The 68,680-nt window shown below is 53.3% G+C and overlaps 3 protein-coding genes across 4 annotated transcripts; 1 reads left to right on the forward strand and 2 right to left on the reverse strand.

Moving 5' to 3' along the window:
• Nucleotides 1-2,348: 2,348 nt before the first annotated feature.
• Pdk2 (pyruvate dehydrogenase kinase 2) lies at nt 2,349-16,771 on the forward strand. Its single transcript, XM_052196519.1, has 11 exons — nt 2,349-2,590; nt 4,251-4,392; nt 11,143-11,214; nt 11,650-11,834; nt 13,133-13,222; nt 13,412-13,489; nt 14,202-14,278; nt 14,366-14,464; nt 14,588-14,695; nt 15,125-15,238; nt 15,700-16,771. The coding sequence occupies exons 1-11, from the start codon at nt 2,473-2,475 to the stop codon at nt 15,838-15,840; spliced, it is 1,224 nt and encodes a 407-aa protein (XP_052052479.1). The 5' UTR covers nt 2,349-2,472; the 3' UTR covers nt 15,841-16,771.
• Nucleotides 16,772-16,988: 217 nt separating this feature from the next.
• Samd14 (sterile alpha motif domain containing 14) lies at nt 16,989-32,853 on the reverse strand. Of its 2 annotated transcripts, XM_052197635.1 has the most exons (10): nt 32,144-32,852; nt 28,679-28,733; nt 23,480-23,646; nt 22,775-23,063; nt 21,469-21,556; nt 21,298-21,372; nt 21,058-21,217; nt 19,476-19,595; nt 19,223-19,378; nt 16,989-18,489 (listed from the first exon to the last, which is right to left on the reverse strand). In XM_052197635.1, exons 2-10 carry the CDS (start codon nt 28,719-28,721, stop codon nt 18,334-18,336), a joined length of 1,254 nt encoding a protein of 417 aa, XP_052053595.1. In that variant the 5' UTR covers nt 28,722-28,733; nt 32,144-32,852; the 3' UTR covers nt 16,989-18,333. The 2 variants fall into 2 exon arrangements, with proteins under 2 accessions (XP_052053595.1, XP_052053596.1); XM_052197636.1 differs by lacking the exon at nt 28,679-28,733 and having other exon boundaries at nt 32,144-32,853.
• A 3,318-nt stretch (nt 32,854-36,171) lies between these two features.
• Nucleotides 36,172-51,847, reverse strand: Ppp1r9b (protein phosphatase 1 regulatory subunit 9B). The gene is made up of 10 exons (XM_052197634.1): nt 50,182-51,847; nt 46,451-46,583; nt 44,990-45,110; nt 42,703-42,807; nt 41,649-41,784; nt 41,007-41,159; nt 40,866-40,919; nt 38,234-38,463; nt 37,911-38,007; nt 36,172-37,727 (listed from the first exon to the last, which is right to left on the reverse strand). Exons 1-10 carry the CDS (start codon nt 51,559-51,561, stop codon nt 37,674-37,676), a joined length of 2,463 nt encoding a protein of 820 aa, XP_052053594.1. The 5' UTR covers nt 51,562-51,847; the 3' UTR covers nt 36,172-37,673.
• Between the last annotated feature and the right edge of the window lie 16,833 nt (nt 51,848-68,680).

Genomic DNA, 68,680 nt, shown 5'->3' on the forward strand with positions numbered 1-68,680 from the left:
AGATCAGGAGAGGCATGCAGGGAGCCCAGTGTAGCCCAGGAGCTCGGCAAAGGTTTCCTGGAGAAGGAGGAGATGACCTAAGTAGCCAAGGCCTGAAGAATAGTACAGGAGATTGGGAGAGGCGGGGTCAAGGCAGCAGGTGGACGGTGCTGGGAGCTGAGCCTGGAAATGTGAAAAGAAGGAGCTAAGGAGTGGAGCCAAAGTGGATATTGGGACAACTGAAAAGGCTCCAGTAAGAGGCAGAACAGGAGAAATGGCTCAGCAGTTAAGAGTACTCACTGTGCTCTTGCACAGGACCTGGGCTGCATTCCCAGCATCTACACCAGGCAGCTCATAGCCACCTCTGACTCCCAAGTCCAGGCAGTCAGATGCCCTCGGGCCCCCATAGGCAACCTGAGTGCTTGTGGTGTGCAAAAACTCACTTGGGCACGCATACATTCAGATTATATATAGATCCTTTAAAAAATTTATTTGGTGTTTTTTTTTAAAGATTTACTTATTTATTTATTTACATGTAAGTACACTGTAGCTATCCTCAGACACACCAGAAGAGGGCATCAGAACTCATTACAGATGGTTGTGAGCCACCATGTGGTTGCTGGGATTTGAACTCAGGACCTTTGGAAGAGCAGTCAGTGCTCTTAACCACTGAGCCATCTCTCCAGCTCCTATTTTTAAAGACAGGGTTTCTCTGTGTAGCCCTGGCTGTTCTGGAACTCACTCTGTAGACTAGACTGGCCTTGAACTCTGAGATCCTCCTGCCTCTGCCTGGGATTAAAGGTATCCGCTGATACTTTTTTTTTTTTTAAGTGAAAAGGTTCTGAGCAGGGAACTAACAAGGCCAGATTTGTAGTTGAGAATGCTTGCCAATTCTGTTTTCCTGTCTATAAAGTGGAGGAAATGATGTAATAATCCAGGCAAACGTGGTCTGACACACAGCATTACGCTTTCCATGGTGAATTCTTGTTTTGTGTTGGCTACAGTTAGTTACATTCTGTTATAACTTGCAGTGTATGTGTGTGTGTGTGTGTGTGTGTGTGTGTGTGTGTGTGTGTAGCAAACCCATACATAGTCTTGCACATTCTAGGAAAACACTCTACCACTGAGTTACTACCAGCTCAACCCGCCTTCTCTCCCCTTTTGAGAAAAGAGCTTATTAAATTACCCAAGCTGTACGTGTACCTCAGGTGGGACTTGAACAGAACTCCTGCCTCAGCCTTCAAGAGTAGCACCAGGCCCTACTATAGGTCAAGCCTTGATGCTGCCTGTGCTTCATGGGGCTGTGGTAAAGGCGGCTAAACCACCGAATGGTAAATAACTAAGAAACCTATGAAGGTCCAGCGAGTGGGGAACATACCAAGTTTCACCAAAAGAGGGCGCATGACATTTCGCTGGAAAGAGGCAGAAAACTGCTAGGAAGATTGGGCTGGGCTCCGAAGCTGCTAAAATGCCTTCGCTCCCAGGGACTTGCAATAAGGAAGCCACAGCACAGACAGTTGCCGTCCCAGATTAAGTGCACAGGTTGCTTTCTCGGGTGGTTGTGCAAGACGCGCAAGGTTTTATGCTCAGTCAAATGTGCTAGGAAATAATAAAATGGAACTTACTAAAATTAGCACTGACGGTAGCTCCTGCTCCCGCCTTGAGGGGTTTGGCTCCGGCTGTTTTTGTTGTTGTTTTACAAGTGCCAGAGATCAATACAAGGCTTCATGCATGCTAAACAAGTGCCATGCCTTCTGAGCTACAGAAGAATTCTCCCACCCTAATTTTGGATGTTTTTCACGAGAGGAAAAAAAAGAAAAAAAGAAAACGCCACCTTTTCCTGGGCCTCTTGGATATATATGGAAGTCAGCGGGTTGCACGCACATAGGTAGCTTGCGTCCTGGTTCCGGATTTTGCAAGTGTTCATTCAGGGTCCATCATAGGAGTGAACAACCACTTTAAGCCCCTATGGCAGAACAGATAAGCAGGCTGTCAGGCCAAACAGGTGCCTTTAGGAAAGGGACGGGGCAGGGAAGGGAGGGTTAAAGAAGGAGACAGGGGAATGAACCAGGGAAAGTAGAACGTCAAACGAAGGGTTAGCGAGACTCTGGGAAAGAAGGGGTTAACTCGGAGCTCGCTCCTAAGAAGTCTATGGTAGTTGGCGACGGGAGGCGGGACTTGAGCACAGCCCAGGAAAACAACAGGCCGTCTCCAGCACCTTCACGGTTAAGGGGGTGGGCCCCGAGGAGAGCCACGTGTCGAAGCGCAAGGCTATTGGCTCTCCTAGAGTTGTTTGTGCGGGACCATTGGCGACGTTGGGGCGCCGGGACAAGCCGATTGGCTAGGCGTTGAAGGCACCGCCAGGGCAAGGGTAGGGAGGAGGCGGCCGAAGCTCGTCTCCCGGCTGTGCTGGGCCGAGCGGAGGGCCGGTGCCAGCGCCTCCAGCCCCGGGACAACTGCGGGAGCCAAGCCCGAGCTGCAGGCGCCGTCGCCATGCGCTGGGTCCGGGCGCTGTTGAAGAATGCGTCCCTGGCAGGGGCGCCCAAGTACATCGAGCACTTCAGCAAGTTCTCCCCGTCCCCGCTGTCCATGAAGCAGTTTCTAGACTTCGGTACGGAGTCGGCGTAGGCGGGCACCGGGGGGCGGTGGGCGCGGGGAAGGAGACCCTGCCAATGATAGGTTAACGTCCGAAGAAGAGGTCCTGGGTGACAGGAGGGTTGGTTTGGAGTATGGACAGGAATGGGTAAACAGCGAGGCCAGCCTGGCTGCCCACAAAGAGTTAAGAGTGCCCCCTTCACAGTTAACTAAGAAGGGAGGGGGGCGGTCGGCAGGGAAAGCGTTTGCGAGGGATCGTGGAGAGTAAGAGGCAGTGAGGGTATAGGATCTCAGCGAAACATGATAGAGTTAGTGGGTGATCCCGGCCACTGAGAGTGGGCGGCCAGGAGTAAACAGGGGAGTGCAAAGGCGAGTCAGCCATCTGGAAGACCTGTGCTGTGCACGAAGGGCAGGGTACTTCTGAAGGGAACAAGAGTGAAACCCAGGGGCAGGTGGGAAGGGGGCCCCTTGAGTAGGAGGTGCTAACCGGAGGAGCTCCCCTGACTGGTGAGCCTCCACCCACAGCAGCTGCCCACTGGGCAAGGACACTTGAAGATCAAATCTGTTCTGGGCTGGCAGCCGTTCCTAACTGGGTAGAACCCAACTTACCATGAGGTAGTCAGGTGGTGTTCACCCTCCCATGGCTATCCCTGGGTTTCTGAAGATCACCCTGTCAGTGTTCTGAGGGTGGCGGTGGCTTTGGGGCAGGAGAACGCTGTGCCAAGTGGTGGATGGAGACATTGTGTAGCCCTGTCTGTCTACATGGCATTCCCATGGTACCAGCTGGTGATTGGTGACGGGCAGTGGGCCCAGGTCTTTCAAGAGTTGGCTGTGTCACAGGCAGGAGGACAGGAAGATGGCTGTCAAGACTTGGGCACCTGGTTTCCAGTAGGTGCCTTTGTTACTTTCTGTTCAGTTGGAGTTTTGAGCTTTGTGTGGGAATTCCTCCAGGGCCCACTCCCAGGTCCCAGCAAGGTGTCACAGCTAGAAGGGACTTGCCATAGTCCGGTCTACCTCTGTGGGGAAAACTGGTGGTGATATACAGTAAGTTACAGAAGCAAGGCCTGGTTGATCCTAGGTCTCCTGTCTCTAGGCTGACACGACTCATTCCTCTACTGCCTATTAATCTTGACCCTGGACCAAGGTCCCCGTGTGCCTCACAGATGGTCATTAACACGGCCAATTCTACACTGGCATTCCTCTGTTTCCTCAGCCTGAATGAGACGACCTACCTCAGGGATAAAACTGAGTTCCTACAGTTCTGGGAACGCAGTCCTAGCACCCCAAGGAGGGAAGGATTTCTTAGGTACCTCTGCATCTTGGGCCAGTCCCCTGGGATGAGTGCCTACCTAAAGGAATAGAAAGTAAGGTGAATTAGGCCAGAACAGTTTAGAGTGAGCCCCCAACCCCCCCACCCCCGGGGGAGGGGCACCTTGTGTCCCTGGTTAAAAACAAACAGGGTTTTCACTGAGGGTCAGTGCACATTCTGTTCCTGAAGTGTCATCCGGGTGGTAGGATGTCTGGGAAAGGCTCAAGTATCGCAGTGCACAGAGGGCTACCTTGCTGTGTGCCACAGATAGGTCACCTGGTCATTTCAGCCTGCCCAGTCTCCACATGTGCGACTGTTCCCATGGTCATGGTCAGCGGCTATTGATTGGCCCCTCTGTCATCCTCAGGATCCAGCAACGCCTGCGAGAAAACCTCATTCACTTTCCTCAGGCAGGAGCTGCCCGTGCGCCTGGCCAACATCATGAAAGAGATCAACCTGCTTCCTGATCGAGTGCTGGGCACCCCCTCAGTGCAGCTGGTGCAGAGCTGGTGAGGCCCCACCCACTCCACCAACCCTCCATCCTCACCATGTCCCTCCTGTGTCAGGAGCTAGGACAGAGGCAAGGCACAGGGCCCCCAAGAGGCTGGAGGGTTAGCCAGGATCACGTGGAAATCCTCAGCTCGAGCAGAGGCAAAGGTCAAGTTCAGTCTTTGTCACCATCCTACTTTCTCTGGGAACTTAGGGTCCATCCAAGAAAACGCTGCTTTCATAGTCAAGAGCAAAAGTCATGCTAACATCAGCAGTAAACTGTGGCCTGCTCCTGGAGCCCAAGCTCTTGTTTGCCAAAGTAACTTGGGAAAACAAGAAAAAAAAGGTCAAGATTCAGTTATCCAGGTGGAACATCTAACTGTCTTGAGTGTTGAAGAAACACTCAGTTAAACACAGACAATACAGCCCCTTCCCAAAGAGTTCAGAGGGCAGGGATCAAAAGTTCATCACAAGTAGCCGTAGGCACAGAGCTGGGTAACCACTGGCCACTAGCCGATAGCCTCACACAAACGTAAACAAAGGTGTGTCTGTCACTGGGCACGTCCCTGGCTGATCATCAATAGACTTTTGTGAGAACAGGACAGCAATCTAGTCATCAGGATTTGCAACGTGGAATGACTGAGGATTCCCTGGGGCTTGGGAGCTTGTGTCATACCTGTGGGCCCAACACTGTCCTGTGTCTAAGCAGGTGGCCGCAGCTGACAGGGCAGCTCAAGGATAAAAGCTGTCTTTGCCCTGGGCTGTTCCTCAGCAGTGGGAACAAAAGGTTAAGCAGTACTGGTGATACAGGCTTCGTAATCGCAGCTCAGAGGCTGAGGTTGGACAATCACGATTGTAAGGCCAGGCTGAGGAACTTAGTGAGACCCTGTCTCAATAGAAACAAAGGGTGGACTGTGGTTCAGTGGTAAAGCAGTTGCCTGGTATAGATGAGGCCACGTGTTCAAGTCTCAGTATCACACACACACACACACACACACAGACAAACACAAGGACAACAGCAGTTTCCCACAAGGAGCCCAAGGCATTCCTGGGAAACTGCCAGGACAGGCAAAACAAAATGCAAACAAACATGTGGAGGATCATGATCAGGGAAGGTTCGATTATTTTTTTTAATGAAATGACATTGATTGTAACATCTCACTTACAGAAATGTAATGTTCTTTAAAAAAAAAAGATTATTTTTTATTATTATATGTAAGTACACTGTAGCTGTTTTTAGACACACCAGAAGAGGGTGTCAGATCTCATTCAGGTAGTTGTGAGCCACCATGTGGTTGCTGGGTTTTGAACTCAGGACCTTCGGAAGAGCAGTCAGTGCTCTTAACTGCTGAGCCATCTCTCCAGCCCGTAACATGTTCTTTTGACACCTGGAAGACACAAACGTGTAGATAGAACATATCCACCCTTATTTTCCTGCGCACCGGCCCCTGCTAGCGTGGCCTGTGATTTTCTGATGCCCTTCCAGCATTGTGTCTGTGTGTGAACACATCTCTCCCTGGTTTACTCTAGAGAGACGGGCTCCAGTAAGGGATAGGGATGTATGTACACGCCAGGCCGGGTACATTGTACGTGTGCAGTGTATGCTAACTGACGTCATGAAGAAAACTGAGCAGGGTGAGGGCAGTTCCAGTCTTCCTAGTAGTTAGCAGGTTGAAGCAGAAGGATAATGAATTCAGGGGTTCAAGACCAGCCTAGGCAACGTAGTGAAGATAAAACACATGGGAACATTGAAAAGACCACCCGGAAGGATTTGGATACTCAGAGCTAGAAAGGAGAGGCTTTGGATAGAGCTGAGAAGGTGAAGGGTGGGTGGAGGGCGAGGTTTGAATTTCAGGTGGCCCAACTGAGTTACCTGTCACTGAGCCCTCACTGGGGCGTCCAAGACCTCTGAGCCAGTCTGCGTGTCTTCCCACAAGGTGGCAAGGCTGTGGGGAGGAAACAGAAGGGACCATCTGTTCTCCCAGCCCTCCTCCAGTCTGTCCTGCTGACTGGCTTGGCTGACTCACCAGCTGGTCCCTGACTCCATGACAAGATTTCTCAGACCCCTCCCAAGAAACTGTTCTGAGGCAGCTGGGAAGGTTGAGGGCCAGAGGAGGCCAGGGCTTGCTGGACTCCCCTTCTGTGACAGGGAGGCGTGGCTTGATTTATTTTCCCTTCAGAGCTTGGAAGGAATGCCAGGGCCCAGCAGGGAGGGGTAGAGTCAGAGAAAACACTTCTCCAGGGCATGATTCAGTATGCCAGAGAGCATGCCAAGGGGTGGTCGGGCATCCTGATGCGCTAAAGAGAGCTGCTGAGGGGGGTCGCAGAGCCAGTGGGCCTCAGCCACAGCAAGAGAAGCGAAAATGGCAGGACAGAAAGGGCCTGCTCTTGGACCGGGTACTTTTCTCTGAGAGAGTAGTTTTCTTCTAGGATAAACTCAAGGGAGCTGGGATGGTGGAATGGAGGCGGTGGGCAGGGCCTTCATGAGAGGAACGCTTGACTTCACAGGGAGCCTGGGGAGAGGGCCTCTAGCCTGAGTCTGATGAGTAGGGAGTAGAACCTGCCCTTGGGGATGTGCGTGAGGGGTGTGCAGAGAGAGGGACCGTCAGCAACACTGTAGTTAATACATGGTCATAGTTAACGGAGTGCTGAAGGCCTGGGCTGACGCTCCAAATGACGACTTCCCAGTTCAAAATAAACGGCATCAGCTCTTAGCTGCTGAGACTTGGAGTAATGGGGCCACATTCTGGGGGTTACCGGAAGGTGGGGCTTCCCCCCTAGGCTTAGCAACAGCACGTGTGACGTATGTGACATAGAGTCTTGATGGGTACCCCTACACTACAAGACAGTAGACCTTTCCTGGGCTCGGCTTCCTGGCCTGTATAGTGGGGTCTCAGGCTGTTTCTCAGGGTCCTATATTACCGAGAGTGTGGAAGACATTGTCTTTGTTAGGGTTACCACTGCTGTGATCATGACCAACAGCGCGAAGAAAAAAGGGTTTATTCAGAGTCTACGTCCACACCATAGCCTATCACTGACTGAAGTCAGAACTCGATTGCTCCATGCTCAGCTTGCTTTCTTACAGGACCCAGGGCCACTGGCCCAGGGCTGCCATCACCCAAATGGGCTAGGCCGCGCACGCACGCATCAACCACGAATTAAGAAAATGCTCTACAGACTTCCCTATAGCCCAGTGTCCTGGAGGCATGTCCTCACTTGAGGCTCCCTCCCCATGTCAGGGACAGTACCAGCCACAGTACCGTGCTTCTGGGCAGCTGTACCTGCAGGTCAAAGGTGACCTCGAAATGACGAGAGAAATGACGACAATTATGTCAGAGGTCTCAGAAGCAATGCAACAATGAGAACACCCCAAAGACTTAACACAGCTGAGGACTCACGGAGTATCAGGGGCCACTCTGTTTGCTAACTCAGATGGTTCTGGAATCTGTCTGACTTCCCCTGGCGAGTCTCCTCACCATCTCCAGATGAGAGATGGAGGCTCAGGAAGTGAGGCATCTTGGTGAAGGCTGGTTAGGGAGTCTTGGTGGATCCGGAATTCAGGTCCAGGCCATGGGTTCTGGAGGCTGCATTTGAGGGACAGGAAGGTTTTGTATGGGGTCATGCCACAGGGCAATGGTTTCCACGTTCCCATGTAAGCCTGTGGGTAAGTAGGGCTCACCTACAGAATGGAATATCTCCTCGTGCTGCCAGGGTGCACAGGGGTATCCAGTGGACCCTCTCAGGAGAAAGACCATCTGAAGAGGCGTGGACAGACCCCAAGCCCTGCCTGTGAAGAGTCCCAACCCACAAAGGCCAGCCAGCCCTTGTCTTGGGCAGAATGAGAGGCAGCAGGTCTGTAGTAGACAAGAGGCAGAGCCTGCATTAAACTATAGCCGCCTGGGCCAGCAGTCTCACAGGGAGTGACCCCCAAAGCGATTGTAAAGCACAGCTCTACCTGAACCTGAGCTCCTGGCTGTGAAGCTCATTTTGCAGTCGGGCTGGGGCATCCCAGTGGCCTTCAATGGACAGTCAGTGTCCATAGCCAAACCCTCTGCCCATTCACAGAGCGACTCCAGATGTGGGATGTCTGCCCTCTCCCTTTGCGCGAGTAGCCACCCTCCTCCCGTGACTGCAGTCTCATTCACACCGTGGTCCACGGCAGCTGCGGATGTTGGTACACACCCACAGCGCACAGTCTTACTTGTACACTTATTCCCGCAGCGGCGCCGTTCAGCCCGCTCCCTGCTCCCACACAGCGCTTGCAGGAGGCCGCAGGCCCTCCCCCCTCCCTGAGTTCTCCCGTGCACCTCTCCCCTCAGGCCTGCATTCCACTCCCTGGAGGGCACTGGCTCCGGAGTGGGTGTGTGTCTCTGTGTTATCTTGGGGCATTGGAAACACTAGATTTTACCAAGGAGGCGGGAAGTAGGCTAGACCTAGGCCTCCCCCTCTCAAGCTGGACTCCATACTGTGCCCTTAGCCTGATCCTTTCCCAGTCTCTGGAGAGGGGTCACCTAATACCCAACATAGCGCCACCCCAGTGTCTTTCTCTGGAGGATCCAGCTGTATCTCAGGGTGACATGGAAGGCCAGGCCCACAGGCACCTCAGGGCTAGATACCAAGGGCCCTGAGCAGAAATCTCCCGCGTTCTTCCCTGGAGAATGAGGAACACACCCAACATCATTTCCCTATGGAAAATGGCCCCTTGAGGGGCAGGCAGGGGTGTGAGTCTCCAGTGTCCCCACAGCAACCCTTACACAGTTACTACTTTTGTCAACGGATCCAGGTGCCCCTTGTTCCGTGTCAGTGGTCACGTAACCAGTTCTATGTATTCTCTTGAAAGTTCACTTGTACAGCCCTGCCTTGGAAGCTGGGACCCTACCCATTTCTACCTCTAGGCATGCACAGAGCCTCCTACTTCTGAGAACCTCTCCTAGTTGGAGAGGACACCTGCCCCTCCCACCAGGCCTAGAGGTGAAACAGACAGCAGGGCCCACCCATGCTGGGCAAGCCCAGAGCCTCCTGCTTCCGACCCTTCGGTTCACACCCCCCCATCCCTCCCCATGGATCTTGAGAAGGGGGCCATGTGGCCCACCCTCCAACTGCCCCCTCCTCCAACTGCCCCCTCCTCTTCTCTTACCTCCCCCCTCCCACATTCACACTTTCTCCCAAGTCCCCTCTCCCTCAAAGCCCCCTTGCCTAGTAGTGACTAGAAGCCCTTTGTGGGCCTCTGAGCCCAGGTAGGCAGCAGTGATCAGGCCTTAGAACAGCTCAGTGAGTGTCAGATGTCATGCCTCTCCAAGGAGATTAAGGTACTCCTGGTGCAGATAGCTGGGCAGGGGTGAAGGGAGACTGTCAGGAAGCTGGCCTCTTCATTCATCCTGTCCACAGCTAGTCAGCAAGAAGGGCAGCTCCCGTAGTTATTGTGTTCTGACTGGGAAGAACAGGAAGGAGCCCCCAGACCAATCCTGTGCCTCTCCCAGTGTGGAACAGTCTAAAGCAAGGCAGTAGTGGAAGTGACCATGTCATTCAGAGTGTTCACTGCGCAGTGAGAGGTGAGGAGAACGCCCACCTGTTTCCTAGTGAGGAAACAAGCCCAGAGAAGTTCCTTAGCTAACCCAGGGCCACACTGGAACCTAGCAAAACCAGCAAAGAGCAGTTGTGTGGTGCAAAGGTGCTACACAAAAGGGGAGGCTGGGGTGAGATCCGGAGCAGTGGCAGCCCTGTCTGTGTCAGGAGTTCTGGGAGATCCACAAGGCTTGGCTGTACCCCCACCCAGCGGCGGCGGGGGGGGGGGGGCACTGCTGTGGGGCTCATTTCTTATTCTCTTTTCAGAGCTCTGGGGCCTAAGCTAGTATCTCTGCTAGAGACACCGCTGGGCCTCAGGAGCTCTCCAAGGCAGGACTCCAGGTAGCCCTTCCAGTCCTCAGGCCAGAAGTGTTTCTGCCCTAGGGAACAGAGGGAGGCTGGTACCTTCACAGTTCCAGAACAAGATGCGGACTGGACATGTCTGTAGGGGAAGCTAAGGTCGTGGCTCAGTCAGGCCAGGGGACAGTGACACCAGATTGGCACCATGTACTGTCTCAGGCAGACCCACCTCACGCGCTCAAAGCACAGGCCCCATGTTCTTTTTCCATTAACCTTTCCTAGTTGGAAAGGAGACCTGCCCCTCCCACCGGGCCTAGAGGTGGGACAGACAGCAGGGCTCACCCACACCCTCCCTGCTCATTGGCTTTGCTGGGCAGAATGAGCCTCCCTGGTCCTAACGGAGGACAGCCAGCCACACCTACTCACCTTTTTAAACTGAGGTTCCCTAGACAGGCTGGGAGAGGTCCTGGGCCAGCAGCTAGCCCGCCAGCTGTCTGCATTGTCCACTAGAAGCCTTAGCCCCCTGTGGGAGAAACCAGGAACTTGGTCAGTAAAGGGCCCCAGCGAGGCAGGTCGATGTCTGAGCCCTCCCTCTGTCACTGTGGCCTTCAGGACAGTTGGGCCTCAGACCCCTGTTCTCTCCAGCCTCTAGGAAGGGGTGAGAGTTCTGGTCCCTCCCAAGGTTGCTGTTAATAGGGTTCTGAAGCAAAGACATGCACTGTTCAGGGAACTAGCAAATTGAAGATTTCCTTGTACAACTTACTAGGTTGTCAGGGAGACCCAGAGCAGATGAAATGGGGTGTTGATTGTCAGCTCTGTGTGCTGCCTACTATAGCATCTGAGGACGTGAGAGGGAGCATTGTGTAGTCTCAGCTGAGCTCACGAACCTCTCTGCCCTCACACAGGTATGTCCAGAGTCTGCTGGACATCATGGAATTCCTGGACAAGGACCCTGAGGACCACCGGACCCTTAGCCAGTGAGTGAGCGCTTTCTTTAGGGACAAGAAGGCGGGTGCAGGCAAGGACATCTTGGCCAGGGCCACAAGGATGGACGGCCAGCTGGGTACAGGGAAAGGCCCTGCCTTTGGGGGATATGCCAGGAAAGGGGGAAGACAGGCTACTTCTGGGAAATCCAGGTCTGCCGGGAGAGGAAGATGCTAATTATCAGTGCTCCAAGAGGATGTGGGGGAACCCTGCCCTCAGGACCAAACCTTCAGAGAAACAGAGAGCTTTAGCTGTAAACAGGAAGATGGATGGACAGTGGGAAAGTCGGGGCGGGCTTCAGGTGGGTGAGCACCGTGTGTCTGTGGAGCTGGGGAGGAGAAAGTGAAGGAACTGGTAGATCATTGGGAATAAAGGAGAGGCAGGGTGTCCCCAGGCCGGAGACTGGCAAATGTCTGTCTTCTCTGAAGGTTCACGGACGCCCTGGTCACCATCCGGAACCGGCACAATGACGTAGTGCCCACCATGGCCCAGGGCGTGCTGGAGTACAAGGACACCTATGGCGATGACCCCGTCTCCAACCAGAACATCCAGTACTTCCTGGACCGCTTCTACCTCAGCCGCATCTCCATCCGCATGCTCATCAATCAGCACAGTGAGTTCTGGCCGCTTCGCTTCGGAGCGGGCCGGGGGCCAGGCGAGCGGCTGGGGCCAGGCGGGGCCTGCCAGGAAGAAAGCAGGGGTCCCCACCTCAGCCACTGTGCCCAGAGGCCTGATTGGCATTCAGGAGCTGAAGAGTGTGGCTTAAGTCAGGTGTGATAGCATGTGTCTATAATCCTAGCACTTGGGAAGCTGAGGCAGGAGGATCATATGTTTGAGGCCAACCTCAAAAAAAATAATAATAAAAATTTTAAAAAGTAATCGGTTCCCAAAGTAAGGTAAAAGTGCAGCACTGAATTGAAATCTATTGTTGTAAATATGTGTAAGTGTAAAACATGCTACGTGTTCTGAAAACAGTTATTGTATTTATTTACTTATGCACATGTGTGGGCAGAGACCATCCTGCAGTCCATGCTCTCCTTCCTTCATCTGGGCCTCGGGGATTGAACTCAAGTTGTCAGGCTTGGCTACAAGCACCTTGATCCACTGAGCCTTCTTGTCAGCCATTTACACATGCTACCCACCACCCACCCGCACCCACACCCACACCCAATACCTTAAAAACTCCATTGTATTCAAAAGCAGTTTGTCTTACCCATTCCTGTTCAGATTTTTCTATGCTGGTTGACAAAGCATAAGTTAAGTGAGTTCTTTATGCTCGAAGAAAAGCAAGCTGGTGGAAGCTGTCTTATAGTGTTGTGTGAAGATATGAAAGCAAACCGTACATCTAAAGCTAGGCTTGGTGGTCCACGCCTTAAATCCTAGTACTTGGGAGGCAGAAGAAATTGGATCTCTGTAAGTTCAAGGCCAGCCTGGTCTACAAAGTGAGTTCCAGCACAGCCAGGACTGATATACAGAGAAATCCTGTCATGAAAAAACATACACACACACATACATATACACACATATATACATATACATACATACACACATGCATATATACATACACACATATACATACACATACATATATACATACACACATATGCATACATACACATACATATATACATACATATACGCATATATGCACACACATGTATACATGCATGCACACATACATACACATATACATATATACACACACTTAGTAGGATATGAAGTGGGAGAGGCCTATGGAAGGACCGCTGTAGGGTGCAGAGGCTCTGGAAGGCCTAAGCTAGGGGAAAACGAGACTTGCAGGGCACGGTTAGCATGGAACATGCAGAGGCCTATAGATGAGAGGAAGGGTGGGATGTTTAGGAAGAGGGAGGACTGTGAAGTAGCCTACAGCGCCCCTCCCTCTGCCCACAGCACTCATCTTTGACGGCAGCACCAACCCAGCCCACCCCAAACACATTGGCAGCATCGATCCCAACTGCAGCGTGTCTGATGTGGTGAAAGGTGAGCCCCCGCCCCCACCGTAGGCCTGGCCCATAAAGGAGCTCCAGGGACTCCTCCCAGATAGCCAGGTCAGAGGGTGATCCATTCCCAGCGGGTGGGGGACCATGTCCCCATGGGTTTTCACGTCAGTGCCAAAGGGACTGCTGCTGGGTCAGCCACCACAGCCTGAGCTGTCCTGTCTCCTCCCAGATGCCTATGACATGGCTAAGCTCCTCTGTGACAAGTATTACATGGCTTCCCCTGACCTGGAGATCCAGGAAGTCAACGGTAAGCAAATGAGTATGTGTCTGAGTGTGTGCACATGTGTGTACATGTGTGTGCATGTGCGTGTACATAGGTGTGCATATGTGTACATGTATGTATGTGTGTACCCATGCAGGTCAGAATAGGGGATCCGGGAGGTCAGACTCCCCTAGAGAGGAGCTGCTCTGTATTATTAATTTATTGGATAATTGCTCACTATTTGGTATACGCATCACGTGAAGAGTCTGTGAGGACAGGCAAGACCCCTGTCCTCACGGAGCATGCATTCTTGGTGCTAGGGAGGTTGGGACCTGGGATAGGTAACCACTGAACATGCAAATACACCGGCTAATTTGAAAACCTCACAAATGATAGGAGGGAGAGGATGTGGGGTATCAGGGCCCGGACTGTGGAGGGATGTGTGATGGGATAGCTCCCCGACCCAAGAGCCAGCAACTTCACCGAGAGTGCTTCCGGGTGGTCAGAGCAAGTTCCTGCTCCTGGGCCTCCCACACAGCTGGAAGGAAGAAGCAGGGTTGAACTTGGGCCTTCCAAGGGTAACTAGCTCTGGCATCTTGGAAGGGGCACAGCCACTCAGCCACCTGGGCTAGGTACAGCTGTGGAGAGAGGGACGAGGTCTGCTCTTAAGGGATAAGAGCCACAGGGTCACACTGGAGGTTTGATTGTGGAGGTGACCTTGCTGTATGACTCCTGCCCCTGGTCTTGATCCCCACAGCCACCAACGCCACCCAGCCCATTCACATGGTCTACGTCCCCTCTCACCTCTACCACATGCTCTTTGAACTCTTCAAGGTAAGAAGGCCGCCCTTCTCAGGGGAGGCCGGGCAGGGTCAGCCCTCAGCTTCAACAGAACTGCCTCAACCTTCCTTCCCTTCCCAGAATGCCATGCGGGCCACAGTCGAAAGCCACGAGTCCAGCCTCACTCTCCCCCCCATCAAGATTATGGTGGCCCTGGGTGAGGAAGATCTGTCCATCAAAGTATGTGACCTTTGACTTGGCCGTGGGAGCTTACGGGGTGTGTGTGGGAGGGGGGCAGGGGTGTAGAGTGAGGAGTGGGGCAGATAACTTGGGAGGGCATCTCACCTGCCCCTCGTCTCCCAGATGAGTGACCGAGGCGGGGGTGTCCCCTTGAGGAAGATCGAGAGGCTCTTCAGCTACATGTACTCCACAGCCCCCACACCCCAGCCGGGCACTGGGGGTACCCCGCTGGTGAGACGCCTTCCTCCAGTCCCCTGGCTCCTGCTTTTTAAATCCCCAAGCATACTCCACACACCCCCAACCCCCATGGCTGTGTGACAACCGTCTTCTGTTGTGACTCCAGGGGCCTGCCATCTCTGGCTTGCTAATAGCCCCCTGCCTGCCTGTCATCCGCCCCTCTGCTTAGCTGTCACTTCTCTCCACTGCATTGCTAATTGCTGTCACCTCTGTCCCTGCTCCTGTGGAACAGGCAGTCCTGGGCTTAGGGAACAGATTCCAAGGCGCTTTTAGCCACCCAGGCCTCTGGGTAGAACTTTCCCATCCAGAGTCTCTCCTTGCTGCCTGCAGTCCCCCTGCCTGCCACCTACTCCCATCTGCTTCAGAAATGTCCCTTCTCCAGAGTCCCTGGCTCACTTTATGACCTGTGTGGCTCCTCTGTAGGCTGGCTTTGGGTATGGACTTCCCATTTCCCGCCTCTACGCCAAGTACTTCCAGGGGGACCTGCAGCTCTTCTCTATGGAGGGCTTTGGGACAGATGCTGTCATCTACCTGAAGGTGAGACCCGCCAGGGGCAAGCCAGCTGCCACCAGGCTTCTACCATCACTCATCCTTCCTGGCTCCTTAAGTGCTGTAACTTTAAACTAGTGTGGTAGGCAACTTTAGGGCGTCCAAGGTCTGTGAGTAAGGTCCCTCTTCTGAGGAACCTTAGGCTGGAAGGAAGGGGACCTTGCAGGTCTTTTAACTTCAGTTGATCAGAATGTCCCCTGGTGATTAACAGGGATTGAACAACCAAGCCCCCTCCCTCCTGATCCTTTTTGCCTCCCTGGCCTTTGAGGGAACAGCTTCATGGAATGGGCCAGGGCAAGAGACAGAAGGCTCAGACTCTTTCAGGGGCTTTTCCGAGTCTGGGGTAGTGTCTCAGCTAATGTCTGGAGACCATCAGGGCCCGGGTGGGAGAGGGCAGTAAGGTGGGGTGTGGGCAAGCAGGAGACTGGGCTGACGGCACTGTTCCTTAGGCCCTGTCCACGGACTCCGTGGAGCGCCTGCCTGTCTACAACAAGTCCGCCTGGCGCCACTACCAGACCATCCAGGAGGCCGGTGACTGGTGTGTGCCTAGCACAGAGCCCAAGAACACATCGACGTATCGGGTCAGCTAGGGGCCTTCTCTCTCTGGCACCTGGGAGGACGCTGCCACCTCTGAATCCAGCCACCCACAGGGACCTTTTCCTGTCTATCCCCTAGGGTACAGGGGGTGAAACTGGGTCTCCCTGATGGCCAGATCTGTCTTTGTAGAAATCTCAGTGGCCCAACTGTGGTGGTCCCTAAGTGCCAATATGTCTCAATGGAGAAACCTAGGGGGTTTCCCTGGAGCCTGGTCTCCATGGTGATGCTTGAGGGTTGGGGATAGCTCTACCTGATGGGGTGCCCCAGAGACACTTCCCCCAAGACCAGAGCTGTCTGTTTTCTACCAGAAACCCTGGGTCCCCCCTCACTGCCTGCATAGTCCTGGCCTTCCAAGTGGCTGCCCCGCTTGCCTTACACCCCACACCCTGCACAGGCACACGGGGCTGGGTTCTTTGTCAATATTAAGAAGGATGGAGCGCCCTCATGTCCGAGAGAGACAGGGGAAGACAGGGTCCAACCTTGACTCTGATCCCACAGCCTCTTTCTCTCTCTGCTCCGGACAGTAAAGTTGCAACTGGGAACTTGAGAGTGGGTAGCGGTTCTCACCTGGGGCCCACAGAGAGGGCCTAGGAGTGACCTGTCCCAAGGTGATCTTAGCAGTGTTTATGTTTGCCGCCTCCTAAAGCCCCGCCTTGCCCGGGCATGTCCTCGCACGCATCCCTCCCCCACCCAGTCTCCGCCCATCCACCCTCTGCTGCCTGAGACTCAGACCCCACCCCACCCCCATGCCCACTATGTGTGCACAGGTGACTCACCCCCTAGGACACCCCATGTACATAGCCAGTTTTGTAATCTCAGAAGCCCCACCCTTCCCCTCCGCACACAGGGGTTAAAGCTGTGTGCCCCTCCCAGTGGCTGGGACGGTGACAGTGATATCCACAGTAAATAGACTCGTAAATGTGACTCGTGCCTGGCTTCCTTGCTCGGGGAGGAGGAGCCCCCAGATGCAGCACCTGTGAAGACTGGACCTCCAGGCCTAACTGTACTCAGGCCCTGGCCTAGCTGGCCTGCTGAGCGCGCCACCAAGCAGGGCCATCTGTGTACTCACAACACCTGGCAGTCCATCGCCTGATGGTCCCGGACACATAGCTTAGTCCCTTGTCCCAGACAGAAAGATGGCTGGTGTGTGGTAAATATTTATTGAAAGAAGTTGATAACCATCTTCCCCTTCACATGCAGGTGGGCACACTTGGCTCCTCACGGTTTGAGGGACAGTAGGGCCTCCACCCTCCCCACCCAGTCTAGGAGGTGCCAGTGCCCCTATACCTTAATTTCCCTCTGAGGCCCCACTCCCAGTGAAAATGACCAAGCCTAAACACAGGGCCCTGGCCCTCAGCCACTTTCCCAGGCAGGAGAGGGAATGAGCATGCAGGTCCTACTCACCCCTCCAGGAAACCGGGAGGGGTGGGGGTTTCTCATCAGAAACCTGGGCCCAGTAGTAACTGACCAGCACCCTAGAAGCTCGGTCAGCATGGCACCTGGATCCCCTATCTCTGAATACATCCTACAAAGGACATGTGCCGGTCCCACCCGGGCCTGGCCCAATCCCCCTCTGCAGCCTAGCAAGCCTAAGCCAACAGGGCTAGTCCACTCTAGGCCCACGGAGGCCTTGACACACCCGGGGCACCTGGGAAGCTGACGGACCCTGTCAGTCCCGCAGCATGCAGGCCACCCTTAGATCGCCTCATCACCATGTAGGCATGCGTGGGGGGATGTCCTGTGTCCCCAACGGCTCTCAATTTTTTCCTGCCCTCAAAGAAGGCTCAAGTACTCTCTGAAGAAGTGGATACTAGTTCTGAGAAAGGGTCAAAGACCCACTCCTGACCCAAAGGGAGAGGAGTTGACCTGTGCGCTGGAACCTGCAGGGTAGGGAAGGGGAAAGAGAGAGAGAGAGAAAGAGAAAGCTCCCTTCTCCCCCTCTGTGGTCTTTACAGAGGCCAGCTTTCCCTGCCCCGCTCACCCTTCTCTCCTCTGAGGAGGCGTCTGGGAATCCATCCTGAGTGCTACTGGCAGTGCCCACTGGCCTCTCTGGGGAGAACTGTTCTCCTACCACACAGCCACCTTCAAGAGCTGAGGAGACACAGCTGTCCCCTGTCTCCAGTCAGGTTGCCCAGGCTGCTCTCAAAGCCTGGGAATCCTGGCCATGGGAGGGCCTCCTGATGATCCATCATTTCCTGCTCAGTACCACTCTAGTCAGAGGGCGGAGGTTCGGCCTGAACCAGGCTCCTCTGGGCTCCACGTTTGCTGCATTCCTAGCCTCTGGCCTCTTCATCTGCCACCTGCTTCCCCCTGGAAGTCTGCGTCAAACAAGTCCTGGAAATTGGGTTTATTCCTGGGCCCTCCCCCTGGGGTCTCCCACCAGAGGACTCAGTCCAGACAGGGTGAGAGGGGGCCGTGTGCTCCGAGAGCCTAGGCCCATGTAGGTGGCTGCCAGCGCGCCGGGGTGCCAGCCCCGCCAGCCGTCCCTAGCTCTTCTTGGCCTCGTGCTCGCGGCGCCGCAGCTTCTCCCGCTGCCGCGCGGTCTTCTCCTGCGCCTTCCGTTCCTTCTCAGCAGCCGCTGCCAGCTCCTTCAACTTCCGCTTCACCAGGGCCCGGTCATGCGAATTGCTAAGCCCCAGGCTCTGGGAAGAAATCCAGAATGAAGGAAAGAGGCCCAGCACACTGGCCTGGAGACCCACTGGAGTCTGCTCTGAAGTATGGCCTTTGCCTAGCGATTGGGCCCCAAGCTAAGGGGTCAGAGAAGACAACTCCTGGCACTAGGCCATGTGTGACCCAGTCCTTGGCTCCAGATCCTCAACTGAGGATTTCATCTTTAGCATGACCCTGCTCAACCTCTGAAGTCCTCAGAGTGGAGAGTGACTTGTTCAAGGTCTCATGGCTAATGTCTAAGGCCCCTCCCTACTTCAAGAGTTCCTGTGGGGCTCTCTTTCAGTCCCAGGAACCTGCAGATGTTGGGGGCCACCTCTCTACACTGTCCACTTAGCACACCAGAGCCTGGTGGTAACCAAGATCTGAGAATGAATATGGGTCGAAGCTGGCCAAGAAAGAAGGCCTGGCTGCCCAACACTGGATGGTAGTTCAAAGGTCAAGGTCAGCCTGAAGACCCGGGCTGCAGCTAGAAGGTCAGATGGAAGTAAAGGGCTCGAGTTTCAAGTCAGACTGAGGTGTTGTACTACACTGCAAAAGTAGTGCCTTGCACGGAGGTCAGACACAGGATCAGAGGCTAGACAAGGGAGAGGCAATCCCGGGTCAGTCCAGGAGATAAGACGGGGCCAAAAGTTAGGGCAAAGGGCGGTCCCTATCCTCGAAGGCTATCTCAGCCTGGCTGATGATCACCTCTGCCCTCTGACCCACCTTCAGCTTGCTTCCGTCCAGCTGCAGGAGCTGGGGCCCGGCCACCTGCCGGGCAGCAAACTCGGCGGCATAGTGTTCCAGGTTGAGGCTGTGTAGCCACTGGCCCACCTGCTGGCTGGTCCAGTGTTGTACTGCAGGGAGGGACTCATCCGGGAACTGTGGTAGAGATGTGGAGAGTAAAGGGAGCCCAGCCTGTGACTGGGACCCCACCGCCACCCCTCTACCAGCAGGCACAGAGGCCAGCCTCACTCACCTCGTCTGAAGACTGGGACAGCGTGTGGTAGGGATAGGAGCACTTGGTGTCCTGTCGAGGACCACCGGGGATCTTGGGGCTGCTGCTGGGGGGTGTGGAGTCATCGCTCAGGGTAGATTCCTACACAGAAAGGGATGTGTGCTGAGGAACAAGTCCGCCTCCCACCGCCACGCCCAGCGTCTGACCAGATGGGGCTGAAATACCACACTAGGCACCAGCGGCCCTTCAATGCTCCAGGACCATGAACTCAGAACTAGACAGCTCAGAACCTGAGCCCTCTAGGAGGGAGCTGGCTACCCAGAGGACACGGTCCTAGCATTAAGTTGGGCAGATGAATGAGCAGGAAGGGAAGGGGCCGGGTGCTGCTTCCTGTAGGCAGCCTACCAGGATCCGTCCCCCCAGGCTGGCTCATGTGTCCCTGTTACATAAAAATCCTTCTCCTGGGCTGGAGAGATGGCCCACAGGTTAAGAGCACTGGCTGCTCTTCCAGAGGTCCTAAATTCAATTCCCAGCGGCCACATGGTCGCTCACAACCATCTGTAATGAGATCTGGTGCCCTCTTCTGGCCTGCAGGCATACACACAGGCAGAACGCTTTACTTAACAAAATCTTTAGAAAAAGACTCCTTCTCCTAGGCTGTTTGCATGCTGGCTGCTGGGTTCCCCCAATGGCCTTGGATCTCTGTGTGGACATGGTTTATGTCTCGCTCAGCATGGTATCCCCTGGGACCAGCACAAAGGGAGGGACCGAGGTTAAAAGACTAAAGCTGTACATCAGAAGGGGGTTCTCCCCTGAACCCCACAATTTCTGATTCTCCTAAGCCCTAGCACCATACACAGCTGTGCACATCTGTAGGCAAGTCCCTTGTCCCCAAACTTCATTTGCTCATCTGTACAATGCAGATAACGACTGTCTTGCCTACATTAACGCCACACACAGTAATGGGCTTTGTAAAGCACAGGGGTCTTTGTGAACATAAGGGGAACTTTAGTATTGGTTGTGTTGATGCTCCTTATTTCCTAGGGCCTGAAGCTTTCAGAGGACTAAGTAGGGGTCCTGCTCCTCTCCGTATCTTAGAGAGCTCTTGGCCTCCAAGATACGGAGGCCAGCTCTTGACGGCACAGTCCAGACCTGACTCAGGCAGAACAGCGAGAAGCAATGGTTCCTCAGACTGAGTGAGCAGCGGGGGGCTGTGTTCCCACAGGAGTGCCGAGCACAGGGAGCAGGATAAGCGCATGGAATACGGACAGCCATGAATGCCCGAGCCATGGATGAATGAAGCCAGAGGGTAACGTCATGAGTCACTACGGCTCTGTGGGGGGACGCTATGGGTCCCAGTCCAAGCCACGATGAAGTTTGTCTTTGTCATGAGCCTAGACGCCAGTGTGGGACAAGAACGTCCCGGGGTTATACTGGGAAGGATGGCATATTCTTGTAATCCCAGCACTAAGAAGGCTAAGGAAAAAGGATGTGTAGTTCCAGGCTAGCCTGGGCTACAGAGCAAGACTGCCTCAGCAGGGAAAAAGAAAGAAGGGAGGGAAGGATGGATGAGAAGACAGAAGGAATAAAGACGTGGGCTCACCTGGGAAGCTGACTTCTTGGGGCTGAAGCCCTCGTGTTTGGGGGAACAGGTTGGGGAGGTGGTGCTCCCAGAGGATGCAGAACCCTTGCCGCTGTCTGTGAACCAGGAAAAGGGCAGGAACGGAGAGCTTCCTGTCCTTCCAGAGCCTTCCACAGACTCCCTGTGGAGAGAGCATCCAGCATGGTGTAGGCGTCCAGGAGAGGATGGGAGCTGGGGATGGGTATCATGGCTGCCTCTCACCTGCTGCCCATAGACAGGCGGTTGCTACTCTTCTCCTTCCGGCTCTTACTGGTGGACGCTCGGCGGAGAGTGACCCTGTAAGGAGGCAGGGGTCAGTAGGGCATACCTGCCCACTGTGAAGCTCTGACCCCAACAGCTTCAAGGACACTTGCAATATGTACCCCCACTCACCCCAGGTCCAGGAATTTCCTACGAGTCTTCTTATCCAAGCCAATGGTGGGGCTGGCAGGCTCAGGGGGGCTGGCATCTCGGCTGTCATCTTAGAAAGAGAAGGAGAGGAAAACAGCTAGCACAGTGGTCTGCTGGCCTCCTGCTGCCGCCCCGGGCAGGGTGGTAGACATTTCTTCGCTTAGAATTAGGCTATTTGGCTCTAGGGTTCTTCATTAGCTGTGTGACCCAGGAAAAGACACTGTCTATGTGTCTTATTTCAAGCAGAGAAGCGCCAATTTTACAGTATCGAAGGGGAGCATAGGGTTTTTTGCCTTTTACAAACTGTAAAAGCACTTTACATCTGAGAAGGTAGGACTTTTTATTTGTTTTTGTTGTTGTTACTTGAGAGACAGGGTCTCTCTGTGTAGCCCTGGCTGTCCTAGAACTCACTCTGTAGACCAGGCTGGCCTCAAACTCAGAGATCCACCTGCCTCTTGCCTTCTAAGTACTGGGATTAAAGATGTGCGCCACTACCACCCAGCCAAAGGTAGAACTATGAATATTAATTAGTTCATCTTTGAGATGGGTGTTAGTGAAACCCAAGGTGTCCTGGAGCTCCCTATGTAGCTTTGGGCTTCTGACTGCCCTGTCTTCACTTCCTGAGTACCAGAAAACCAGGGTCCATGACCGTATTTGGTATTCTGTCATGCTTCCTGCATGCTAGGCACACTACTGACTTGGCTGTTTTCTAAGCAGCCTTTTTGTTTTGTTTTGTCTTGTTTTTTGTTGTTTTGTTTTTTTGTTTTGTTTTTGGTTTTTCGAGACAGGGTTTCTCTGTGTAGCCCTGGCTGTCCTGGAACTCAGTCTGTAGACTAGGCTGGCCACGAACTCAGAAATTCACCTGTCTCTGCTTCCCAAAAGCTGGGATTAAAGGTGTGCGCCACCACTGGCCGGCCTAAGCAGCCTTTCAATCTTGGCTCAGATCTTACTTCTGAGGGAAGCGTCTCCAGTCAGGTGAGGACTCTTAGCAACTGAGTGTATTTCCTGTGTAGCTTTTTTTTTTTTTTTTTTTTTTTTACAGCTTGAACCTACACGTTAATTATGGAGTGATTTGGTTGTTCCTTTCCTAAGCTACATGTCCCCAGAGGCCAAGGGCTGTCTCTATGCTCTGTTTGGGTCCAGCGATGTCTGGCAGATAGTAAGCTTCTGTAAATGAAGAAGGGAACCTGATGACCAGCCTTCCATCTCCCTCGTAGCCACCCAACCGCCTGGCCTAGCTGCGGTTCCGATGCTCGTCGGCAGGGGGCGCCGCGCCTACCGGGCTCACCTTCGCTGTGCGGCTCTGCTCGAGGGTAGCGACGCACAAAGCTGGGGGAGCTGTCGGAGGAGGGTGCAGAGCGTGGTGGCGAACCGGAGGTGGCGGCCAGGCCCTCATGCGAGGCGGCGTTGTGCAGGGGCCGGTACCGAGCAAGTGGCGAGGGCGGCGGCTCGTCCTCATCCAGACTGCGCCTCAAGCCCGGGGGCTCCAGGCAGAAAGAGCCACTGGCTGGGGAGCCCGGACCCGAGTGCAGAGGCGAGCGCAGCCGGTGCAGCGGGCTACCGCAGCCGTCGGTCACCTGGAAGAGGGGCAGCGGTTCAGCATTCCCCCCCCCCCTTACTTCCCAGAGGATGGAGGCCCGTTTCCCTGTCGGCTGTTCGGGAGCACCAAGGAAGCTCTGTTTCTTGGGGTCTGAAGAGCGGGTTTTCTCGGACCCGGGACTGGAAAAATGGATGATCACATGAAGTGAAGACATCCCGCTTTATTTGCACATCCCACAGTTAATGGGTCTTCCCGAATCCTTCTGGTCTCAACTTCATCTGTAAAATGGGCTAACACCTTTTCCTGTACAGACAGGTACAGCAGCCAGAAGTGAACCTCTAACAGACCTTTGGGAGCGTGACTGTCAGATCTCCAGGGGCACACTTCCCTGGAAGCGTGAGGGAGGGGGTATGACCCAGGAGTAGGATGTGGGGGTGTGTATGTTACCCCAACCTTGCCTCCGGGCCCATCAGAGCCTTCACCGTCCTCAGCAGAGCTGGCACTGTCACGTAGCCTGGAACGGGAAGGCCGGTGTCTCCGGCCCTTGGCCAGCAGCTGAGCCCTGGCTTTGTGTAGGCTGCTGTCCAGTCTGGTGGTCTCTGGTACAGCCAAGTCCAGATCTGCAAACGGAGACCAGAGTCACCTCAGATGGGCCACCCTGACTCAACATCCCAGACATTTAGCTAGTGCTTGGGAGTACCTCCCACTATGCCTATAGGTTGAAAATCGGGTTTCCCTCTGTTGGGCTGGGCTCCTAACCCCACCTGCTAGCACAAGCACACAGCACAGCGTGCCTGGTCCTCCTATGGGCATGGCTGGCCTCTGTGCAGACACTCACAGAAGCAGGGGTGAGAGGATGCACACCCACCTGGATCCTAAAGTTTGAGTAAGAGTTGGCAAGGGCTGGAATGGGTGGGAAGAAGGAAGTAGAAATGGGAACTTCTGGGTGGCAGGAAATGGCTCTGCAGGAATAAGTACTGGAGGAAAGGCAGTGGAGACCAGGGGGATGGAAAGGCATCTGCTATGTACCTGATGCTAAACACCTCATTATCTTCCTCAGAGCTACCTAGGTTGGGAGTGAGGGTCACAGCATCTGGAGGGGGGCGGTCACAGCACCTGAGCCACATTTATAGTCGAGCCAATTAGGATCAAAGGAGGCAAGTCACGACTGGAGCCTTTGACTAGTAATGGTCTGGCGTCTGGAGTGTGGTTCTAGGGACAGTCCCTCCTGGTGACACTGTCTTGCTGTGCCACACTCAAGGCTGTATTTAAGGATGGCAGTGTTATTCATGACCACACACCAGTGTTAGACTCAGGCACAGAGTTCCCACAGGCCCCCGCAGCTTGTTTCTTGGGTCCTGGGCTCTGCAGCCCAGTGCCAGGTCTTGCTAGGACTGCGAGGAAGAGTGGGGTAACCTGCTGGAGTGAGGAAAGCTCACAGGGTTTGTTCGCCTGTCTAGGAAGGCAGCACCGTTCTTGTCTGCCTGACATCAGCGCTGGGATCTCCCCAGGCTTTGAGATGGGTCAAGACATTCTTTGTTCCTCTCTTAATGTTTCTGGCACCCCACTCTATCCTTCGCACCCCCGTCTTGCCTGCTCCTCTCTCGTCCGTAGACATCCCAAAGGCTCCCCTTCTCAATGGCCACTTGTCTATTCCCAGCCCAAACTCTTCCACTAAAGGTCAAAGGTTAGAATAGAAGCACCCGCCAGGAAACCCACAGACCAGAGCCCCCTAGTGCCTCAGCCAAACACCACCCACCAGAGCCCTACATGGTGGTGCAGGCCTTTAACTCCAGCATGGCATAAGCAGGTAGAGCTCTGAGTTCAAATTCAGCCTGCCTTACAGAGCAAGTTCCAGGACAGTCAGGGCTACAGAGACATACATACCCCCACCCCCACCCCACCCCACCCCACCCCACTCTGTCTCTCTCTCTCTCTCCCTCTCTCCTTCCCTCCCTTGCTCCCTTCTTCCTTCACTGGCTTGCTTTAATCAGGCATCTTGCCCCCCTAGACCAATGGTCTATCTGCCCAAGTCACCCAGGTTGGACCGCTCTAAGCTGCCCTTCTCCCCTCAGCCCTCCTAAATCCTGTTTCCTGAGCCATTGTGCTTTTTTCTCTGCCCCTGAGGATGTCTGAGGGTACTATTACTGTTATCATCATCATTATTATTTAGCTAGTGTACATATGGGGGGGGCATGTATACATTAGAATGCAGACAGCCTCACGGTTCAGAAGAGGGTGTCGGATCCCCTGGAGGGGAAGTTACAGGCTGATGTGAGTTGCCCGATGGTGGGTACTAGGAACTGAATTTGGGTCCTATACAAGAGCATTACCTGCTCTATACACATGAATACATGTGCACATAGAGAGGATGGGGGGAGGAAGGAGGGAGGGAGGGAAGGAGGGAGAGAGGGAGGGAAGGAAGAGGTCTATGTCTCTGCCATCTCCTGCCTCCTCTTCCCTTTCCCACTTAGCGGATTTTCAACCCAGCAGCCAGAGTGATCCTGACTCGATGTGTCAGTGCTGTCAGTCCCCTGCTCAGAACCATCTCATGCAGAATCAGAGCCAGGGTTGCCCCAGTGGCCTGCTAGGTTCAGTCTGTGCTCCACTTACAACTCTGAGCACCTGCCTCTGTCCCCTCCACCCAGCCTTCCTCATAGGGACCCAGCCTGCACCTCAAAGCCTCTGCACATGACACCCTCCAAATAGGCCAAAGGACCACCCTGTTGTTTCCTGTATCATGTGCGCTCTCCAGCATCCTGAATGTCTTTGCTATTTAAGTTTTTTTCCTCTTTCCATCTATTAAACTGTCAGCTCCAGAAGGGTAGAGTTTTCTGTCTGTGACTAGTGCATAACAGGTGCCTAGTGAATACTCTTAAAGGAAGAAAAAGGGCCTGGTGGTGGTGGTGGCGGTGGCAGCGGCAGTGGCGCATGCCTTTAATTCCAGCACTCAGGAGGCAGAGGCAAGTGGATCCCTAAGTTCAAGGCTAGAGTGAGTTCCAGGACAGCCAGGGCTACACAGAGAAACCCTGTCTCGAAAAACACAAACAAAACCCAACAATGAAAACAATGAGACCAAACAAACAGAAAGAAAGAGAAAAAAAAGAAAAGGGCACATAAGGAACTATCCTGAAGGGACAAGGGAACAATATGGACCAGGGCCACTGCCTCAGCCAGGCTGAGGCCTGGAATGCCCAAGATACAGAGCCGAGCCAGGGCTGTAAACAGAGCCAGAAGGAGAAGGTATGGTACAGCTCTGGGTGTTGGGTGTTAGGGAACAGCCCGACTGAAGATGGAAGTAAACTCAGAGGGCCATGGCAACTGTCCGAGGGTGTGGTGAGGGCCTGGGAGGGGACAGCTACTGTCAAGATGGCTCTTCTGGATCCAGATGTAACCACCCCCTGGAATCAGTTCTGACGAAGAACTTCTGAGTGCCCCTGGAAGCAGCCAGGAGCCAGTGATAGTTCACACTGCTCTAAGTGCCTCACAATTACCGGTCATCGAAACCTCCTACAATCTTGGAAGATGGGACTTGGGATCCCCAGGGCAGCCTTAATTTGCCCAAGAGCACAGAGCTGGCAAGAGCTAGCTAGCCAGGGTCAAGACAGGCAGTCTGACTTGTTTGGAGGCAGCAGACAGACCAGCTGTGACCTTTCTGAAGAGAGAAGGAGGCAACATCAAGTCTAAGCCGTCATTTACTGGGTGGAGAAACTGAACTCAGACAAGAGAGGTTTTGGTCAGCTGTGTGGAGGGAGTCCACGCGGTATCCAGGTCTCCTGGCCCCTGAGCCAGGGCTCTGATCTCCTCTCCGCTCCTGGCGGAGTATCCCACCATGTGCACTAGGGTCATGGGTCCCTGCTTCCCATGGCAAAATGGGTATCATCCACAGTGAGGAGAGCAGAGGGTCTCCTGAGGGCTGGGGATACAAGGCAAGGTGGGGCCAGTCTCATCAGAGCCCCTTAAATCCTTTTTCCATCTCTTCCCTTCCCTGCATCCCCCTCTGGGTGCTGAGCAGTGGGAGAGATGAATATTTAATTGTCTTCTATGAGGAAGCACTCCAGGGCAGCGCCCAGTTACCTCAGCAGACTGGAGGAAAACAAGCAAGGATTGGGGAGGAGCCTGGGGAGGAGGTGGGGACAGAGGAGGTAGAAAAGCCCTCCCCTCACCAAGGGAAGCTCAACTCTATGGACATGCCAAGATTAGGCTGGACCCGGGTAGAGTCAGCCTCAGAGATAAGGAAGTGTTGGGGGTTGGGGTGGCGTGGCAAGTAGAGGCTGTGGTGGGCAGCAGTGTTCCCAAAGGGACTGAGGTAACAATACTGGCAGGGACCAGGGCCAGTGGTGAGGACAGACTGAAGAGAAGACAGAAAGGCAGAGATGGGAGAAGGCAGAAGCCGAGCCCTGTGGCACCCCATGGGTAGGAGCCCCTTGGAGTCACACCCGGGAATCATCCATTAAAATCAAGCCAGGGTGTGTGTGTGTGTGTGTGTGACAACGTTTTCACAATACAGCCACACAGCCTGCAGACAGCTCTGCCCTGGCAGGGTAAACTCTCAAAATGACAGGAGTGTGTACACAGACACCAGTGGATGCTGAAGGCATGGAGGTGGTGTGTGTGTGTGTGTGTGTGTGTGTGTGTAGGATGAGATCTCAGGCACTTTATATATGTGACTTGGAGAAAATGTATGGCGTCTGAGCTGGAGCATACAGAGGTTTAGTGCAGTGACAAGGGCTGGGTACCAGGCTCTCTAGGGTCCCAATTCTGCCACTTATTTTCCATGGGCTTTATTTATTCATTCATATGTATCCATGCATATAGATGCATGAGTGTCTATGCATGTGTGTGCATAGAGGTCAGAGGTTGGTGGCCTCAATTCCTCTCCACCTGAGTTTTTGAGGTGGGGTCTTTCACCGAACCCAGTGCTAACTGGCTGGCTAAACTGGGCTGTAAAGCCCCAGGAATCCTTTCTTCCTCTCTGCAGCACTAGGATTACAGGTGTGGACTGCTCAGCCATCTTTTTTTTTTTTGACAGGATTTTCCTATGTAGCCCTGGCTGTCCTGGAACTCTCTATCTATGTAGATCATCGGGCTGGTCTCAGACTTACAGAGATGAGCCTGCCTCTGCTTCTCAACTACAGGAATTAAAGGCACGCACCACACACACCTTATGCCCAGTTTTTAATGTGGGTGTTTGGGATTGAACTCAAGTCTTCATGCTTTCATGCTACTTTTTAAAAATTATTATTATAATTAGTGTGTATGTGCACGCGTTGAGTGTGAGCATTAAGTGTGAACAGGGGTGTGCACGTCAGAGGGTAACTTTGTGGAGCTGAGTCTCTTCTTCCACCTTTATGTGAGTGGGAATCAAACTCAGGCTGCACAGCTAATGCCTTTACCGGCTGTGCCACCTCACTAGCCTCCCTGTGATCTTCAAAGCAGGTCACATCAGCATCTGCACCTTACACCCCTTGTCTGTGCTCTAACATGACTTTGAGAATTAGATGAAACACTGCATGTGAGATCCCTCGTACGTACACCAGTACACCACGTACAGAAGAACCCTACGGGCCCTGTCTGCCCTCCCCCCACACAATGCCCACTAGAAGGAAGTGGCTAAGTCTACTGCTAGACACAGAGTCACACAGAACTTACCGAAAACTTCATCCACAGGTTCTCGGAGCTTTGAGGAAGCCATGACTCAAGAGAGCTGGGAAGGACAAAAAGGAGAGGGGGGGAGGGAGAGAGAGAGACAGAGAGACAGAGGGAGAGGGAGAGGGAGAGACAGAGGGAGAGGGAGAGAGAGGGGGGAGAGAGAGAGAGAGAGAGAGAGAGAGAGAGAGAGAGAGAGAGAGAGAGAGAGAGAGAGAGAGATTATCCTGGATAAATGGCTCCAGTTGGCGGGGCAGCCGAGAGTCACTAGCTTTTAGCTTCCTGCCCACCCACTGTTTTCCTTCCCTCAGTGCTCTTCCTCTGGCCCCTGGAAGAGAAGCCTGTGGGGGCAGAGGCGGGAGACAGAATCAGGAAACCCATAGCAAAGCCAACCTGGGCATAGCCAGCTTCTGGGAGCTGGCACCAGCCACACCAGTCCCTGCTGCGTAAGGCCCTCCAGTCACTAGCATCCCTAAAAGCCTTCATCATTAAGTGTTCAACATCAGTCTAGAAGTCATGGAAATGATTAAATCCAGATCTCTCGTTTTACACAGAAACAGAAGAGGGAGTGGCTGGCCCAAGATCCCGAGGCAATTAATGGCAAATCCAGGCTCTTGCATCCATTTACCTACTGACCTTTTTATCTATCTGCTTGCCCTCCCTGCTCCCTCCCTCCCTCCCTCCCTCCCTTCCACTGCATACCCTATCCATCCAACATCTATTATGCCCAAGGCTCTTCCCATCTTCGCATCTACCAGTTCTTCCTCTGTTACCAGGACCCTCACCACCTGCTGTTTTGAACTATTCAGGAAGCCAGCGCCACCAGCAGGGCCACACTCACTGTTCTGTGTTCAGACAGAAGCACAGAACCCACAGTTCTTGACTTGCAGATGGATGGAGACATTAAGTTTTCACAGTAGAACATCTCTAAAGCATTCAGAACGTTCTGGGAAGGAGTGTGGATGGACAGAGTTGTACTGTTTAGGTTTTAGCATTTGGTTTGGTTTGTGGTTGGAAGCAAGAAGAGCAGGCAGGTAAGGAAGGGAGCAGGAGAAATGCATCAGAATACCACCCCGTGGGAAGACTTCCTAACAGGTATAGAAGACAGGGGTAAGAATAGAGGGATGGCTCAGGGTAGGGAGACACTCTACTACGGCTGAGACAGAATCTTCAGTTACTTCTAGTACTCTGGTCCCTGGGAGAAGGGCGGGGCACTGGACCAGACCACAGGCCCTTTAGCTCTCCTGTCATCGCACAGACATTTCTCTGTGAGCTGCTAGGCTTGGCAGCTTGGTATCCCCGCTTTACAGGTGTGAACGTTAATACACAAGAGCTCAGAGGGAGATGTTGACCCCTGTCTCCTCTTTCTCAGCTCTCTCCAGAAGGTTCTGGCGCTGCTCATGAGGAAAGGGTACTCTCAGGGGAGGGCTGGGGTAGACTAGGGAGGGGGATCTGGTTTGCACTGGCTAGGATTAAGGCAAGCATTAAAACCACCTCCAACAGTCTAGAGGGAGGCCTGGAGCTGAGCCAAGCCGTGCCATATGGGAGAGGTCAGCGGTGGCTCGGCAAGGGACCCCTTGGCTGTTCTGGAACTCTGGGGACTAACAGCCCCCCACCCCCGAATATCTAGAATATTCTTTCTAGGCCTGAGAGGCCAGATGAAGGTAGTTTGGTCCTCAACATAAACAGTATCTCGACATTGGATTGCAAAGCTTTCTCTGATTAGGATCCTGCATTGCCACCCCTGTTTGTCTAAAGCTACTTCTCCAATTCCTGAGAAATGGAGACCTTTTCGTACTTTACTGGTTTCCTATGTGGGTCTTATCTCTCCTTGACAGATGAGCCATGTGCTCTCCCTTCAGACTGGAGACTCAGGATAGTAGCTGCTTCTCCTATCAGAATGGCTGCTCTCTGCAGACAGTGATGACACCTCCTCTCTTAAAGAGAGCAGCAGGCCAGCCCACGTTCTTTCCTGGTGGTTCCAATGCAGGGCTGAGGGCCTGTTGTGCACTGAGGTCTATTTTAGCCCCCTCGAGTAGCCTGGGGCCTGCAGCTCAGACTCTCAGCCCATCCTGATTCATCACAAACTGCTTTCTTCATCTCTGTCGTTAACAGCGCCAGCTCCCATAATTGTGGGGGAGCCTCCCTGCACTATCCCGTGTAAAACTCCACAGATGCATAATATTCAGGTCACCTGCCCCTGTCACCCAACTCTCTCCTCCCTAAAACACAGCCTAGGAAAATTAGACACCCACCCTCCCCGCCTCCCACTTATGCTCACATTACTTTTACTAATGGTTGTTCAGCTATACAAGGGCGCAAATGATGTCCTGCTCCCCTGGACAACCTTTGGGCTCCCTTGTCACCAGACTACTCCCTTCCCCAACAGCTACCAATTCCTGGAGTGACCTCTGACCTTTCTCCAGGAAAAGGGAAGGCAGGTGAGTTCCAAGCTACCCGGAGCCCAAGGGCAGGAGAAAGTAAAACACAAGGTATACAACCTGGGGATGGAGCAGAAGGAGGAGCTAGCAGATTCAGAGGTAGAGATTGGCAGGATCCACAGAGAGCTGGGAAGAAAGATCAAGAAAAGAACAGACCCAGGAGGCTCGGGAAAGCAGCTGGGTAGCCCTGACGCCACACCATGGGGTGAGAGAACAGAACAGAACTCCCCACAAGCAAGAGGGGGGAAGGGGGGGTCCAAGTAGGAGAGAGAGACAGAGACACAGAGACAGACAGAGAGAGGGGGAGACAGACAGACAGACAGACAGACAGACACACACACACACACACACAGCTGATAAGTCCCAGAAGTGATTGATGGCAACGGGGGGGGGGGGGGGCAGTAGTAGAGCTAAGGAGCCCAGCCCCTCCCATGCCCTCAGTTGTCAGCCAGCCTCCCGCTAGGAGCGGTCCGCAGGAGTTTGACAGCTCTTCCAAGCATCCTAGAAGATGGGGTTAATGGATGGACAGGGCACCTATCACAGAGTCCCCTCTCCTCAATCTCTGAGGGTAGAACAGTTTCTTCAACCCACAGGTCTACTGCCGGATAGGAAGGAGTTAAGGCCTCTCCCCCTGCCCCCACACCAGTTTTTCTTATTTCTTTTTCTCTTCATTCTTCTCTCTCTCTCTCTCTCTCTCTCTCTCTCTCTCTCTCTCTCTCTCTCTCTCCCTCTCCCTCTCCCTCTCCCTCTCCCTCTCCCTCTCCCTCTCCCTCTCCCTCTCCCTCTCCCTCTCCCTCTCTCTCTCTCTCTCCCTTTTCTTAGGCGGGAGAAAAGGGATTAGGGACACAAACCCTATTTCTGTTCTCTCCTGACAGCCCAGTTCCCCAGTCCAGTGAGGTCTCCCTAGGGATGGAGGGAGAAAGGCCCCTGTGGCTTAGATCCCTCTAGCCCTGCTGAGGGTCCCACCTTGAGTCCAGTAGTCTCTGGCCACGTTTCCCCTTCCACCCTAGGGGGCCCGGCCCCTCACCTCCAGCATCCGTCATTTTCAGCATCCGGCGCCCCAGGAACCCCTCAGGCCCATGGTGTTCGGGGCGAGTGCCGGGCAGGAGAGGGGCGAAGGACTTTCACCCCGGTCGCGGGGGGCTCCGGGCTGGCTGGAATCGCTCCATCCCAGGGTGTTGTGGGGGATCGGCGGGGATTGTCCCGGAGCCGAAAAGAATGGAGAGGCGAGGTGTGTAGGGATGCAGGGAGAAGGTCTGCGGGAAGCAGGAGGCGCGGGCGGGGCTGGACCGGGAAACCTGACGGGAGGATGCTCCGTGTGTGCGTGCGTGTACGTGTGTGTGTGTGTGTGTGTGTGTGTGTGTGAGAGAGAGAGAGAGAGAGAGAGAGAGAGAGAGAGAGAGAGAGAGCCTGAGAGCCGCCTCCCGCCCCGCCCCCGCCAAGCCCCGGGGGTCGCGGACCCTCGCGCCACCGGCCGATTTGTGCAGCGTCGCAGTGGCTAGGTCCGTGGGGGGTCGCCCTGGATAAGGCGACGGGGGTGGGGGGGGAGACGCTTGTGGGGAGGCCGAGCGCCCCGGAGACAAAGAGCGGTAGGGGAAGGAGGGAAGAGGAGGGCAGGCGGGGTGGAGGCAGCAAGGACCGAGGGGAGGAGGCGGCGGGTGCCCGCGGCCGGGCCGGGGATCCCGATTGCCGCTACTTCTCGGACCGCGGGAGTCTCAGCGCTAGGGAGTCTGCGCACGAGTGGCGGGGAAGCGACCAGGGAGGCGGTGCCGCCTCGGGACGCACGGGGCTTTCCGTCTCCTCTGCAGGGTCTGCGAGGGCTTCTGATTCTCTTTTATTCAACAAGCATCTGCTTGAGCGGCCAGCCTGGGGCGCTGAAGCAGAAGGGGACCGCCGCCTATGAACAGAACAGACGTGGCCCAGTGCAGCCAGGATTCAGCCAAGTGGGATTTCCCAAGCCTGAGAGCTGTGGGTCCAGGAGCGGGAAAGACACTTTAAGTTCTGGAGGGGGCGTGCACTCGAGGCACTGGAGTAGGGCACAGGAGGATTCCTAGAGAAATGTGGCTACTCCTGCTGGCCAAGCTATGGGAGACTTATCCTGGGCATTGCAGGGTGGATAGACCAGCAGGGAAAATTGAGGTTGGAAGGTTGACACTTTATTCTACTACTTTCTGCTCTCCTCCCCCCCCCCCCCAAAAGCTTAACCGAGGAGAGAGGTGTTCCATTATAGATTTTAGAAAGACTCGTTGGGCACCCCAGTGGAGAACGGACTGCAGAGGGCAGCCGGAAGTCTGGGCGCTGGCCTCAAGGGATTGTTGAACCATGACAGCAGTGGGCATGAAGATTAAAAATCAGGCTGAGAGCTATTCTGGCGATTGAATTGAAGACACAGACAGGATTTGGAGCAGGCTGGACAAAGAACTGAGAGAGAAGGAGGGTTCTAGGTTGGCTGTGGGTCTTGGCTGGAGGCCTGGCAGTTCTGATACTAGCTAGCTAGGGGTGGGACTTAGAGTGGATGAGCTCAGACTTGGACCTGGTGAGCCAGAGATGGTAGCAGGTCAGTGGTGGTGGGTGTAATCATGAGCTAGCTACCATGCAGCAAGGCCCAGGGTGTCAGGTACTTTTTAAATCCTTTAACATCACCCTCCCAATAAACCTCTAAGTTAGGGATTTCTCTTGTCCTTTAAGGTAACACAGGCCACACACTCACAAAAGGAAAATGACTTGTTTAGGAGTAAATGGTGACCTTGGAGAGAGTCCAGGACTTGGTGTAGTGGAGTCTGGAGAGAGAGAGAGTACTCCTGATGGTTTGTGGGAATAGGCCACTGCCAAGAACTGTGAGTGGGGATAGCATCAACAGGGTTCAGAGCTTCCCAGAGCTGGAGGACCTCTGGTTAGATATAGAACCTGCTGAAAGCCTGGTTAGACTATAGATTCACATGGAGGAGATGATGTCTCTGGTGACCACCTGTGCAGACAGACACTCTAGGGCAGTGGTCCTCAATCTTCCTGATGTTGCAATTTTTTAAGACAGTTCCTCATGGTGTGGTGACCCCCCCCCCCCCCCCGCCATAAAATTATTTTTGTTGCCACTTCATAACTATAATTTTGGTAATTATGAATCATAATGTATGTTCTTCAGATGGTCTTAGGTGATCCCTGGGAAGGGGGTTGAGGCCCACAGGTTGAGAACTGTGGCTCTAGGGTCATTATAGGGTGTGTGTCTTACAATGCTAGAATGGAACCCCCCCCCCCCCTTTTTTTTGTTTTGTTTTTTGGATTTGTTTTTTTTTTGTTTTTTGTTTTTTGTTTTTTTTTTTTTTTCCAAGACAGGGTTTCTCTGTGTAGCCCTGGCTGTCCTGGAACTCACTCTGTAGACCATACTAGCCTCAAACTCAGAAATCCGCCTGCCTCTGCCTCCCAGAGTGCTGGGATTACAGGCATATACCACCGCCGCCTGGCTGGAACCCTTTTCCTAATCAGGCCTAAGATGCTGAGATATAGGCGAAACCTACCTGACCTCTGCAACACATGCTTGGGTTTTGGCAGGTCTAACCTTAGTAGATGATGGTAAAGGATTATTTACTTTGGTTGATGGAATTAATAGGACCACAATCTCCCCAAATCACTTGACAGACCCCCAAATAGACATATTTCATGGGTAAATCATAACTCAGGCCTGAGAAACTCCCAAAAAAGCCATACATGAGGTACCCAGCCGTACAACATACTCAATACTTAAACACAAAGTACCTTTCAACCATTCCTTGGAACGTCTGGGACGGGTCCCCTAGGTGAGGCAGGTACTGGTACTAGAAACCTCACCCACATTTGTCTGCCCACCACCCAGGAAGCTCTGGCTGCTTTGTTTTTTTGGCAAGGATTTCCCAAGCAGAGACTTCTCACCTAGGCATGATGACCTGAGTCTTCTTGTTTTGGGAAGCTGTTATGGGATTCAGCCACACCCGGATCTCCCTGTATTTCCCAGACTCCCAATGTTCCAAGGATGATCTGCTGTGAGGAAATGCGCTGAGAGGCCACCACCACCGCTAGTGTTCTAATGACCCTCGTGTAGCTTTCAGAGCTGGACAGGCACTACATGGCCCTGAGGTGCAGAACCGGTTTTGAGGGTAGATAATAGGAAGCTATTATTTGGCCTGAGAGGAACAAGTTTTGCAATGCAACTAACTACTAGGGAGCAGCTCCCCAGGGGCTGTTAGTGGCCTTCTTATAGAGCCCACTCAGCTCGGATGTTGTCAGGGGCTAACCGAAGTGACCAAAGAGCCTGGAGTCTGGGACTTTTTTTTTCCTTATCGAGAAGGATCATCCCCCCATCCCTACCCCAAGCTACTGAACATATTTGCCTTCCAGGACCTGTACAAGAAAAGGCTGTCATGTACAAAGAAATCTCATTACAGTTCACTTCTGGGTGTCACAAAAACTTGTCCCTGGAACTGAGAGCTAGCTAAGGGGGCAGATAGGACTATACTGGGGCCTCTCAAGCCAGCTGAGGAGGGCCAAAGAACATTCTTTGACCATGAGGACCATGCTCTGACAAGTTATCTCCTAGAAAATGTTTGGTCCTTCTGGTACTTCATAGGAGACCTCTGGGGTCTTGCAGATTGCTCGGGTTTTCGGGGAAGGGAGTTGCTTTCACTGTATTCATCCATCCCCTGGTTTACTCTAAAGATCTCTTAAAAAACAGACCTAAAGGTACCATCTAGAAGCCAGGCGGCGCACGCCTTTAATCCCAGCACTCTGAGAGGCAGAGGCAGGCAGATTTCTGAGTTCAAGGCCAGCCTGGTCTACAGAGTGAGTTCCAGGACAGCCAGGGCTACACAGAGAAACCCTGTCTCAAAAAAACAAACAAGAATCAAAACAAAAAGACACCATCTAGAGAGCTCAAGAAAACTGAGGAATGGTAGCAAGCGAGTTGGCTGGGGTCGGAGAACTGAACTAGCATTAAGATCGTCCCTAGATCCTGTGCAAAATTAGGAAAAGACCTCTGGCATCCCCTCCCCCACTCCAGCGCATCAACAAACCAGGCGGCGAGGCTCCGGGGGCTGCTTTTATGGGGACGACCTGACAGAGGGCATGGTCCGTACAAAACCAGGAACAATACATACATATATATATTATATACAGAGACGGGGGTCCTCCAAGGGCGGGGCAGGAGCGCTGCCGGTCAGAACCGGAAGTACATCGAGGGCCCGCCCACCCAGCTCCGCCCCCTCCATCTGCCTGGGTGAAGTGCAGGGGCCGGGCACTGTGACAGCCAGCTCTTCCCGGGGAGTCGGGTCACGTCTAGGGGCGGAAGAAAGGGGCAAGAAATACTGATTGATGGCATGGTCTATTTACAGGGGACTAGGAGAAACCGAAAAGGATAAAACTGGGTTGTTTTAAAAAGAAGAGGGAAAGAAAAGGAACAGAAACTTAGGCTCAGGGCAGGGTTGGTATGTGGAAATAGCAAGAGATGGATTCTGAAAGGGGAGGGTACCTGAGGGGGTCTCACCTCCCTTGGTCCAAGCCCCAATTTGGGGTTAAAGTGGGGAAACTGAGTCAATTTCACTTAGAAAGCAGGCTGACAGCAAGCAGCCCTGGTCTCCAAAAAGATGAGTAGTAGTAAAATTTTGCCCTCCAGTGAAAACATTGGAAAACAGTGGGGGAAGAGAGGAGGGGAGGTGGAGTCTCTGATGTTAAGACAAGGCTTTCAGGGGTGGCCCAGAGAAGGGCAGTGCTCCCCAGCAGGCACACCACCTAAGCGGACCTCCCTCCCTCCTGGAATTCCTAGGCTAGACCAAGGAAACCCGAACCCCAGAGTGGCCTCAGGGCAGTTCCAGGAGGAGGCCTAGGGCTGTTTGGCACCTGGGAGAGAGGAGGCTCAAGGAGAAGTTGGGGGCTGTTGCCTTTCCTAAGGCGTCCACGTGTTCCGGACTTCCCCTCTACCCTTCTCCCACTCACCTCCCCCTGAAGGATACAAGAGAAATCAGTGCAGGGCCAGGCCCAGCCTCCGCTCAAGGGTGGGCTCTGTCCCTCCCGGGATGGGGCGCAGGGCAGGGCTGGGAGATGTCAGCCCCTCCAAGCAGGAGGCCGAATGCAACAGACAGCACAAGGATGGGGCAGAGGAAAGGGCCGAACGGAGAATCTCAAGTCAAGAGGCCCAGGGCCGTCCGGACCGTGGGCAAGTGGGGAGAGGCTGGGAGAGCCCCACTCCGGTCCAGAGACACAGGCTGGAGGTTAGAAAGTCTGGCAGTTTGGTCTGCAGGTCCGTGTGTCCATCCACCACCCAGGCCAGCTGTTAGCTTCTCTTGGCCTCTGCGCCTCGGCCCCACAGGGCAAGGAGGCCGCTCTTCCAGCCAGCACCATCTGCCCTGGCCACCCGAAAGGGGCCTGTAATACGGGCCCTCTGGTCCCTGAAGCTGGGGGGAGGTGGGGTGGAAGGGTAGGGGGAGTCGGGGCACCTGTCCCCAGGCTGGTAGGGGTGGGGTGGGGATTGAGGACAGGGGGTGAGGATAATGGGAGGGGATTATTATTGTCCAGTAAAGGAGTTATTCCTGTTAAGTAGAATTGGAATTCCTCAGTGTTTGCAGGTTTCCTTCCAGTTCTGAGATCTAGAGAACAAACAGAGGAGGGCTCAGGCCTGGCGGCTCAGCCCGGATCCTGTAGCTTCGCCCCCACCCTAGGCTACGCCCGAGCTCCCAGCCAGCACCTCAACCCTCCCAAACATCATCAGCTGAGTGAGTGCTGGTTCCGGCTTCCATGCCGCTTGCTCTGTAGCCTGCCTAGGGTGCTACCTTGTCCAGAAGTTTGTCCATTTCCTCCTTCCTGGCTAGCTCCGACTCTTCCAGTACCCGACGCTGGGCGGTCTCTTTTTTCAGGAACTCGATCTCCCTGGAGATAGGCAAGGGACAGATGGTGGGTTAGGGTGTATCGTGTGGCTTTGGTCCAGGGAGACGCAGGCTTTCCCAAGGCCTCTAGGGCCTGTGTGTGGTACCCCATTAAAGTGCCCCCTGTGTTCCTTGTCTCCCTCCTCAGCTGGAGGGCGGCTGGGGTGGGGACTACCACTAAAGGCCTCTCCACCCGGCCTAGGCCCAGCCCCAAGGCTCTTGACACATACTTTTGCTGGTAGTCCTTGATGAGACGCTTGGCCTTGCTGTACTTGCGCTCCAGGGCCTGGTACTGGGCCTGAGTCTCCCGCAGGTGCTCATCCACAGCCTGGCACAGGCTCTGGGCCTCACCCCAGTAGCCCTCTAGCTTCTCCATCCGCTCCTTATTCTCCTCCACGCTCTGCTCCAGCTGGGCCTTCTCCACCCGCCAGCGCCCTTTCTCCTGCTCCAGACTCTGCAACTGTGAGGAAAGAGCAACCCTGGGTTGGAGGGGACCAGAGTGAGCCCCCTGGAGCCAACAGCCCCTAAGGATCCCTACACCGGTGGGCCAACTGGCCCCCAACTACTAATTCTCTGAGGCTGACCTTAGAGTTCTGCTGGGGCGGTAGCAGGCGCCCATGAGTCACCACCAATTAGCAACTTCTGCCTTACCCTGAAGATGGGAGTGACATGCCTCAGGGCTGGTGAGAGGGTAGCTATGAAAGACAGCCACCACCAGCTCTGCGCATGCCCGCCCTCTGCAGTCCTGGTTTGCTGACCAGTCCCTATCCCTGGAGATTCTTGGACAATCCAGCCCTTTCCAGCTCCCAGGGGACTGTATTCCTGCTGGCTGCACGCTTCTCGGTATCCTCAAGACGCAGCACCGCCTCCCGCAGCACTGCCTCCCGCAGCACCCTATGCACAGAGCCCGAAACCCTGAACTCCTGCAGGATCCTGAACCTAACCTAGCCCCACCTCGCAGCTTTTCAGAGGCACTGTGCCCCAGTGGCACTCTTCCCCCTCAGAGCCGACTCTCTTCACTTGCTTCCCTGGCGGGAGGTGCTGCTGTCCCACCACAGTCCCAACACTCAGGCTCCAGGTCCTGGTTGTCCTCCTGTCTTACTTGCTGCCAACATCTCGTGCTTTCTAAGCCTAGATACCTCATGACCCTCACGCTTGCCACAGGGCCTTTGCAGGTGCTGTTCCTTCTGCTAGGAAGGCCCCATCTACCCTCTCCTGCAAACCTGTGTGTATCCCAGAGAAGCCTGCTGGGACTTGAACGGGGCAGCATCCCCTGCCCTGCAGTGGGATGGGGTTCTTCCTGATCTAGAGCCTCCGTAACTCTTCAGGTAGGAACCACGGCTCTGCAGACTACTGTGCAGACTCGTACGACACACAAGGACAAAGGCAAACTGCCTGAAGTGGCGTAAGCTATCGGAAGTTACCTTAGATGTCTGTCCGTTGACTGCCTCTTTGCTTTCTGAGCCTAAAACCACCTGTGACCTGCCGTCAACTTCGTGCCCTGAGAACACCCCCCCAAAATATAGTCTGGCCCTTCCTTTCCATCCCTGTACTCTGTACATCCTTGTACTCTGACTCACCCTGACAGCTTCTACTAGGGCATCTAACCGATTTGTCCATATCCATGTCTTTCTTACCACCAAACCTGTTTCCCACACCCGCCCCCCATTTCCTAGGTGGTGAACTTCCAAAAAATGTCTCGGGTCCACAGCTCCATGCCTGTAGGACTGAGGCGGCAGTTCTGAAGGGTGAGGTCTACACAATGTCATTTTCTAGCTTTCCCACCAGCCAGCTGCCTCGTCACCTCTGCCAGCAGGAACAGCTTCCATCCCCTGCCGACCTCCTTCCAAAGCCAGCCTGCAAGCCCCCACGCAGACTCTCCTGCCCTGCCCCGGAGCCCAGCCCCTGCCCTGCCCTCCTCCATCTCTGTGGGAGAAGACACACGTATCTCTGCTGCCCTGTATCTCCGTGGTCCCTGGAGATCGGTTTCTCCCACTACCCCGGAAACCCCGTGGGAGTTGGGACTCCTTCAATATATAGAAATCTGTGTCTACAATGCCCGGGAGTGTGTGGGTACCCAGTGTGCGTGTAAGCATCTGGTGTGCATGATACAGTAGCCATGTGTGTTACCAGCTGGTGCTTAGTACCAGCATGTGTGCTGCTGGCCTAGGTAGAAAATGTACATGTCCTCTGACACTCTTCCTAGGCCAGGTGGCCTGAATGGTGGTCACGTTTGAGTGCTTCTGCGACCTCCAGGGCAGAGTGGGGCTACCTACTCAGGCCAATGCCTTTGGCAGAACCAGTCGTGGGCATCTGGGCTGACTGAGTGTGTAGGTGTCTGAGTGAATGGGTGTGTGGCTTCAGGCTAGCATGTGTCACTACGTGCACCGCTGTGTACTCGTGGGAGTCAAAAAGCCTCTGTCTTATCTCAGGGCTTTTGGATGCCTGCTGAGCAGAAAACACAAGACACCGAGAGTAAGACTTGGTTCATCAACAGGGAATTGTTGATACTGACTTTCGACTGAGCACCGACCCTGAAGCAGGCTGCCAAGTTCCTGTATCTGCTGCAGATTTCCAATGTATCGTCTCACTGGCTTCTAATCTACACAGCCCTATGCCGTTACACCACACCTCACACATGAGGGGAAAGAGACTCAGTGAATGGATAGGGGAACAGATGGGCCAGAGCTCTCGGGCTCTTAATCCTGATATCCCAGGTCTCATAGTAGCTCATGGTGAACTGTGGTGCGTTGGGGGCGGGAGGGTGCCAGAGCTCCTTCCTCCAGCCCTCAGCCCTGCTCCTCTTCATGCGCTCACGTGCACGCCATGCGCTCACGTGCACGCGAGCACGCACACCCTCACCTTCCGTTTCAGCTGCTGGATTTCCGCTTCAGTGACAGCGTGCTTGATCTGGAGCTGCAGGCAGAGGGTGGCACTCAGCTCCTGGGGGGCGGGGGGCTCCCCACCTGCCTTCCCCCGCTGCCCCAGGGCCCCTCTTCCAACCTCCTTGAACTTGTGCACCAGTTTCTCGGGCTCCATCTCCACGGGGGACAGCGCGTCCTCATTCTCTGCCAGTTCAAACACCTCGATAGCCATCTCTCCCCCCGGGAACGTCGGGCTCAGCTCTTCGTCTTCGTCGGTGGCATACTCTCCGGTCTGTGGAGGGATGCAGGCTATGTGGGTCCATGCTCCACTTCCCTCAGCAATTCCCACTGCTGCCAGGCTGGAGGCCGCAGCAGTGTCCTCATGCTGGACTGAGAACAAACCAGGGAGTCTCCATGGCTAGACACTGCCAGCCTGCAGAACCTTCCTGTACTGTTTCCTCCATAACTCAGCTTCCTTGAGGACCCACCCCTCACCTAATGAGGTTCCAAAAAGTAGGGGCCCCCAGAGTAAGGACTCAGCGAGGACTGTTTTCCTTCTAGTTACAAGGAGACAGAAGAGTGGGACTCTTCCCTTTGACCACGGTCCTCTGAGGGGGAGGGTCTGCTTCTCTCTCTGACCGTAAGCTCCCCTGGGGCTTGGGGGTGGGAGGGGTTGCTGTTGTTTTGTTTTTGCTTTTTGTTTTACTAAGCCTGGAAAAAGTCATTGAGGCAAATGACTGCGCTGCTTCATCTGACCACCAGAGGGCAATCACGGCCCTACCTCCTCATCATCCTCTCCATACTGGGCGTATCTCTGCTCCATCATCTCCCGCTGCCATCTCTCCTGCTCCAAGGTCTGCTGGATTAGCTGGGCCACTTCACTCTGCTCTCCAGGCCGCTCCCGGCCAATCATGAACCTGCAGGGGCACCATTGTCATCTGTCATTCTGGCGTCCTCTCAGCCCATCTGCAGCTGGGAATGCCACTGCCCTCCCCCCAAACCTAGGTCCTCCCAAGGGAGGTGAACTGAGAGGCCGAGTCCAGAAGCTGTAGAATTAATAATGAATAGGGGAGCTGGGGCTCTCGCATGGCTGCCTACCAGGAGAAGCAGGAAGACCTGCTGGCCTTCCTGACCAGCTGTGGGAAGGGGAGACCAACCACACTCTGCGCCGGGCTAACGGGGACAAGAGCTCAGGGGCTCTCGGCATAGCAACTGCTTTCACCAAAGAGAAACCAACAACCACGAAACCAAGCCAACCAAACCAATAGTGAAAGAGTGGGCAAAATGACCTATCCTAGAGGATGGCGAATAGACAGACGTAGAGGTGTGTCTTGGATGTGCTCCAAGGCCCTGGTCAGGAAGGGGCAGGGTGATGGCAACTGCAGATTAGCACAGGAGGAAACAGTGGGGCTTCCAGGCACCAGTTCCTCCCCCCCCCCCCCCCCCCCCCCCGCCACCCACATCCTGTTTCCCCCCAACACCCTTTCCCACTCTACAAGTGGGGCAGGCAGTGGTCCCCAGGTGTCCTGCCAGAGGTACACACAGACTTCTGCTTCATTTCGTGGGACAGCCTTACTAACAGGACCTAGGGCGGGCCTGAGTTGAAGCTCTGGGGGGCAGAGCCTGGCTTGGTTTTCAATAGGTGAGTTAGAGGCCAAGGAATAAAACTGAGGTGAGCACAGAGGGACAAGGAGTCTGGAAGCCCGAGTCGCAGCCATGAACAGCGGCCTGGGATCCAGGGATGGGAAGGCAGGCCTGGCAGGGGCTGCGGGCACAGTTCCCCGGGAGGGACCTGGTGCAGAGAGGCAGCTCTCTGACTGTTCCCTGACCCTCACCGCACTCGGCCTTTGGTGTTCCTGAGCACAGAGGCTGCGAAGCTCTGGGTCACCCCCACCAGGCTGGTTCCATCCACCTCCACCAGCAGGTCGTTCACTTGGATCCTAGGGAAAGTGGCATTTGTTACGGAGCCATTGGAGGAACAGAAGCTGGGTTAAAGATGGACGCTTCCCACCGGAAACTCAAGGCTGAGTCCCAACAAGGTTCCGGGAAAAAAGGTAGAGAAGAGAGAGAGAGAGAGAGAGAGAGAGAGAGAGAGAGAGAGAGAGAGAGAGAGAGAGCGCCAGGCAACACGGATGTAGTTATCCAGGACCAGGAAAGGCGGCCGGTATCCTTCCTGTAACAACCACTCTTGTCTCCAGTCATACTCAACAGGGTGATGTGACCTGCTCAGAGCTCATTTTTACATGACATATGCCACCACCCCAATGTCCACCCAAATGCCTTAGACCCAAGCATGCTCCTCTCCTGCTCACACACCAATCCACACCCGCAAAGTTGCATACCCCAACGCAATCTAGCTGCGGGGGGTGTCCTGGCCCTCACACAGGAGCGGGAGACGGGCTGGTAATCTCGCCTGTGAGGGCTGCAGAAGATGGGGGGAAGATCTGGATACCTTCCTCGATTTCCACCTCTTGGGAGGCTTCAAGCCTCTTGGGGCTTCAGGTGGAAATGGAGAGAACGCCTGAGGCGAGCAGTTTCCCCTTACAGACCATGTTCTCACGTGGACGCTCGCCCGCTCGTGATGCTCACAAACCTGCTCTGCTAGCAAAGAGGCGGCAGTGGCCAAGCTCCGGAAAGGGGGCAAGTGCCAGGAAGGACGCCATCCTTCCCATCCCTGCCACCTATGCTACAGCAGGCAAAAGCCCTCTGAATTGGGCATCCGCGCCTCTAACATGACCCTACAGTAACCCAATCCTCACTGCTAATCCCAGGCATGCTGAGTGGGTGAGGGTGTCAACGCTTCACGGCTTTCCTGAGGGAAAGCCTTATAGCCGTTCCCACTTCCTCCCCCTGTAACACACACAACAGAAAATCTGGCAGAGAGGAGCCCGGATACCAGAGCTCTAGCAGCCTTGAGAACCTTCTGACTTACAGAACTCCAGGCCTCTGGCCATAGATGTTCCACACACCTATGCACAAATGACGAGCAACTTCAGCTCCAGAACACTAGCCACAACTAGCCCGATCCTACCCATTCCGGCAGCCCTGCAGCCCTGCCCCATTGGCTGCCACTTGGAAGCCCTTCCACTAGGGCTGGGGACACAGCTCAGCTGGCATGGTGCTAGCGTGCACGCAGGAGGCCCTGTGCTCACAAGGGACCTTTTATCTCTATTTATTTTTGTTTTGTTTTTCAAGACAGGATCTCACTCTGGCAATCTGGGAACTCACTCTGTAGACCAGGCTGGCCTCAAGCACTTAGATCCGCCTGCCTCGGCTTCCTGAGTGCTGGGATTAAAGGCTTAAGCCACTATACTGGGCTGCAAGGAACCTCTTATATATACTCACTGGGCCTTGCTAGTCCCTGCCTGGCCTTTAGCTCTTTCACTAACACTTCCTCTGAGAAGCCCACCCCAACAGAGTGGCCGGGTCCTCCTACTTTATTGTTTGTTTGTTTTGAGACAGGGTTTCTCTGTGTATAGCCAAGACTGTCCTGGAACTCTCTTTGTAGACTAGGCTGGCCTTGAACTCATAGAAATCCGCCCGTCTCTGCTTCCCAAGTGCTGGTATTAAAGGCGTGCACCACTACTCCTGGCTAGGCCCTCCTACTTTGGGCCTTCATCTATTCTTCCCCATTCATCCAGTTTGTTTGTTCTGTCTGGTATCTGTCTACTTTCCTACACTGCTTGTTTTCCAAGGGTAAGGCCCTCTACACTGATGGCCAGGGCCTGGCACCAACCCAGTGCGAGTCAGGCCCTCAGTATTTGTTAAGGGAAAGAACTGCGAAGCCTTATTCCAGACACGCAGCCCGTGTTCTTCCTACTAGGGCCAACACACCCCCTAAGCCAGTACACACCGTGCTAGGTACAGCCAGGCTTCACACCCCTCCCCCACAGAATGTGTGGGGCCCCAGGGAGGGCTCCCATCTGTTCGCGGCTGTCACCCCAAAGCCTGGCACAGCACCTGCACAGCGGTGCTCTGTAAGCATCCAAAGACTCACACACCACACATATAGGCCTCCCAGAGGCGGCAGCTCCCGACCCCAGATAAAAGAGACTTGGGGAAGGGAGTGGAAGGAGGGAGAAGAGAGTGGAAGAGGGGGAAGGGAGTGGAGGGGGGTGGTACCTGCCATCCCGATGGGCTGCACCACCCTCCGTCACAGTCTTGACAAAGATGCCCAGCTTCTCCAGGCCCATGTCAGCTCCGGCGCCCATGCCAATGATGCTGATGCCCAAGCCCTCAGAGTCTGTGAGGCAGAAGGGGAGAAGTCATGGCAGGGATCCTCTACCCTACACCACGCCTTCCCATAAGCAGTCCCCAGCTTAGGAGTCACCCCATGATGGGAGAGAACTATGGTTCTACCCACCTCCCTTTTGCCAGGCTAACCCACATGCCTCACTTCCTGCCCTTTGCCCTATTCCAGGAGCTGCCAGGCAGCAGGGTGTGTGAGGGGTGGCTGGGGTGTGGCAGACTATTGTGCATACAGATAAGGGTGTGTAGCTGGGATGGGGACTGAGGCGGGATTTAGCCCTCAGCCTCTGGTCTCCTGGCCAAGCTTTAAGGCCAGAGCTTCACTGACCAAACACGGATGCCTATTGCCTAGCTACACATGCACCGTGTGACCCATGGGCCTCTAGCATCCAAACATACGACCTTCCCCATGGACACTCCCTGAACACGGGCACCTCTATCCACTGGATGCCAGTCCTGGGAAACATCCCGATTCCTCTCTCCCAGTTCCGAGCTCTGCTAGGTCAAGTGGTCACCAGGCACTATTGATAGTGCAGCCGCTTCCTCTACGCGACTGCTGACGCCACTATGGGAGACCATCGTCCACTATGATTCCTCCCTGTACCCATGCCGCAGTGATCTTTTTTTTCTCCTCTTTCCTTCTTTTCTTTTTCTTTCTCTCCCCACCCCCAACCCCTAAGACCGGGTTTCTCTGTGTAGTCCTGGTTGTCCTGGAACTCACTCTGTAGACCAGTCTGACCTAGAACTCAAGAGGATCTGCCTGCCTCTGCCTCCCAAAGGCATGGGCCACCACTGCCTGGACACTGAACTTTCTGGAATAGCTTTCCCCGTCCCTACAGTAGCTCCCAATCCCTCTCAGACACGACCATGCCCTCGCCGTGGTCCACACCACCCTGGTCACACATTCATCCTATGCTGAGTGTACCTCTCTGTTCAACCCCACTTTCCAAATGGCGCCTCTTTAAAGTTCAGCTCAGAAGAGTTCACTTTAGAGTGTACTCCCTCGGTGAGGCTCTATTAAACAAAGCCTCTCTTTCCTCTCAGCACGTATGCCGTAAGGCTGAACTTAGAGGAGCCATCTCCCTGGGAGCCTGCTTTTACCTGTCTCTGTGCCTCCAACAGAGCTCAGGGTCACCTACACGGTACTTAGGAGATGTGTCCGCCAAGCATCACCCCTTGGCAATATACCGGAAACCCCAATGGCTGTCGGTGCCGCCAAGGGATGCCGAGAAAGGCAAGTCGGTGCTGGAGTCAAGAAGTCTAGCATGTGTGGGTGCTCACAGGGGTGGCAGTCTTGCACCGTAGAAGACCCCAGTGTGTGGCCTGGTCTCTCACCCTTCTCCAGCTCCACAGGAAACAGCTCCAGCCTCTCCACTCGCTTCTCTAGCTCATATTCCGCAGAGGCCGCCATGGGATCCACGTCTTCATTGCGTCGGTCGTAGTCCTCGTTGGAGTACGTGCTGAATACCTAGGAAGGAGCAACCCTCTGAGGTCCACAGGAACGCAGGAGCACGTTGGCAGGAGAAGGCCCGTGGGCCGGCTGAATTGCCTGAAGCCCCGTGTCCATCTGTCCAGAGGCCCTTCCCTTACACTGATCTCACAAGGAATCCAGTTCCCAGCAAGAGGGCTTCCTAGTTCTAGAAACCCAGGAGCAAGGGAGCAAAATATCCATTCCACATGGTGTGGTCTGGGGAGGACCAGATGGACAGTCCCTGGAGACTGCAAAGTCTGGGTCTCCAATAGTAGGGCAGGGGGAAAGGAAGAGAGGAGACCTATGAGCCAGACAGCTGAGGGTGGACACAGACACAGAGGAGGAACAGGCTGAACCGAAGACAGGAAGAGGAGGAGGGGAGGAGGGACGGAGGAGGGACGGAGGAGAAGACACTGGAGGATGCCAGATGGGGGGAGAGAGGAGGAGAAGGGGAGGAGGAGGGAAGGGGAGGAGGAGGAGGGAAGAAGGAAGGGAGGAGGAGGGAAGAAGGAGGGGAGGAGAAAGACACCGGGACCCTTCCCTGCCCAGATGCTGAAGTAGATGGCTGTAGAGGGGTGGGGAGGAAGCAGAGGCTCCTTCTACTTCCATGAAGAAGGAAAGGCCATTAAATCCCAGGTAGGCCTCAGAGAGCACGAGCGGGGGAGAAAGCAGAGTCCCTCCCTATGGCTCTCCCACACACCAGAACTGTGTCCCCGAAGAACAATACCCCTGTCCACAGGTACCAGAAGAGTCAGACATAGACCCCAAGACTGGGGCCCTAAAGGGACCAAGGATCATGCGCAGTGGCAGTCTGTCTGCCCTTACACAGCGGTCCCTGGGCCCCTCTGCTCTCTCTTTCCAGAGGTACTCTGACCTCTTCATAGGATCAGCGAGAGGGAGACGGGGCTTTGTGGATACCTGATGCTCATTTGGAGGCCCTGTGGTGGTTTTTGGTTTTTGGTTTTTGATTTACTGCTAGCCATGACAGGTTGGCATTGCTTGAAGTCAAGTGGGGGCAGGAGAGGCAGAGGCAGCTCTTCTCAGCTCGAAGGGCCAGAAGGATTAGAGGAAGACACTGTCTCCAGCCAGACGGGTGCTCTAGGAGCATGCGCACGGGCACCCGGTAGGCAGGGTTACTCCTTTGTTGGGGCTTACTGAATGTCATCCAAACCTCCAGTCTCATCACAGAGGTGGGAGGCGGAGGGGATCTTTCCAGGCCCAGCCAGCAGCACAGCTGGGGTTTATGTGCTCACCTAGCTAACGCCCTTCCTCGACTCTACTGTATTGGACACGCTCATGCTCATCCAGCTACTGTGCAGTGGCCAATGGACTGTTCCCCAACATCTGGCCAGCGGTCCCGGTCCTGAAGCAACAGACTCTCTATTCCTCATATAATCTACTACCCAAGGTCACAGGGGTTGCTTATCCAGTAGCTGGGCAGCACTAGATTCTAGATGGGCTGTGGTAGGCGGGTCACTAGTGGCTTAGTTACCTACTGCAAAGATGTTTTAAGCTTTAAGACAAAGAATGGCATGAGCCTGGCCCAGCAAACTGGCCTTGTCCCATCTCTTCACCTGAGGCCTCTGTCTGGCCTTTACCCTGTGCCCTTAGAGACAGTGCTCCCCAGCCCTCTCCTACTCTACAAACCCATCCATCCCCACTTGCCAATACATGCTCCACTCTGACTCCCAAAACACTCTGGGGCCTGATCTGGGCCTTGTCTTCTGATCACAACTTGTCACCTCTTGTATCCTGCCCCCTGTGGAAATCCCAGGTAGGCCTCGGGCTCAGAGGCCTGGGGCCACCAGTCATCCTCCTATCAGAAGGCCCTAGATTCAGCTATCTCCTCAGCAGACAGTTTGGAATCATAGCCCCTGTGCTGAGCAGATACCACGACCTCCATAACGGTGACAGCTGGGTCAGGGAGGGGCAGAGAACCCTGGCTTCCCCTTCAGTGTGGAGATGGCAGAGGAGAAAAGCCTGGGGCCCTGGCCAGGCTGAGGAGGACGAAATCCCCAGCAAGGCCAAAAGTCAGGCACGGGAGCCTCTGCGCTGCCCTGGGTCTCATGCTAGTGGCCGGCTTGCTTCAGAGTCCCCAGGGAGTCCGGAGCACTGCTCCAAATCGTGTGCTATTTTTTACCAAAAAATCAGGGTAAGGCGTCAGATATAGACAGAGGCCCAGACCACATTCCCTCTCTATGAGGGCATGGGGCTGCTCAAAAAACCCCAACGGGAAGGGTCAACTGCCTCTGACACCCTCCCAACAGCATCCACTCCTTCCTGGATCCCACTGCCTTCACAGGGAACGGGGCATGGAAGAGTCTTCCAAACCCCGGGGCAGGGATGGGTGAGAGGCTGGCCACCCTTAACCTTTTGCACCTCTGCTGGCCTGGGGGAGAGGAGGAGGCTGAGAGTCAGAGAAACTCAGCTTAGGTGTCCAGGAGTAGCTATGGAAACTGCAAGCAAACACATGGGGTTTGGCTTCAGAGGGTGAGGAGGAGTCGGGCCTAGGCCAAGGAAAGTCCTTGGTGCTGGCTACTCCCACGGGGGCAGGCCAGGTGCTGGGCTCTGTAGAGCTTGGATAGGGAAGACCAGACCATCAAAGCTGGATGTACCAGCTGGGCACAGGACAAGGGGAAATGGGTGTGCTCCCCAGTTCTTAATCCTCCCCGGGGGGACACCTTTTCTTTACCACCATGGACTCAGAGGATCTCAAAGCACGGGCTGGCACAGTTCACAAGCCAATCACCAAAAGTGAAAAGCCCCCAGCCTCTGTTAAAGTACATAGAGAATACGAAAGAGGGAGGATTCCCAGACTAAAGGTATGAAAGTCTGTCAGGCACCTTAGGGGAACTTCCAGACTCACCGCCCTCTTCCTGTAGGGCCTGCTCCTTCAAGGACCATATAAGATGCCCCTTTCCTGTGCAACCCTGGAGAGGGGAAGCTGGCCCAGCATAGACCCTAAGATGTTCTTTCCCCAGCCCGTCACATGGCCGTGGGCCTGCTCATCCTCACAGACCTCTGCTTCCTCCTTTCACTTCTGTAAAGCTGGAGTGGGGCTACTGGCAGGGAAGGAGAGCAGCCTCCCTCTGTGTCTTGGGGGAAGTTCCCAGCTCCCCTCTCTCTCACCCCAGACAGAGCCAGCCTCACACATCCAGAAGCAGGAAGTGTCCCCAAGCTCCCCACCTTTCTCTTCCCGACAGCAGGACCTGTGTAGGAACAGTGTCCCCAGGACAAGTCCCACACCCTTTCAGGCCAGCCAAGTCCCAGCCTCTGGCAGCTTCTGGAAGAAAGAATGTCTGGGGGAGGAAGAGAGTGCAGGTGTCCCAGAGTAGGCGTGGAGCAGGGAGGGATGCTGGGACCTGAGGGCAGGTCGCAGCAGGCCACCTTCACAATCAGAGACCTGAAAACCTTCCCACTCTGACACACAGCTGGACGTTCCCCCACGCCTCCCTCACTGTGGGAACTTCTGGGAACCCGGCTGGGTGGCAGGGGCTGACTCAGCCTGCCACACACGGATGTCTGGGCGGGAGCGTCCACAGCACGTGGCAAGGGCAGCTGGGGGGGGGGGGGGGTCCAAGGGGGAATCACTCACTTGGATCGGTGCGGTGCTGAAATGGATCTTCCGGCTCGGGGCCGGGTCCTCTTCCTCTGAAAGCCCGGGTATCTCCACACACCCTGACTCCGGCTCGTAAGGGGGCTCCCCGTCCTCCTCATCTTCTTCATCGTCCTCCTCTAGGGCACTGCCCCCAGAGTCCTCCCCGAGTCCACTGTAGGCGCTCACGTCCACCAAGTCCGCTTCCGAGAAGTCCTCCTTCTTGGATTCATCCACCTCCTCAGGTGCCATGTCCGGGGCCCGGCCATTGTCCACCCCCCTCTCTAGCGTCGCCACTGACGCTGCCACCGCCTCCTCCTCCTCCTCAGGGACCGCTTCGGCCTTGGGTTCCTCGGGTGCAGGGCTGGCAGTGGTAGCCGAGGTGCTGCCATTCTCCAAGGCTGCATGGACTGTCACCTCGGCCTGGATCACTTCCCCGGGAGCAGACTCAACCTCAGACTCCCCACTTTCCTCAACCTCCACAGGCTTGATCTTGCGCACCTCCCGCGGCTTAGGCGGAGGTCGGGCAGGGGCCACCCGATGCTGTGGGGGCTGCTGCCCTCCGGGGCCACGCTCCTTCTCGGTCGCAGCATCCCCCGATGGGGCGGGAGGTGGTGGAGGTGGCTGGAACACCCGGGACCGCTTAGTGACCAGCTTCGAGTTGACCTGGGGCGCCCCCGCGGCCCGTGGGGGACCGGGTGCACGGTGAAGGCCGGTCCTCGAGTCGGCTTTCTCGAAGACCGCACTGAGCTGGCTGACCGTCGGCGACACGGCGTCAGCATCCAGCTTGTCCAGCGCCTCGGTGCTGCCGTTAAAGCGCACCACGACGTCCAGCTTCCGGTCCTGCAGGCCGGCGCGCTCCTGCCTCAGCAGCCGCCGCGCCACGGCCTCCTTGTCGCCACCCGAGGCCGCGGGGACGCTCCGTTCGAACAGCTTCCGCGTCTCCTGCAGCCGGGACGGCGGGTGCGGCGGCGGAGCGGGCTGCGCCGAGGGCGCGGGCTTGGAATCGAAGCGGCTCACGCGCTCCGACACACTGGTGCCCAGCTTGAGCAGGGCACTGTGGTCCACGTTCTCGTTCAGGCTGCTGGCCCGCGGCAGGGACAGGCGCACGCCGCGATCGGACGCCCGTGGGGCCTCGGCCATGCCTGCGCCGCCGCCTGCCTCACCCGGCGGCCCCGCGGTGGTGCCCATCTGCAGGAACATACTTTTGATGCGGTGGACGTTGGAGCCATATTTCTTATGGTGGGCCGCCTTGGGTGCATCGTCGGGCCCGGGCGCATCGGGAGGCTTTAGTGCCTGGATGCCCGCTTCGTAGGCGCTGCGGTGCGGGGAGGCGCTCCGGAGGGGACCCCCGGGCCCCCGAGGCTCCGTCTTCATCATGGTTGGGGGAGCCGGGTTCGCATCCCCCCGCTCCCCGCTGCCCCCCTCCAGCAGGCGGCTGGCCAAGTCGGGACCACCGCCCCCTCCCCCCAAAGAAAGAAATCCCGAAAGGCCTTCTACAGAGTCCCCCAGAAACCAAGCTGCCAAAAAACAGTTAACCCTGCTTTAAAAAAAAAAAAAGAAAAAAGAAAAAAGAAAAAAAAAATCTCCGGGCGCCCTGTGTGGGTCGCCTCCCCCAACCAAGCTGCCAAAGACAGCCAGCCCCCTTCGAAAGCTCTAGCGGCCTGGCGCGGTCGCCCCCACCCAAATTGAAGAAGCAGAGGCTGGCTGGAGCCGCTGGGACCGCGCGCCCAGCCCGCGAAGCAGCGGCCGCGGCACCGGCTCACATCCTCCGAGGCGGTGTCAGCGGCGCTGGCGGCGCAGGCGCCCCCTACTCCGGCCGGCGGCCTTGGCTCTCGGGGTGCCCGGCATCCCCGCGCCCGTGGCTGCTCCGCTGACCCGGGCCGCTCCGCCGCGCCTCCCTCCCTCCCTCCCTCCCCCCCGTGCCCCGAGCCTCGGTCTTTCTCTCGCTCTGCCCGAACCACGGCTGCCGGAGACCGAGCGGCTGCCCTTCTCGCCGCCGCCGCTGGGGGACTGGTACCACTGGGTCCTAAAGGGATCGGATTTCCGGGACCGGAGCCTGAGAGCCCTCCCCTTCCCTCCCACCCTGTCGCCTGGTCTCTCCTACTCATAGTTGGCGGACAGCCTTCTGCAGCTCCTAGGACCTTGGCTATTCTTCTTCAACCCTCCCATCCCAAACTCGGCGGCTTTTCATAACCCACATAGGCGTCCCCTCATTTAACCCTGGGGGCGGGGAGCCTTCTAGCTACAGGAGTCTGGCCTTCTCCCACAAAGTGAAGAAGTTCTGTGGGGAGGGCCCTTAATCATTTCCTTAAAGGTCTTTAGGGTGTTCAGGGCTACCAGCATCAAAATTGTTGGGTGCTAGATCAAAGCACATATTTCTAGCTTCTTCCCAAAGTTGGTGAAGGGGTTATCTCAGGGGCGGGACCTGGGATTCTGCATTTCCCCTTAGGGATTTTTTTTTCCATTTTTTCAGGGTGTAAAACTTTGGCCCAGCAATCTTTGTAGTGCTCTGTGGGGAGGCGAAATGAAGAAAGGGATGGGGTTGGGGGGGGATACGTCACCCATATGGCAGGAGATTGCCAAAGGTGCTTTTTGCCTTTGCAAGTCTTAAGATGACATTCTTCACTTACCCGCTTGGGGAGAGGGGTACAATCCTGGCCTTCATAACCTGTCAGCAAACTCTCTCTGCAACAGGAAGGTTTGGAAGGTGTTGGTTGGGGGTGGTTGGAAGGAATGATTCTAGAGGCCTAGGGCCAAAGTTTCCCTATTATTGAGAATTCTACTTTGGGACTTAGAGGATTCGGGTCACTTGTGTGCAAGTGTGTTTGCATGTGTGTGTGTTCCCTACAAAGCCCATCTTGAAAACTCAGCTTCTTTAGAGCCCCTTCATTCCTCACATACACAACAAAGGGCCTTGTATGCCCGTTATCCTTCCCCAATCTGGCAGCGAGGATCCATCCAAAATTCAAGTCTTCGATGTGTAGCTCCAGTCGTCGGTAAATTCCCAGGAACTGAACTGGGTGGACACTAGGACCCAGAAAACAACTCAGGCACAAAGCCTCCCCCCTCTCCCCAGCTGCTTCCTGCAACTCAGGCCTTCCTGCGGCCTTTGCCTCCTCCCCCGCCCTCTTCCCCTCCATCCTCTTCCTCCTCTTCCCGTTTTCTCACTCTCTCCGGCTGGCCTGGCCGAGCTCATGGAGGGAACCCTTTACCATTCCGTTGTCAGTGTGTGGGTTTTGTGGGACACTAACCCATGGCACGTGCGAAAGAGCTCCGCGCATGGGGGATGGGATGTGGGGAAACCGCCTGGGAACCCTGAAGATTGGGATGGGGAGGAGCCAAGAACCTCTGGACTAGCTCCCTAGAGTAGTGTGCCAGGAGAGGGAAGATTTTTGGCTCTCATCTGGAGCCGGAGATGAACCCAGATCTCAGGCTTTCTCGGATGCCCCCTCCATTTCCGCACAGTGGCGGGAGACTTACCCCTCCCCAGTTCTGCATTTGGGGATCTGTGCAGGGTAAAGACACCATCCAGGTCCCTTTTCACCCCCTGACCCATCTTAGAAGCCCTCTTTCCTGAACCAGCTTTAAGACTTACTCTCCAATTCAAGGCCGGGGTTTGAGCCCTCCACCCTAACCCGACTCTGGCCGTCGGTTGCTTGTTTTTTGAGAAAGGATCTGCAGTATCCTGTGCTGGCTTCGAACTAAATATTTAGCCAAGGATGACCTTGAACTTTTTTGATCCAACTGCCGCCGCCAACTCCCGAGTGCTGGAATTACAGGCTTGAGCAGTCGCGCTCTAACCCAGGGCTTTCTACTTGCTGGGAAAGCATTTTAGCAACATCCCCAGCTCCCACTGTGGTGGTTGGGCGATGCCCTTCTGCTCAGCCCATCGCCAGTTGGGAATCTGATCAGTGTTCCTTAGAGTTCCATCGTGCACTGGGGGAGGGCCCAGGGCCCTGGGTGTTCTGCCCAGAATCTCCCACACCCTTTGTGGTGAGTCATTTTTAACTGGCCCCAGCCCAAGGGGTCTGTACCCACACTCCTGGCCAGGTGGGAGGAGGGGTTGAGAACCAGCTGTTAGCCCTTTTCCCAACAGCCTTGGCAGAAATTTAGAACGAACTGGATTTATGGGTACCCTCAGGTCTCCCTTGTCCAGTGATTTCGCAGAGTGAAAACTCCTTTGAGGGCTTTGGGATGTGAGAAGGTGCGGTAAACGCGACGAGGAGCTTGGGTGACGGCCGCTAATGAGTAGAGATAATTATTTCATGGGGGCTCCTAGATGGCTGAGCGGCATCCAAGCTGGAACTTCTGAAGAAGCGTGGTAACTGCTTTACCGTCACGTGTTCCTTGGAATCAGGCAGGACACAATCTGCCTAAGAGACGGGTGGGGCACAGAGTGTCACCATCCTGTCCCTGCCTGTCAGAGGTAAACTTTCATTCCTCAGGGCTGTAATGTTCACAGATTCTCCCTTTTAGCATCCCAGGATAATTTGAAACTTTTGGTCTCCCCGGGGCCCCGCGTAGAGGAAGCCGTTGATGCCATGGTCAATGTACCTGGTGATCTTGGGATGGAAGGTTTTTTTTTTCATTCCTTTGTCCTGTAGAGAGAGGGAAATGGAGTGCTTCCCAAAGTCGAGCCAGCATCCAGGCTTTAAGGTCTTGGCTATACCACTTATTATTTTTTTTTAAAGATTTATTTTATTTATATAAGTACATTGTAGCTGTCTTCAGACACACCAGAAGAGGGCATCGAATCCTATTATAGACAGTTGTGAGCCACCATGTGGTTGCTGGGAATTGAACTCACGACCTTTGGAAGAAAAGTCACTGCTCTTAACTGCTGAGCCACCTCTCCTGCCCGGCTATACCACTTATTATCTGTGTGACCTTGAGGAAGTCGAGGATCTCTTCCGTGCTCCCAGGGAATAAATTGAGGCCTGCGAGAGGTGCCCAGAAATGTGTGACCCTATGTAGGGGAAGGAGAAGCCTCCCCAGTAATGGCCAAATGATAGAAACTGCAACAGGCTGTGATACTCCTCCCTCTCTCCCGGCCTGGACGCTCATTTCTCAGGAGGGCCCTCACGGAAGGCGCTGCTCTTTGATGATATGACTGGAGGCTTGCCGCCTTTAAATGGCAGGTGCAGAGATGGTGAAGAAGATGGGTGGAGAGAGTCTGATGTGCGATAAAGTCCCAGCCTTCAGCACCCTGGGCTCAGGCGTGGGCTGGGGGCCAAGGCTGGCTGCTCTTCCCAGCCCTGGACTGTTAAGACAACATCTGAAAGCCGTTTTTGTTTGGTGTTTGTGTGTTTGTGTGTTTGTTTGTTTGTTTCCTGGCCACTGTCATCCATGAATCCTTGAAGAAGCTGATAGACGCCCCCACCGCCCAAGCCCCCCCCCTCCCGCCACCCTTTGGCGGTTCTGTGGTTCCTCAACAACATTCACCCCAGTTCCTCTCCTTTGTTTGTCCAGGGCCTTGAGCTAGTTCTGGGATCCACAGAGGATATGCTTGTGAACCCACATTTCCAAATAGGAGAGTTCACCCAGCGTGGCCATGCTGGGGTGTGGTGGTGTGGTGGTGAGGAGTTAAGAGTCCTTGAGAACAGGAAGGAGGGAGCAACACAGTTAAGAGACCCAGCCAGGGTTCTGCAGGTCTGAATTGAGTCCTAGCTCCTCCCATTTTCTCCGTGACCTTGGGCTAGTTATTTTGGATTCCTCAGTTCCTAACGTGCTCAACCTGAATGTCTGAAATCTTCTGACCATGAATGACCCTGGGTGTCTCCTACTTCCTGCGGGGCACAAGCTGGAACAGGGCTTTGAAATCAGGCCATTTTTGTGAGAATGTGCCCACCCCCACCCCAACAAGCTGCCTTTTCCAAGATCAAGGACTTTGCCAGATCTCTTCATTTGTAAGCCGAAGACGATAGGCCAACTTCAAGGAGTTGCCCAGGGCACTAAAGAGATCCTGAAAATGCAGAAAGCACAGAGGCTGGAGCTCAGAGTGTGGGCTGCCACCGCCACTGAAGGCACGTGTCTCGGAGCATGTACCAGGGGGCGCGCCCGCACAGTGTGGGCAGGTACGCAGCTGGGAATGAGCTCCCAGTGTATACAGCTCTTGAGTCTATTTTCATGACACACTGGGCCTCTGCTTCTTTTCAGGGTCCATTATGTGAAATTCTGCTATATAAGCATTCCTGCCCGTGGCTCCTCCAAACCCTTCTGAATCGTTTCTGTTTGCCCTGGAAGAGACTGAACCCAGAGCCTTAAGCACGCAAGGAAAATGTTACATCTCTTAACTGCACCCCTGTCCTGAGATAATTTTTGAAGGTGACCTTTCTTCTAAACTTACCAAAGGGTCTTTTATTTCTAAAGTCTATCACTGTACCTGCTGAGAGAGGAACGGTGGCTCCCTTTTGCCCACAGCTGGGAGATAGCTACTGCCTGTTCTTTTTTTTTGTCTTTTTTCTTTTCTGGCTACTGGCTTTCGTCCCATCAGTCTCACACTGTACTCTAGCACCCTGTGTAGCCTTGTAAAGATCACATGATTCTTGGAGACTAGGGAGGCATCAGTGTGTGGGGTGTGTGGGGTGTGGGGTTGGGCGATAGGGTGGGACCCAGCAAAGATATCTCCAAATCCTCGGGTGCTTTAAAGGGAAGCCTATATTTAGCTGGCTTAGCCTGTAAATATGTATTTTGCCACGCCGTAGTTGGAGCCATGGGGGCTCTACAGACACGCAGAGAAGTCAAAGGGGAAAAAAAGAAGGAACAGGAAAGATTAGGCAATGCATTTTGTCGTCAGCACATCCAAGGAGCTCCAACAGCGAAGAACTTGTATTTCTGTGGGGTTTTTTGATGGCTAACTGTTTTTTTCATCTGCTTTCTGGACCGTGTGCAAGGAAGAGGCCACTTTCAGAATCACTCTTTCCCATAGGCCTTTGCCTGCCATCTCCAGCCTGACTGGCTCCAGCAGGCTCTGCTGGGTCCCCTGGGACCTGGCACGGGCTCGGTCTCCAGAAGGCTGCTTTTGCTCTTCTATCTTAGCCCCTTGCTCTTCAAGTAGCCTCGGGAAGGGGCGGGGCAGAGAGTGGAACACTCGCAGTCTTGTTATTTTGGGGCAATTCTGCTTCCCCAAACTCTTACTTTTTAATCTTTTTTTTCTTTTCTTTTACTTTTAGTTTGAAATTTTTCAGAGAAAATAAGGAAAGTTCAGAGAATTGCATCACAGCAGAATTTACAAATGTCAGTACTGGGCCGTTTTGTTTGCTTCAGGTTTGCCCATGGAAATGATATTAATCTGGGAGGCTGGAGAAATGGTTTGCTCAGTAAAGTACTTGCTGTACAAGTGTGAGAACCTGAGCTCCATCCCCAGAATCTAAGAGAAAATCATGCCAAGAGAGGTGGCTCAGGCTTGTGATCCCAGGGCTGGAGAGGCAGAGATAGAGGCTTGGGGCTTAGAGGCCAGCTGACCTAGCCTACTTGTCTAACTCAGGGCCAGTGAGAGACCCGGTCTGAGAGAGAGGGAGAGGGAGAAGGGGAAAGAGAGAGAGAGAGAGAGAGAGAGAGAGAGAGAGCCAGCCCAAAGCAAACTGCAAAGGTGTTTCCCATCTTCCCCGGTGGAAACTATCTCCCAGCACCATACCTCCCTGGCCCCTCCCACTGCTGCCCCTGGCAACCACTTGTATCTGTGTGAACTTGACTCCTCTAGGTATCTTATGTAAGCATCATACAGAATCTGTCCTTTTGTGGCTTGCTTGTGTTTACATAAACTGTAGCAAATATCAACCCATAATTTTACCTCTTTCCCATGCATTTACACGTCCATAAAACAGTAGTGCCTTCTGAGTCTTCACAGCCTATATACATATGTATGTATATAGCCTATGTAACAATAGCAATTCTATATATGCCATTTGTACCTTCCCCACTCAAGATTTTGACAGTGGGTCCCTGTCTTAGTCAAGGTTTTACTGCTGTGAACAGACATCGTGACCAAGGCACTATTACAAGGACAAAATTTAATAGGGGCTGGCTTACAGGTTCGGAGGTTCAGTCCATTATCATCAAGGCGGGAGCATGGCAGCATCCGGGCAGGCATGGTGCAGGAGGAGCTGAGAGGTCTACATCTTCATCTGAAGGCTGCTAGTAGAAGAATGGCTTCCAGGCAGCTAGAATAAGAGTCTTATAATTTACACCCACAGAGACACACCTAGTCCAGCAGGGCCACACCTTCTAATACTGTCAGTCTCTGGACCAAGCATATACAAACCATCACAGTCTCTATGTGGTTTGCTCATTTTAATTTCTATTTATCATCTGAATAAACTACCATGTAGTTGTTGCCAGTTCACCCTATTGACAGTGTTTGGGTGGCATCTGGGGTTTTTTTGTTTTTGTTTTTGCTGTTCTATGCAGATAAAATTCCTGGGATTTTTATCTGACCCATTCAGGAGGTCTGCCTAGAAGCAGAAATTCAGGTACTGGGTGACTGAACTTTGAACTTGGCTGTAACTGCCAAGATGTTCTCTAAAGTGGCTGAGTCTCTATCCTTCCTCCTACCAGAAACAACTGTACAAGACCACATCTGACCAGCATTCGCTATCACACTCCCCCCACCCCTTTTTTGGCAAGGTCTCATGGTGTGGCCCTGGCTCACTTGGAACTCACTGGTCTAGACTAGGTTGGCCAAAACCTCAGAGCTCTGCCTGTACTTCCTCCCAGACTAGGATTCAAAGGTGGGTTACTATGCCTAGCTTCTATCCTCTCTTTTCTTTGGGTGTTTGTACGTGTACATGATGAGTGTGTGTACTCAGAACCTAGAGGACCACTCAGTGTCATCCCCACCAAGGCCATGCACTTCTTTGCGATAGGATAGGACGTCTCATTGGCCTGAAGCTCATCAGCTGGGCTAGACTAACTGCTCAGTGAACCCTCAGGAAGTCTCCATTTCCCCAGTTTGAATTACAAGCATGGGCCACCCTCCTCCTTTAAGTGTGAGTTCTGGGGACTGAACTGAGGCCCTCACACTTGCCTGGGAAACTCTTTGTTCACTGAACCAGTCTCTCCTGTTGGGCTTTTCTCTTGTCTTTTGCAATGATGATCATCAAACCCAGGGTGTTATGAATGCTGGGTAGGTGCCTTACTGCAGAACGGTATTCCTACTTATTTCTTATTTTTGCCAGTCTGTTGGATGTGAAGAAGCGGTACGCCCTTTAATGTGATGCCCTGACCGAGGTAAAGCGTGTGTCCTGGGCTCATTATCCACTTGGGTTTCCTCTGGATAAATCACTCCGATTGGCATCCTCAGTTATCCTGTAGTTGCTTTTGATGAATACTATAAAAAGCCCATGTAAGGGCACCGGTGTCAAATGCTGGAATGGCGGCACATGCCTTTAACCCTAGTTCTGCAGAGGTAGAGACAGGCAGACCCCCCCCCCCCCAGGGGCTCACCAGCCAGCCTGGCCTAATCAATAAATCCCAAGTAGCAGTGAGAGAGACACAGTCTCGAAGAAAGGAGATGGCTTAGTGGTTAACAGCACTTGTTGCTTTTCTAGAGGACCTGGGTTCAATTCCCAGCAACCACATGGTGGCTCACGAGCATCCATAACCCCGGTTTCAAAGCCCTCTTCTGACCCCTGAGGGCGTGAGGCACACACATGGTGTGTATGCATACGAGGAAAACATTTATCCACATGAAATTAAGTAAATAATTCTAAGAAAGAGAGACAGAGAAATGACTCTTGAGAAACAAAATTCAAAGTTAACCTCTGATCAATAGTACGCGCGCTCGGACACACACACACACACACACACACACTCACACACATGAGGAAGGAGGGACAGAAGGAGGGAAGGACTGAAAGTGGTTTGAACAAAAAAGGTTATCTTTCATATCAAGAAATCCTGGGTCTGGTGAGATGGCTCAGTGGTTAAGAGCACTGACTGCTCTTCCAAAGTTCCTGAGTTCAATTCCCAGCAACCACATGGTGGCTCACAACCATCTACAATGTGATCTGACTCCCTCTTCTGGTGTGTGTCTGAAGACAACTACAGTGTACTCATGTACATAAAATAAATTAAAAAAAAAAAAAAAGAAATTCTGGAATTGAAACCTGGCAGTGGTGGCCATGCCTTTAATCCTAGCACTCAGGAGGCACAGGTGGGCGGGTCTCTATGAGTTTGAGGCCAGCCTGGTGTACATGTAGAGCTACATAGTGAGACTCTGTCTCATAAAAAAAGAAAGAAAGAAAAAAAAGAAAGAAAGAAAGAAAGAAAGAAAGAAAGAAAGAAAGAAAGAAAGAAAGAAAGAAAGAGAAAATGGCAGGAAGGAAGACACCCTGGAACTGGTTAATCCAGACTCAGTTGAGGCACTGGGATGCAGGTTCTGCCATCTTTCTTTTCCATGCCCCTTTCTGGAGGGTAAAAGAAGATATGCAGAGAAGAAACAAAAGAAGCTAGTAGATACTTTTCAACCTTGAGTCCCCCCCAGAGCCACTGCCTCCCACCTCCCCTCTCCCTCCCCCAATCAGATAATCTTCCTTTCTTGCTTGGTGACAAAATTCTATATATATCCATGCCTAAACCAATTATTGGATAGAGGAACAAAATCATTAGTATGTTTCGACCAATCACAGCTCATGGAGGGAGCTAGGGAAGGGTCATCTTTGCCCAAAGCCTTAAAGCCTGACACAGTCCAGTGTGTAATGATGAAGACAGAGAAATGATGTCATTTAGAATATACTCAAGATATCTGCCCTTTTTTAAAAAAGTCTTTTTATTTTTTCTTAAGATTTACTGTTATATCTAAGTACACTATAGCTGTCTCCAGACACACCAGAAGAGGGTGTCAGACTTCGTTACGGATGGTTGTGAGCCACAATGTGGTTGCTGGGATTTGAACTCAGAACCTTTGGAAGAGCAGTTAGTGCTCTTAACCGCTGAGCCATCTCTCTAACCCCTAGATATCTGCCCCTTTTAAAAAAAGATTTATTTATATAAACAGACCACATTCTTTTCTTTTTAAATATTTATTTGTTTATTTATTTTATGTATATGAGTACACTGTAGCTGTACTGATGGTTGTGAGCCATCATGTGGTTGCTGGGGATTTGAATTCAGAACCTCTGCTCTCTCTGGTCGGCCCTGCTCCTCCAGTCGACCCCGCTAGTTTCGGCCTAAAGATTTATTATTACATATAAGTACACTGAAGTTGTCTTCAGACACACCAGAAGAGGGTGTCAGATCTCTTTACAGATGGTTGTGAGCCACCATGTGGTTGCTGGGATTTGAACTCAGTACTTTTGGAAGAGCAGTCAGTGCTCTTAACTGCTGAGCCATTTCTCCAGCCCCCCACCCCCTTTTTAAGGCAGGGTTTTACTGTGTGTGTATTTCTAGCTGGCCTCAAACTCAGATCAGCTATCGCTGCCTTCTGAGCTCTGAGATTAAAGGTGTGTGTACTACTATGCCTAGCCCTGGTCTGTTCTTTTTTAAAAATTACTTTTAGTCCTGGGGATTGACTTGGCATATGCCAGGCAACTGTTTTACCTGAGCTACATCCTTTTTGAGATGGGGCATCACTGTGTAGCCATGGCTGGCTTAGAGTCCTGATCCTTCTGCTTCAACATTCAGAGGGCTGATTTCCGGAAGGTCCTTCCATATTGTGAATAATGACCTTTATCTGTTTTATGTGTCCCTAACAGTGTCATCCAGGCTGTCACTTGCCTCTTCACCTGGTTCAGAATGCCATTATACACACACACACACACACACACACACACACACACACACACACGGACACACACGGACACACGGACACATACACATACATACACACATATATACACATTACACATATATATATATCTTAGAGGGCTTTGGGGGGCTCAGCACTATAATAAAAATCAATCTTTTCTGAATTGTGTTCCTTACATCAGAACCGTTTGCCTACTCTCAGCTTGCCTGCATTTTCTCCTCATTATTGTAAAGTTCTGTTTCTCACTTTTAGCTCTCTAATCCATCTGGAATTAATATTTATGGATGGCGTATAGAGGTTGCACGTGAAAAGCCATTGTCCCAACACTTTTTATTGAATAGCCTGTTCTCTCTTGCTGAGTGCTGTGGCACCCCTCCCCCATCATAAATCAAATTCCCACATACACTTGGCTCCGTTTCTGGCCACTCTGTTCTATTGATCTCTTTGTCCAGCCCGGCACCAAGACCACATTGTTTTAATTACTATCACTTTCAAAGAAAAGTCTTGGTATCTCTTTGGGGCGGGTCACTTTCTTCTTCAGCAGGGTCCATTGCTCCCTTGGCCCTATGCTGCTCTGTATGAGGGTTAGAGTTAGTCTCACTCCGAAGTTTCCACTGAGATCTTTACTGGGTATGTGTGGAATCAATTGATAAAAAACGTGTGTGTGTGTGTGTGTGTGTGTGTGTGTATGTGGCGGGGGGAGGGGGGGAATTGTCATCGAGAATGATGGGGAGAATTCTCAAGCGTAACTGATCTATTTAGTTCTCTTCAAATATAGTATAGTGCTTCATTCAGAAATGTCTTGTGGCCGGGCGGTGGTGGCACACACCTGTAATCCCAGCACTCTGGGAGGCAGAGGCAGGCAGATTTCTGAGTTCGAGGCCAGCCTGGTCTACAGAGTGAGTTCCAGGTCAGCCAGGGTTATACAGAGAAACCCTGTCTCGAAAAAAACAAACAACAACAACAACAAAAAATCTTGTAAGCTGGGCATAGTGGACCATGCCTTTAGTCCTAGCACTTAGAAGGGAGAGAGTTAAGCAGATCTCTGTGAGTTTGAGGCTAGCCTGGTTTAGGTAGAGAGTGCTGGGATGTCCAGGGCTATGCAGAGAGATCTTGTCTCAAAACAACAGCAGCAGCAGTCAACATCAGCAACAAAAATGTAACATTGTTTTTAATGTAACATTAAAAGTCTAACATTTAGCAGGGCAGTGGTGGTGCACGCCTTTAATCCCAGCATTTGGGAGGCAGAGGCAGGCAGATTTCTGAGTTTGACGCTAGTATGGTCTACAGAGTGAGTTCCAGGACAGCCAGGGCTACACAGAGAAACACTGTCTCGGAAAAAAATTGTAACATTTAAATATCTTGATGTTTTAAAAAAGAATATTTTTGTGTATGGATGTTTTGTCTGTGGAGGCCCTCGGAGGCCAGAAGAAGACATGAGATCCCTTGGGACTAGAGCTGCAGATGATTGTGAGCTGCAAGGAGGCTGGCAACCAAACCCAGCTCCTTCTGTGACAGCAGTCAGTGCTCTTAGCCGCTGGGCCATCCCTCAGCCAGTTGGTTTGTCTGTCTGTCTCTCCCTTTTCCTCTCCCATACCTCTGTGTATGTGCTTCTTAATTTTTTTTGTTTTTTGTTTGTTTTTTGTTTTTTGTTTTTTTTGTTTTTTTTTTTTTTGGTTTTACGAGACAGGGTTTCTCTGTGTAGCCCTGGCTGTCCTGGTCACTCTGTAGACCAGGCTGGCCTCAAATTCAGAAATCTGCCTGCCCCTGCCTCCCAAATGCTGGGATTAAAGGCCTGCACTACCACTGCTAGTCTTTAAATTTTCGTTTTAAGACAGGGTCTTGATATGTAGAACAGGCTGGCCTTCACCTCTCAATGTAGCTCAGGCTACCCTTGTATTTGTTATTCTTTTGCTTCAGCTTCCTGAGTGCTGGGGTTATGCTCAGGTGTGTGAATAACTTTTATTTTTATGTTTTTGGAGACAGAGTTTCTCTGTGTAGCCCTTGCTGTCCTGGAACTTGCTTTGAAGACTAGGCTGGCCTTGAACTTACAGAGATTCACCTGCGTCTGCGTCCTGAGTGACACAACCAGGCTAAAACAGCAAAACTTTCTTTCATTCTGTTTTTTTTTTTTTGGTTTTTTGGATTTGGTTTTTTCAAGACAGGGTTTCTCTGTGTAGCCCTGGCTGTCCTGGAACTCACTCTATAGACCAGTCTGGCCTTGAACTCAGAAATCTGCCTGCCTCTGCCTCCCAGAGTATTGGGATTATAGGCGTGGACCACCACCGCCCAGCCAGCAAAACTTTCTAATGAGTGATTGTTAACTGGTAGAAACATTGATATTTTCTATTTCATTTGTATTTGGATGCTGATCTTTATCCAGTTACCTAGCCAACGTCCCTTATAATAATTCCAGTAACATGGAGGCTGGACGGGTGGCTCAGTGGGTAACATACGTGTGGTTAGGACTTGTCTGCGCCTGGATCCCCAGTGCTAGTGTGCAGCTGGGTGTAGCTGCATGCTCCGAGGGAGTGGCAGGCAGCACTCAGAGGCCTCGCTGGCTGGCCATAGCCATTTAATCACAGCAGCAAAGCTCTCTGTTTAGCAAGTGGTCCTGTTCCAAAACCCAAAGAAGGTGGTAAACAGTGGAAGATACCTGAAGCACAACTCTGACCTCAACAGGAGTACGCAGAAGCAAGCACACTTGCACGCGCGCCCCCCCCCCCCCACACACACACAGAACTGTTGGACAAATCTAGGCTCTCTTAGATTTTTCTTTATTAATAATTCATCTATGAAGATGCCAGTGATTCTGTCTCTTTTATATTCCTTAACCTTTTAAAACTATCTTATTGTTAAAAAAAATAAAACTTATATGCCTGTATGTGTGTGCCGGGGTGTGGGGATGTGTTGTGAAAGGCTCACACTATGCATTCCTGGCTGGCTGGCAACTTGCTATGTAGCCCAGGCTGGCCTCAAAAAACTAAGAGGTAACCTCTTGCCTCTGTCTCATCCGTGCTAGGATTAAAGACTGAAGGCATGTGCCACCATAACTAGCTACAATAATATTTTGATTTATTTATTGTGTGTACATGAGTGTGTGTGTGTGTGTGCCTGCACACGCCTGGAGGTCAAAGGACATCTTGCTGGAGTTGGTGTTCTTGTCCTAGCCCTTCCCCCATTTATCATCCAGTTAAGTAGTTTTTAAAGCCGACCTTCCTGTAGGTCTCAGATCCTGCTGGTGGGCTGCTCTGACCCTGCCCATTGCTGTGCACTGTCGGTTATAAACAAATAAAAGACGCCATGCATTCTCCTGAATTTTACAGCTCACAAGGTGCTCGAGAGTCCTCCATTATTAGCTCTCTGGTCTTTCTTGCCTCCACTTTAGAAAGGGGAGATCTCAGCGGCCATGCCTGTGGCACCCAGAACAGCCCCTCCCCGTCCCCCCATTCTCTGCTTCCTCGGGAATAGAAGAATGGCCAAGAACAGTCTGGCACTCTGGTTTTGATGCTCTCGGGGGGGGGGGGGGGTCACAACCCTTAGGTTACCTGAAGTTCAACCTATGTAGCTCAGCCGGTGGAGGGTTTGCCTAGCGTGCCCATAGCCTGGGTGTGAGGCGCAGGCCTGCAATCTCAGCACTCTGCTCGCCACAACAGGCCAGAGGAGCAGGACTTCAAGGTCATCCTCAGCTATATAGCCAGCCTGGGTTCTGTGACACCCCTTTTCAAAAATAAGACAGAATAAAAATTAAACAAAGGGTTCGGGAAGACGTTCTAGGTCTTCAGGCTGGTGTCCTCAAAATATCTGTGAGGTTGATAGGGGAACAGGAGATGCCCTTGGATACCGGAGTGCTGACAGATGACAGGTGGGTGAGGAAAGTAATTATTATTTCCAACCACCTCCTCCCTATGAGGAGTCCTCCTCCCTCTCCCTGTTTTTTTTTTTTTTTTTAAATACATTTTCTGGATAAGGAAATGGACGACATGCGCGATAGGCTTGTGGCCCTTGAGTGTCCTCCTGTGTCGCTCGGCTAACAGCGGGGTCTAGCACGCAGGCCCCTTGGTCGTACTTTCCCAGCCTGGAAGTGGGCGCTGCGCAGGCCTCGCTCCTCCCAGCTCTTCACTCGCCATCAGCCCCAACGTTGCGCAAGCGCAGGGGGCGGCTGGAGCCTGTGAAGGCGCCCTCTCGTGGAGGACTGACCCCGTTGCAGTCTTTGTTGTTGTTCTGGGGGCGGGGAAGAGGAGGGAGAAAGCTGTGGGTGGAGTTTGGGAGGCAGAAGCCAGAATCAGATCGCACTGATGAGAATGCCGTTCCTTTGTCCCTCACAAAGCCGTATAATGTGCGTTTCGGATGTAGATGAAGAAATATGCTCCTTAGAGATCAAAAGGCAGACAAGAATGGATGAGATTGTAGAGAGACGACGTTTTCATTCATGCATGATGCATTCGTTCATTCAACATTCTCTGGGGTGGACAGATGGGATAGGAAGCTGGTCGCCGATGAGGAGGGCTATGAGGAAAAAGTCCCTGCTAGCAAAGAGCGGCGCGGGGAGGGGATGGGAGGGGAGGGGAGCGGAGGGAAGCTCCTACTGGGCTTACTAGGACGAAGCTGAGAGAAACGGAGACCTGACCCATCCCCGACTACATGCTCTGACTGATGAGGACTAAATAAATAAAGAATTAAAAATGGGACACCCTGAACACCAGGAGGGATGCTATTTGTGATGGATCGAAGCAATCAAATATGTTTAAACCGTAATGATCATATTATTACTAACAAAAACAAAGATGCTAATTGGTCACAGTCTGGAGGATGCTGGAAAATCAACCCATTATTTTGAAACCAGTATATTTAGATGTGGAAAGAATCGAGCGTTTACCCCCTTTCCTGAATGAACTGTGCCCCCTGAGAAGCAAATCCTGAGGGCAATTTTTCTGTCTGGCTATATTCCAGCTGCTAAAGGAGAGTGGCAGGATTTAAGTATCACCATTTTGCAAGGCAGAACAGCAAAGGCTGTAAAGACTGACCGTGCGTGCCTCCAGATAAAGAACCTGTCCCCATCTGTGAAGTGGGCTTGCAGAGGAAGGAACCGAAATTCGACCCAGGCTCTAGATCCAACCATTCTCAGCAGGAGGTAGCAGTGTCCAGAGAATTCCATTCACGGAGGGTGGGAAGGGCACAAGGACGTGGTAGAACACTGGGGAGATGCTGTCAGCAAATCCAGGGTGTGGATGATTGCGGAGCTGATCTGGTTCCTTCACAGGAGACAGGGAAAGAGAAAGAAAGAGAGGGAGCGAGGAGAGAATGGAGAGATGCAAGGAAGGAAAAGAGGCAGAGACCATGGGAAGCCTATAAAAATGGAGATATTTACATCTGCCAACCAGTTACCGTGTCTCCACTATTTGGATCCTGATTCAAACAAATACATTGCTAAAAAAAAAAACCAAGAACAAAACAAAAACAAACAAAACAAGAACAAAAACAAACAAGTGCGCAGGCTTGGGCACACACACACACACACACACACACTCTAAAACAAGTCTGTGAAATACATGTGGGGCTGTGGCACACCATTTGTAGTAATCCCATTACTAAAAGAGACTGAGGCAGAAGCATCCTGAGTATCAGAGCAGCCAGAGCTACAACATAGTTAGACCCTCAAAGAGAAAGGTCTCAAAAAGAAAAAAAGAAAGCAAAACAAAGCAAAACATTGAAAAAATAGGCAAGTACCAAGGCGTGAGCTCACAGTCCCAGGCATTTGGGAAACTGAGGCAGAAGAATCCCTTAAACACTAGAGTTTGAGGTTAATGTGGGCAGCATAAGGCCCAGAGTCTCACAGAATGAATAAAGACAAAATTTACAAGAGACTGGAAATCAAGCACAGGAAGCTGGATAACTGATAATCCCTTGCGATGATGTTTAAAGAGAAAGAGTCATTCTCTTTAAAAGATATGCACTGAGATACTGACAGATGAAATTAAATGGGAGGCGGAACCTGGAAAAGATAGAGAGGAAGAGATTGGCCAGGAGTTGATAATTGTTGAAGCTGGGTAATAGATATATAAGGGCCCATTATTCTGTGCATGTTAAAACTTTTTTTTTCATTTAGTGTATATATAGGTGTGAGTGTATGCCACATTTAGCAGGATTCCCCAGAGCTGGAGTTACAGGTGATTGTGACCTGCCTCTGTGCATGCTGGGAACTGACCTCCTCAGGTCCTCTGGAAAGGCAGCAAGTGCTCCCAACTTCTGAGGCATCTCTCCACCCTCCCTTTCGAAGCAGGGTCAATGTGTTGCTCTGGCTTGAACTTGCGGGAGATCAGCCTGCCTTTGCCTCCTTTGTGCTGGGACTAAAGGAGTGTACCTCCACACCTAGATCTACTTTCCCCAAAACAAAACAAACAGAATAAAACAAAAATTTCCTGAACAAAAAGCTTAAGTCGGACTCTGCAACACTTTCCTGTTCCTAAGCCCCAAAGCCCTGAAGTTTTCCAGTGACCTGGGAGCTCTGGGGCCCTCCAGTGGATTCCTGCGACAATTTCAGGCTCTCCTGAATCTCAGTGCTCTTAGGGAAAATCAGAAGAGAAATAGCTGTAGCTTTTCCATTGAGGGAGTCCGGCCTTTGTGGACCTTGCGTTTTTTGTGAGTTGGTAACATTGGGGCACACTCTGCCTTAACACAGCCAAGGGTGTGATCTAAGGGCGCCAAAAATAGCCGTAGGACATCGGAGGAGGTGTCACACGGGAGACT

The sequence above is a fragment of the Apodemus sylvaticus genome, chromosome 10 (genome assembly GCF_947179515.1).
Source record: "Apodemus sylvaticus chromosome 10, mApoSyl1.1, whole genome shotgun sequence".
Taxonomy (NCBI): domain Eukaryota; kingdom Metazoa; phylum Chordata; class Mammalia; order Rodentia; family Muridae; genus Apodemus; species Apodemus sylvaticus.

What these genes read in the sequence shown, in the direction of transcription:
- Pdk2 (XM_052196519.1), top strand. Translation starts at nt 2,473, where the DNA reads ATGCGCTGGGTCCGGGCGCTGTTGAAGAATGCGTCCCTGGCAGGGGCG. An exon ending in GAAGCAGTTTCTAGACTTCG is followed by an intron (nt 2,591 to 4,250) that starts GTACGGAGTCGG and finishes TGTCATCCTCAG; the next exon opens with GATCCAGCAACGCCTGCGAG. An exon ending in GCACTGGGGGTACCCCGCTG is followed by an intron (nt 14,696 to 15,124) that starts GTGAGACGCCTT and finishes GCTCCTCTGTAG; the next exon opens with GCTGGCTTTGGGTATGGACT.
- Samd14 (XM_052197635.1), bottom strand. Translation starts at nt 28,721, where the DNA reads ATGGCTTCCTCAAAGCTCCGAGAACCTGTGGATGAAGTTTTCG. An exon ending in CTGATGGGCCCGGAGGCAAG is followed by an intron (nt 23,064 to 23,479) that starts GTTGGGGTAACA and finishes CCCCTCTTCCAG; the next exon opens with GTGACCGACGGCTGCGGTAG. An exon ending in TGGACGGAAGCAAGCTGAAG is followed by an intron (nt 18,490 to 19,222) that starts GTGGGTCAGAGG and finishes ATTTCTTCCCAG; the next exon opens with AGCCTGGGGCTTAGCAATTC.
- Ppp1r9b (XM_052197634.1), bottom strand. Translation starts at nt 51,561, where the DNA reads ATGATGAAGACGGAGCCTCGGGGGCCCGGGGGTCCCCTCCGGAGCGCC. An exon ending in AACACCAAAGGCCGAGTGCG is followed by an intron (nt 41,785 to 42,702) that starts GTGAGGGTCAGG and finishes GTGCCCCTGCAG; the next exon opens with GTTCATGATTGGCCGGGAGC. An exon ending in ATGGAGAGGATGATGAGGAG is followed by an intron (nt 41,160 to 41,648) that starts GTAGGGCCGTGA and finishes ATCCCTCCACAG; the next exon opens with ACCGGAGAGTATGCCACCGA.